The sequence below is a fragment of the Chionomys nivalis genome, chromosome 11 (assembly GCF_950005125.1).
Source record: "Chionomys nivalis chromosome 11, mChiNiv1.1, whole genome shotgun sequence".
NCBI classification, from domain to species: Eukaryota; Metazoa; Chordata; class Mammalia; order Rodentia; family Cricetidae; genus Chionomys; species Chionomys nivalis.
The window spans coordinates 34,688,609-34,760,697 of record NC_080096.1 but is presented as its reverse complement, the minus strand read 5'-3'; the positions used below and the strand labels follow the sequence as shown (position 1 = coordinate 34,760,697).

Below are 72,089 nucleotides of genomic sequence, written 5' to 3'. Positions count from 1 at the left end.
CCCTGTTCTAACATTCCTGAGGGTTTGTGTACACCATAGTTCTGATTGCACAGCTTAGTAAATACATAGCAGAAAGGAAAATGGTATTCTAATCTGCAATCTTATCCAACTGACTTAGGAAGACAATGGACTTGTTCTTAAGATGAGAACATTCTTTCAGTTAGAGAACAAAATAAGAGAAAGAATTTAGAGATGAAGTTACATTGGCCACAGACTAGCTGAGAACCAAGCAAACAATGAGCTGTGGTGTTTACTTCCCTCTCCTCCGTCACAGCCCCTCCCTGGGGGCTCGTCCTGCAGGGCTTTGCATCAAAGTGAATAAAGTTCTTGATTTGAGGATTCAAAAGTCTAAGCCTGAAGATTTGGAGCATAAGCCCAAATATCAGATTTGGAGAAATACATGGAACAGTGAAAGTACTTTCCCACAGTAAAGACCAGAACAGAACTTAATACACCGCAGAGGAGAGGAAAAGGAAGGAAGAGACAAAAACCATTAAGTTCAAAAGAAACATTCTTTACATCACCTTTACATTCTATAGCAGAGAAGTCGCAGTGTGCTCCGTGCTTCCACGTGGATTCTGAGGTATCTGAGAGAGAGTCAGATTGGGAGAGTCCTCGTGCTTGAAACTGAGCAATGAAGAAACAGCCACCTCCATGAACTGAAAACTAAGGATGAACTAGAGCCATGTACAGTTTGATGATCCCTGACAGACACTTGAATCCCAGTTTCAGTGCTGAGACTCTTAGAAGTTGACTCGAGTCATTATAACGTACTGTTTGTGTTTTCCAAATTCATAGGTTGAAACCTTGTCAGCAATGTGGTAGTATTCAGATTTGGGGCTTTGGGGGTGGGATAACGACACAGCAGCCTTTATGAAAGGAAACTCAGAGACCTCCCTCACCCTCCCACCACGTAAGAGCTCACCAGATGCTGAACTTGATAATGTCTCGATCTTGAACTTCTAACCATCTGGAACTATGAAAAATAAATTTTTGTTCCTTAAAAGTACCCTAGTCTGGGGGCTGAGAGTATAGCCCAGTTGGCAGGGTGCTTGCTTAACATTCCTGAAGCCCTGGGTTCCACCTCCAGAACTACACAAACCAGGGGTGATTGTGCACCTCCCTAGTCTCAGCAAGCGTATCCTTGGCTATATAATAAATCAGTGGCCAGCATGGGGTACATGAGACCCTGTCTCAAAAAGAAAAGAAAAGAAAAGAAAAGAAAAGAAAAGAAAGTCACTGAGTCTGTAATGTTGTACTCAAGTTTCTCTCATAGGTTACAACACCTGGCAAGAAGTATGGAGACCTTGGGTAGTTTGCAGTTTGTTTCTGCTGCCTGGAGGAAGAGAGTTGGGAAAAGAAAGTCTGTTTGAATGTAGAGAAATCTCACTTTCTGACTTGTAGCCAGAGTTGATGGGTAAGAATCTAACCTTTTATGGCTCTATACATTAAAATTAAGAATAAATACAACTAAATGGAAGGCAGGGTAGGAAGAGAAGCCCAAGATACTACCCAAAGCACCCGAGACAAGACCTATAAGGAATTCCCCATGGTATGGCTTGTCTGTAAATTCTCATGCACATGAGTTAAAGTTCCTATCTGTTCTGGTCTTTGCTGTAACCCTATTCCATGGTTCCAGATCCCCTACTGCTGACCACACACTTACCTAGTATTGGAAATGCTTTGTCAGACTAAAGGGGAACAATAACTCCTCTCTCTCTCTCTCTCTCTCTCTCTCTCTCTCTCTCTCTCTCTCTCTCTCTTATCTCTCCCTCCTTCCCTCTCTCTCTCTCTCTCCATGTATGTGTTGTTGCTGTTATTGCTGCTGCTGCTGTTGTTGTTGTTGTTGAGCAGTAGAGGAAGACAGCAGTCCCAGGCCATAGAGAAATGGCAGTTAGATGGTGGCTGGGAATAGAGTCCTCTGAAAGGCTTGTTCACTCATACATCACTGCATACACGTCCCGCTGAGACCTCTGCTCCAGGAGGACCTACACCTGTCTTCTCTGTTTAAGCTAACCTTCCTCATCACATGGCAACTAGACTAAAAAACCAAGTGTCCAGTGAAAGAGATCCTAACATGGCATGCCCTTCATCATATGCCCTTCATCATATGCCCTTCATGGCAGCATAGTCTCCTAATCTAACAGCAGCATCTGTGCTTTCCTTGTGTTTACTGCCAATTCCAAAGAGTATCTCAAACCCAAAGAATTAATTATTTTATATATGAGAGTTTTGCCTTTATGTATTTATGTGCACTATGTGAATGTCTGGTGACCTTGGAGGCCAGAATACAATGTCAGATCCCCTGGACCTGGAGTTCCAGATGGATTGTGATCCACCATGTGGATGCTGGAACTGAAACCAGGTTCTCTGGAAGTATAGCCAGTACTCTAAAGCTCTGGGCCATGCTCTAGCCCTGGACCTCAACTCTTGGTAGAAAGAATGCTGAAAAAGATAGAGGTGGAGAGAGGCATGCTGGTTTTCCCCGACCATGCACTGAAACAGATCTCAGGAGACTGTCTTTGAGAACCAAAGGGTACAGTGACCTCAGAACAAGAAGCCTTGAGGAAACCCTGTCATGAATGTCGCTTTGCTTGCCTAACACCACCTAGACAGTGACTTTCTGCCCTGGTGCCATGAATGATTATCTCAGGGTATCAAACTCTGTAGGGTTTGGGTTTCCACTGGTGCACAGATGTTTGCTGTAAATCTACAAATGTGTAAGATGCCCCAGAGTTCATCCCTGCAGAAGCAGGCAGGCAACTTATAGACTTAGAAAGTTCTCTAGAACTGACTTGAAAACTGGTTGGAGTTCTGCCAAACAGACCCAGGATGAGTAATGGTTTCTCCAATGATCAAAACTCCTGAACCACTTTTTTTTTAGTGCCTCCTAGGCGATCTGCTATGTCAAGATAAGCGGAATATCTCCTTCCCAGTCACCAGCCATCAGAAACACATTCGAGTGGATGACGAAAAGCAAGCTTTGTACTTTCTATAAGAAGTGCATGGCCACAGAAGTAGCTGCTGATTCTCTGGATGAAGGGTGATATGGCTGTGTGGTCTGAATCCGTGGGAAGGACATATAAGGTTTTCCCATAAAGCAAGGTGAGCCTACTGTTGAGTAAGGAAGTTTTTTGTTGCAGACCAAGGAGACTGGAGAGAGGACACCAAGTCTGTTCATGGATGCATGGCTGATGCTGATTTTAGTCTTCTCAACCGTGTGTGTGTGTGTGTGTGTGTAATAATCTCTCTAAAGAAGATGATGTCCACCAATATATTTCAGAAAACCTTAAACAAAAAAGGTGAGAAGCCCAGGACCAAAGTCCCCAGGATCCAGCATGCTGTGACTCTACGTATTCTGTAACACAACTGCTAATGTGTTGCTCTGAAGAAACATACACTAAGAAAAACTAGAAGAAAACCACTGGATATGTTAAACTTTTGGCTAAGAGAATGAAGAAAGTCAGAGAGAATGCCAGGAACAGATTGTGGGGAGACATAGGCTGTCCTCCCTGAGAGCTTCTACTTCGAAGTCTGAGCCCAGTCAAGAAAAGTCTCTAAGAGTGAGAGACTTTGGAGCACTCTGATAAATGGTTTTTATTAAATCTCTCATCTAAGGGCTCAGGAGTCTACGCAGAGGAGGCAGAAAGATTGTAAGAGCCAGAGATGATGGATAACTCCTGAAAACGTTGTCTTCCAGACACAACACAATTGATACACATGAATTCATAGATCCTGTGGCAGCACACACAGGACCTGCACAAGTTCAGGTCAGATAAGGTCCCAGCACTGAGAGAGAGAAGCGGAAAGTAGATATCTGCAACTGATACTCAAGGGCAAAGGGAAGGTATCAGTTTTCCCCAGGGGAGTCTCCCTGGCTGTACTAACCGTACTTCGGAGTTGTGACTGCCTACACAACAACTACGTAAGATTGGGCCTGTCAACACAGGGCTTAGAAGGGAAAGGGATTCATGGTGTCCTGTCCCTCCCCGAGGAGTTGTATGTAATTAACAATTGATGAGGGGGAGAGATTTTCTTCAGCCGTTGGTAAGGTACCCATGCTCCCGTAAGCAATCTTTCAGCCGTGGTCCTTTAATCAACACTGATGAAACTCACTGGGTCATGAAATTTTTTAAAATTGAAGATATGAAAGAATTCCAAATTTTGTTCTAAGGAAGTGAAGGCTGCAGATCTCAGGCTTCAGGCATACTCTGTGCCATGAAGTCACTTAACATTTTTTCTGGGCCTACTAAGGCAGAAATAATCCTTGAGAATCAGAAAACCTGGTTCAAATCCCAGGCTAATCACATACTAATTCCAAAGGCACAGGCAACTGACACTCTCTAAAACACCCTGCCAGGCAAAGTTCTTGAAGGTTTGCACTGATACATGTAATTATGACTTGAATATACCGTGTTCAGTAAATGGGTTGTTTATGACCTGCCTAAAACTCTGTTGAAGTTCTGATCACATCCAGTAAGGAGGAACCTAAGCCAGGCTATGTGTGATACGTGTGATTATGACTCGGACACACTGCGCTCAGTAAATGTGTCATTTGTTACCTGCCTAAAACTCCACCGGAGTTCTGCTCACATCCAGTAAGGAGGAACCTAAACACGGCTATGCCAGAAGTTTCCATGTTTCAGTGCTTCCATCTACTGGCCAAAAGGAGTAGGCACCACTGGGGAAAGAGTTGCAAGATGCTAAAGCCAGGCATCATCTCTCTGCTGGCTACCGAAACCCCCCAATGAGGTACATGTGCTGTAGCACACGTAGCTCCAGCTACCCAGCAGCGGTATAAAGTTTCATGCAGCCCTTCGCCTCTCTGAGCCTGTCTGCTTAGCAGACAGATGGAATAACAATTCCAGAGATGTTGTGACTCCCAAATGATGATGCCTATGGGACACTTTAGAAATCCTAAGCTAACCTCAAATACTCGAGGTCAAGTACTTTTGGTGCTCCTTCTCCCATCATTCTGGGTAGTGTGTGTGAAACTTCAGGAAGGATCTGACAACTTGGCCCTGCATTTGAGTAGCTCCAATCCAGTGAAGAGGAGAGTCACACTTCACCAAGGTACTCGGGCAGAATGGAGACTATGTGTGCCCAGAGAAGTCAAGGAAAGCTCTTCTGTTTTGTTGGGGAATGTTATTTTAAGGTGTGTTGATTTTTTTTTGTTTGTTTGTTTGTTTGTTTTGTTTTTCGAGACAGGGTTTCTCTGTGGTTTTTGTTCCTGTCCTGGAACTAGCTCTTGTAGACCAGGCTGGCCTCAAACTCACAGAGATCCACCTGCCTCTGCCTCCTGAGTGCTGGGACTAAAGGCGTGCACCACCACCGCCCGGCTCCGGTGTGTTGCTTTTTAATGCTGCATTTGTTTAACTATGTGAAACTGTGATTCTTTGCCTGTCTAAAACACCTCTTGGTCTAATAAGGAGCTGAACAGTCAATAGCAAGGCAAGAGCAAGGATAGGCGGAACTGGCAGACAGAGAGGATAAATAGAAGGAGAAATGAGGAAGAAGAGGAGCAATAGAAGGAGAGGAGGCCATCAGGGGCCAGTCACCCAGCTACACAGCAAGTCATGGAGAAAGAAGTAAAGAAAAATAAGCAGAGATAGAGAAAAATAAAAGCCCAGAGGCAAAAGGTGGTTGGGATAATTTAGGTTAAGAAAAACTGTCAAAAAAAAAAAAAAGCCAAGCTAAAGCCAGACATTCATAACTAAAAATAAGCCTCTGTGTGTGGTTTATTTGGGAGCTGGGTGGTGGGCCCCTCTAAAGTCAAAAGAATAAAACATCAAACAATACTGTTTACCAGCCTGTTTCAGGTTTCCCAGGTTTTCAGCCCCTCAAAGGCAAAGGTCACGTCCAGGAAGACCTACAGGTGCACGATCATTTACCTCTTATCATAATCCTTCTTTCTGCTCCACAAGCCCATCACCTCCAGCAAGGACACAGAGTTAAACCCAAGTTCAAATCCAAGTCTGTAGCTGGGATCTGTGGGAGAATAGATCCCTGGAGAATCAGAGCTGCCTGTCACTCCTGAAACCAGGAAAAATCTTAACTCACACCTCCTAAGCTGCCTGAAATGGGAAGGCTTTCCTAGAACTGACCTCCCTGTGGTCATCAGCTGGACTCCAAATACCTAGCAGAGTACTGTTCTCAAAAACAGAATGCAAAATGGTACCCTAGTTTGCATGGCAACTAGGAAGACTTTCTGAGATATCCAGAACTGGTAACCTTGCATCAAATCTCTCTGGAAATGAGAGACCCCAGGAGATCTTCCTGAAGCTCTGAGAGGTGGCCCGCACTTCCTCCCATCTATCCACTCATTAGTTCACTGCAAAGCAGTGAAGAATTCTGCCTGCACCAGTTTAAATGAGAACGTCCCATGCAGGCCCTTGTGTTTGAATGCTTGGTCCCCACTAGGTGGTGCTGTTTGAGAGGCTATGGAACCCTTAGGCGGCACAGCCTGGAGAAAGGCATTAGAAAAGCAAGAGAAAAGATATTAATACAGAGAAAAATATCTACTGAGTGATCCCTCCAGCCCCCAATAATATCTTTTTAAAAGTACAGGCTAGCTGTTTTTAAAAACAAATCCTTCAATTTGAATTTCAGATGTTTGGGAGAGTGATGTCCATCTAGTATAGATCACATCCCGGATTTGTGTGTTGTGTGGTTTGATGTTCTCTATTGATAGCAGAGAATGACAGTAAGCTCCAGCTCCCTCAGCTATGGGATCACAAGTGTTAAGAACCAAATCTGTGGTGTACTTTATTGCTAGACCAGGACACTCAGTAGGCTAGGTGTGTTGTGCATTTTAGACTGCTCACACTTTCAGCCTGTGGTGGTTTTAGTTGTTGAGATGTAAGAACATTTTGAGTTGGGGGTGACAGTAATTGACTTCCTGCTACAGATGGCCTCTTTTAGATATTATTCCCTGCTTCTTTCCCTATTTTTCTTTTAATTTTAATATTTTATGAGTGTATTTTCATTTTACACCCTGTTGGATTTTATACAGACAATTTCTTCCAAGTATATAACATACTTTGGCTGTATTCATCCCTTTCCCATTCTTCCCTTTAAATCTCCCTGCCCTATCTCTGATAGTCTCCTCCCTTCCCCTAATCTCCCTCTGCTTTCATTCCTCATATATATGACAAATAGGATGCATGAAATTAAATAGATTTTGTATGGCAAAGGAAACAGTGGAGTGGAGAGACAGTACACAGAATGGGAGGAAATATGTCTTCTTCTCTCCTTCCCATCCTCCCTCTCTTCCTAACACCTCTGCCCCTTCCTTCCTTCCTTCCTTCCTTCCTTCCTTCCTTCCTTCCTTCCTTCCTTTATTTTGACAGGATCTTACTATGTAGCCTAGTCTGGTCTGGAGCTCATAATTTTTTGACTTACTCTCCCTAGCATGGGGATTATGGGCTTTGTCACAGTCCCTGACTTAAATACTGCTTTCAGTAGTGAGATTTTGTTGCTGATATATGGAAATACAATGATGTCTATTAACCTTATATCTACATTACATTGCTATACTCTGCTAATAATTTTAATAATCTTTATATAGGTTTTGTTTTATTTCACTTTATGTTGGCAAAAATTGTGTGCACAAACTTACAGCTTCTTTTTTCTCACTATAATAATTTATTTCTGAACATTTCGTCACCTATTAGGGCTAAAATTTCTCTTTTCTGCTCTCCAACCCTTACACTTCCCTCAGCACTGTTGATACTGTACGGCTTTTGTCTGGCTACTGTCGGTCTTTTTTAGTAGCCCACGAGTTTTTTGAAAACACAGACTAACTGCCTCTACGTCTATGGTATGCAGTAAATCTTGGCCCAGAGTGAACATTTGAGAATAATAAGAAGTACCTATTGAACATTGTAGTGTGCACTTTGCATAGGTTGTTTCATTTAGTTCTCTTCCCAACACAAGATAGATATAACCATTGTTTCCTTTGTAAATGAGCAAACCAAGGCTCAAAGAGGTTAAGCAACTTACCAAATGTTACATAGCCAGGAAGAAACAGAGCTTGGATTTGAACTCAGACTTAATCTTCTATATTTTTCTCTGTATTAAAATCTTTTCTCTTGCTGTGATGAAATACCAGGACCAACAGCAATGTATAAAAGATACGGTTTGTTTTGTCTTAACGTTACAGAGGAAGAGTCCACAACACTGGGGGAGTCATGGCAGCAGACAGTCAGAGCAGGAGCTGAGAGATCACATCTTCCACTGCAGAAAGGTAGCAGTGACAGCAAGCAGGAAATGGGATGATGCTATAGCCCCCTAAAACCACCTCAGCGATGCCCTTTCTCCAGCAACGCTGTACCTCCTAAAGATTCCATAACCTCTCAGAGTGGCACCGATCAGGAAGTTTCCTCATGGCTAGCTAGCTTTCATAGTACCAGAAGTGCTATGTAGGCTACCATGAGAGAAAAGTCACCAGCATTTTCAGCCAGCTGTAAACCCTGTGTGCTACAGTAAGAGCTGGCCTGACAAGACATGCCCATAGGTGCAATCGTAGCATGAATGTAATAGGAATAACTCTCTGTTTGGATTTAAGATCCATTCTACAAGAGGGAATGAACGCCTGGTACTGTAAACATGCCCAAGAATATATGAATTGGAAGCTCGTAGATGCCAGGGGTGAACCTGCTACTGTTAATTTGCTAAATGGACATTGTTTCATGCTCTGGTTTGTCTCTCCATATCCATAGATTAGTGCAATTCTCAGACATCAGAGAAGCTTCTGTAGTGGAGGCTGGTTATTGTAAGAAAGCAGCAAAAAGGACAGGAGTACATACCTAGGGCATTCTCAGTCACAAGTAGGACAATTGTACCACACTCTCTACCACCAAGGCTCAGGAAACATCATATAAAAGGGGGCAGAAAGATTGCAAAATCCAGAATTCAAGAATAACTAGAATTAAAGAGAATTTAGAGACATAACAAGACCAATGCCCTCATTAACTCACAAAAGTTGTGGTTGCCTGTGTAAGGTCTGTACAAGATCAAGTCAGTCAGTATTCCAGCATGGAGGCAGGAGGGTTCATGAACCTTGGCTCCTACTAAGGAACTATTGGTAGCTGATGGCTTTTAGGGGATGGAGGGTTTGTCTTTTTTAATAGATGTGGTCCTGGTGGGTAGACCATGCCCCTGTAGGTGGCTCCCCATTCATCTATATAGAGCACAACAATTTTTTTTAAAAGTTTAAGGGAGAGGCAGGCCCGGGCAGCGGAGGCACCAGCACGCAGGCAAGTCCGGGCGGCAGAGGCACCGGCGTGCAGGCAGGCCCGGGTGGCGGAGGCACCGGCAGTCAGGCCCGGCAGGCAGGCCTAGGCGGCGGAAGCACCGGCGCGCAGGCAGGCCCAGGTGGCGGAGGCACCGGCAGGCAGGCCTAGGCGGCGGAAGCACCGGTGCACAGACAGTTCCGGCCGGCGGAGGCACCGGCAGGCAGGCCTAGGCGGCGGAAGCAACGGCGCGCAGGCAGGCCCGGGCGGCGGAGGCACCGGCACGCAGGCAAGTCCTGGCGGCAGAGGCACCGGCGTGCAGGCAGGCCCGGGTGGCGGAGGCATCGGCAGTCAGGCCCGGCAGGCAGGCCTAGGCAGCGGAAGCACCGGCGCACAGACAGGCCCGGGCGGCGGAGGCACCAGCACGCAGGCAAGTCCGGGCGGCAGAGGCACTGGCGTGCAGGCAGGCCCGGGTGGCGGAGGCACCGATAGTCAGACCCGGCAGGCAGGCCTAGGCAGCGGAAGCACCGGCGTGCAGGCAGGCCCAGGTGGCGTAGGCACCGGCAGGCAGGCCTAGGCTGCGGAAACACCGGCGCACAGACAATTCCGGGCGGTGGAGGCACTGGCAGGCAGGCCCGGGCGGCGGAGGCACTGGATACAGGATAGTGCGGGCAAGAAACAGTGAAGCCTGCACTGAGAACAGATTGCCCTGCTACAATTAAATCAAACCCAATAGATAGCATCGGTAAGAGGAGATGGGCAGACGCCAAGGCAAGAATTCACCCAACAATCTGAAAAACAACATGAAAACACCAGAACCCAATGATCTTACAACACAAGGACTTGAACACCCTATCACAGGAGAAGAGGAAAAAACTGACTTTTTGAAAGCAATAGAGTCCCTTAAACAACATGTAAAAAACGCCCTCATAGAAATGGATGAGAAGTATAACAAAAAGTTTGAAGAAATGAGTAAATACGTAAATGATACCCTGGGAAGCCAAGAAAAAACGATCAAACAGGTAATGGAAACAGTCCAAGAATTGAAAACTGAAATGGAAGCAAGGAAGAAAACACAAACTGAGGACCAGCTGGATATGGCAAATATAGGTCAACGAGCAGAGACTACAGAAACAAGCATAATCAATAGAATACAAGAGATAGAAGAAAGAATCTCAGATTCTGAAGACAACATAGAGAAAATAAACGGACTGATCAAAGAAAACACCAAAACCAACAAATTCTCATCACAAAACATTCAGGAAATATGGGACACAATAAAAAGACCAAACCTAAGAATAATAGGGATAGAAGAAGGAGAAGAGGCACAGCTCAAAGGTCCAGAAAACATTTTTAACAAAATTATGGAAGAAAACTTCCCCAACATAAAGAAAGATATTCCTTTGAATATTCAAGAAGCATACAGAACACCAAACAGACTGGATCAAAAAAAAACGTCCCCTCGCCATATAATAATCAAAACACAAAATATACAGATTAAAGAAAGAATATTAAGAGCTGCAAAGGAAAAAGGCCAAGTAACTTATAAAGGTAAACCGATCAGACTTACACCTGACTTCTCTATGGAAACCATGAAAGCCAGAAGGTCCTGGATAGAGGTACTACAGAAACTAAGAGACCATGGATGCAAACCCAAACTACTATACCCAGCCAAGCTATCGTTCACTATCAATGGAGAAAACAAGACATTCCAGGATAAGAACAAATTTAAACAATACGTTGCCACAAATCCAGCCCTACAGAAAGTAATAGAAGGAAAATCACAACCCAAGGAATCCAACATTGCCAACACTGCCTACAATAACCCAGGCATCTAGCGACCCTTCAACAGCACAACTCAAAGAAGGGAGACACACAAACTCTTCTACCAAAAGCAGTAAGAATAACCGGAGTTAACAACCACTGGTCATTAATATCACTTAATATTAATGGTCTCAATTCACCAATAAAAAGGCACAGGCTAAGAGATTGGATACGAAAACAGGATCCAACAGTCTGCTGTTTGCAAGAAACTCATCTCAACCACAAAGACAGGCATCTACTCAGAGTAAAGGGTTGGGAAAAGGTTTTTCAAGCAAATGGTCCTAAGAAAAAAGCAGGTGTGGCCATACTAATTTCTAACAAAACTGACTTCAAACTAAAATCAATCAGAAGAGATCGAGAGGGACACTTTATACTCATAACAGGAACGATTCAGCAGGATGAAGTCTCAATCCTGAATATCTATGCCCCTAATATAAAAGCACCCACTTATGTAAAAGAAATATTGCTAAAACTCAAGGCAGACATCAAATCACACACACTAGTAGTAGGAGACTTCAACACACCTCTCTCACCAATGGACAGGTCAATCAGACAGAAAACTAATAGAGAATTAAGAGAATTGTTGGAGGTAATGAATCAAATGGACTTAACAGACATCTATAGAACACTCCACCCAAATAGGAAAGAATACACCTTCTTCTCTGCAGCTCATGGAACCTTCTCGAAAATTGACCACATACTTGGAAACAAAGGAAACCTCCACAGATACAAAAAAATATCAGTGTCCACCTGTGTCTTATCAGATCACCACGGATTAAAGTTAGAAGCCACCAACAAAGCTACCCCCAGAAAGCTGGCAAACTCATGGAAACTGAACAGTCAACTACTGAACCACACCTGGGTCAAGGAAGAAATTAAGAAAGAAATTAAAGTCTTCCTTGAATTTAATGAAAACAAAGAGACAACATACTCAAACCTATGGGACACGATGAAAGCAGTGCTAAGAGGAAAGTTCATAGCACTAAGTGCCCACTTAAAGAAAACGGAGAAAGCATACATTGGGGACTTAACAGCACACCTGAAAGCTCTAGAAAAAAAAGAAGCAGACGCACCCAGGAGGAGTAGAAGACTGGAAATAATCAAACTGAGGGCAGAAATCAACAAAATAGAAACACAGAAAACAGTCCAAAGAATCAATGAAACAAAAAGTTGGTTCTTGGAGAAAATCAACAAGATTGACAAACCCCTATCCAAACTAATTAAACGACAGAGAGAGAACACGCAAATAAATAAGATCAGAAATGAAAAGGGGGACATAACCACAGACACAGAGGAAATTCAGAGAATCATTAGATCTTACTACAAAAGCCTGTATGCCACAAAACTGGAAAATGCAAAAGAAATGGACACTTTTTTAGATAAGTACCATATACCAAACCTAAACCAAGACCAGGTGAACGATCTAAATAGACCTGTTAGTCGCGAAGAATTAGAAACAGTTATCAAAAATCTCCCTTCCAAAAAAAGCCCAGGGCCAGATGGTTTCAATGCAGAATTCTACCAGAACTTCCAAGAAGAGCTAATACCTATACTTCTTAATGTATTTCACAATATAGAAACAGAAGAGTCATTGCCAAATTCCTTTTATGAAGCTACAGTTACCCTGATACCAAAACCACACAAAGACCCAACCAAGAAAGAGAATTACAGGCCTATCTCACTCATGAACATCGACGCAAAAATTCTCAATAAAATACTGGCAAACCGAATCCAAGAACACATTAGAAAAGTTATCCATTATGATCAAGTAGGCTTCATTCCAGAGATGCAGGGCTGGTTCAACATACGCAAATCTATCAATGTAATCAACCATATAAATAAACTGAAAGAAAAAAACCATATGATCATTTCATTAGATGCTGAAAAAGCATTCGACAAAATTCAACACTCCTTTATGATAAAGGTCTTGGAGAGATTAGGGATACAAGGGGCATACCTAAATATAATAAAAGCTATTTACAGCAAGCCGACAGCTAACATTAAATTAAATGGAGAAAAACTCAAAGCCATCCCACTAAAATCAGGAACACGACAAGGATGTCCACTCTCTCCATACCTCTTCAATATAGTGCTTGAAGTTCTAGCAATAGCAATAAGACAACATAAGGGGATCAAGGGGATCCGTATTGGAAAGGAAGAAGTTAAGCTTTCATTATTTGCAGATGATATGATAGTATACATAAGCGACCCCAAAAACTCTACCAAAGAACTCCTACAGCTGATAAACACCTTTGGTAATGTGGCAGGATACAAAATCAACTCCAAAAAATCAGTTGCCTTCCTATACACTAAGGATAAGGAAGCAGAGAGGGAAATCAGAGAAGCATCACCTTTCACGATAGCCACAAATAGCATAAAATACCTTGGGGTAACTCTGACCAAGGAAGTGAAAGATCTATTTGGCAAGAACTTTAAGTCTTTGAAGAAAGAAATTGAAGAGGACACCAGAAAATGGAAGGACCTCCCTTGCTCTTGGATTGGGAGGATCAACATAGTAAAAATGGCAATTCTACCAAAAGCAATCTATAGATTCAACGCAATCCCCATCAAAATCCCATCAAAATTCTTCACAGATCTGGAGAAGACAATAATCAACTTTATATGGAAAAACAAAAAACCCAGAATAGCCAAAACAATCTTATACAATAAAGGATTGTCTGGAGGCATTACCATCCCTGACTTCAAACTCTATTACAGAGCTACAGTACTGAAAACGGCTTGGTACTGGCATAAAAACAGAGAAGTCGACCAATGGAATAGAATAGAAAACCCTGACTTTAGCCCACAAACCTATGAACACCTGATTTTCGATAAAGGAGCTAAAAGTATACAATGGAAAAAAGAGAGCATCTTCAACAAATTGTGCTGGCAAAACTGGAAGTCAATCTGTAGAAGAATGAAAATAGATCCATATATATCACCATGCACAAAACTCAAGTCCAAATGGATTAAAGACCTCAATATCAGTCCAAACACACTGAATCTGATAGAAGAGAAAGTGGGAAGTACTCTACAACACATGGGCACAGGAGAACACTTCCTACGTACAACCCCAGCAGCACAAACACTAAGGACATCATTGAATAAATGGGACCTCCTGAGACTGAGAAGCTTCTGTAAAGCAAAGGACACTGTCACTAAGACAGAAAGGCAACCCACTGACTGGGAGAAGATCTTCACCAACCCTGCAACTGACAAAGGTCTGATATCCAAAATATACAAAGAACTCAAGAAATTAGACTGTAAAAGGTTAATCAATCCAATTATAAAATGGGGCACTGAGCTGAACAGAGACTTTTCAACAGAAGAAGTTCAAATGGCCAAAAGTCACTTAAGATCATGCTCAACTTCCTTAGCAATCAGGGAAATGCAAATCAAGACAACATTAAGATACCATCTTACACCGGTCAGAATGGCTAAAATCAAAAACACCAATGATAGCCTCTGCTGGAGAGGTTGTGGAGAAAGGGGCACTCTCATCCATTGCTGGTGGGAATGCAAACTTGTGCAACCACTTTGGAAAGCAGTGTGGCGGTTTCTCAGGAAAGTCGGGTTCAACCTACCTCTTGACCCAGCAATACCACTATTGGGAATATACCCAAGAGATGCCCAAACATACAACAAAAGTATATGCTCAACTATGTTCATAGCAGCATTGTTTGTAATTGCCAGAACCTGGAAACAACCTAGATGTCCTTCAGTGGAAGAATGGATGAAGAAAGTATGGAATATATACATATTAGAGTACTACTCAGCAGTAAAAAACAATGACTTCTTGAATTTTGCATACAAATGGACGGAAATTGAAAACACTATCCTGAGTGAGGTAAGCCAGACCCAAAAAGAGGAACATGGGATGTACTCACTCATATTTGGTTTCTAGCCATAAATAAAGGACATTGAGACTATAATTCGTGACTCTAGAGAAGCTAAATAAGAAGGTGAACCCAAAGAAAAACATATAAGCATCCCCCTGAATATTAACCTTCATCAGGCGATGAAAGAAGACAGAGACAGAGACCAACATTGGAGCACTGGACTGAAGTCTCACGATCCAAAGGAGGAGCAGAAGGAGAGTGAGCATGAGCAAGGAACTCAGGACGGCGAGGGGTGCACCCACACACTGAGGCAATGGGGATGATCTATCGGGAACTCACCAAGGCCAGCTGGCCGGGGACTGAAAAAGCATGGGACAAAACCGGTCTCGCTGAACATAATGGACAATGAGGACTACTGCGAACTGAAGAACAATGGCAATGGGTTCTTGATCCTATTGCATGTAATGGCTTTGTGGGAGCCCAGGTAGTTTGGATGCTCACCTTAATAGACCTGGATGGAGGTGGGTGGTCCTTGGACCTCCCACAGGGCAGAGAAACCTGCTTGCTCTTTGGGCTGAGGAGGAAGGAAGACTTGATTGGGGGAGGGGGAGGGAACGGGAGGTGGTGGCGGGGAAGAGGCAGAAATCTTTAATAATTAAATTAATTAATTAATAAAAAAAATCAGCAAGGAAAAAAAAAAAAGAAAAAAAAAAAAAAAAAAAAAGTTTAAGGGATTCATGAAGCTGAAAGGCAGGTGGATGGTAAGGGATAGATCCAGGAGGAGTTAGAAAAAGGAATACATTGTGTGTATGTATAAAATTCTCAAAGAATTAATGAAATCATACATTCTTAAAGGATATGTATACTGAGGAGCATGTACAATCATACTTTAGCTGGTCTACTTACAGTAACAACGTAGTAACAACAACATCACCAGTGTCCATCGACAAGAAAATAGTGATACGTTTACATAAGAGAATACTATCACATTTCAGAAAAAGTGAACGAACATAGCAACTTAATATTGCTAGCATTCTGAAATAAAAATGTGAGTCACAGAATACTGCATACAACAAGATGATCTTTTAATAAACATCAATAGCATCTGAAACTCAAAAATATTAGGTATTTATCTTTAAATGAAAGAAATTGCAGATGCAAACTTTAGGATGGTGTTTGCCATAGGGAAAAGTACTGAATGCTCAAATATAAATTATAGTTGATAGTAATTGTTGGGTTGGGTTGAAGTGATGTGAGTGTGTGTGTGTGTGTGTTTGAGGGTGAAGAGAAGGAAAAGGAAAGGAAAGGAAGAGACAGGAGAAAGGAAGGGGAGGAGAGGGGAGGGAGGTCAAAGGAAGAGATCTATGTAAGGACCAGTGGAGATAACTTTAAGAGCCAAGACTAAAGATTAGCTAGTTGTGTTCATAGTGTCAATTAGAGGAAATAAGAAAAGACACCTAATCAACCTTGGAGGATCTAAGGAAGGCATCCCAAAAACAAATGCCCACATACAATGACAAAATGTCAGTTTGAACCTATGGGTTGCTGAGAATCACTGCTGATCTGAATGGTAACTAAGCATCATGAGAAATAAGACTAAGTAACTATCTGTAGTAATAGCTAGAGCCTAGGAAAGGTGTCTGAGCCCTCCCCTCCCCACCCCACCCCCTGTTCCCTTTCTCAGTCCCTCTGAGTGGCTGAACTCCATCCAAATAACTATGACTGGGGAATATGCAAAGAAGTGAGATCACTACAAACCCCCCAAGTCTCTAAACCATGTTACCAGGTCCTAAAGTCTCTAGGCAACTGGTCAACATCAATAGGTGATGCTGAATTGTTGATTCTTTGCCAGTCCTGAGATGAAAAACACAATTGCAGGTTTGGGATTTATACATCAGCACCAAGGACAGATCCCTCCACTTTGACTCTGGAGAAGCCCTAGGAATAGGGAACATTCCAGATCAAAAACCCTTTTACCTTACCAACCTACAATATGCTTTCTCTTGCTTCTTCCTTGACCTCCTGGCCTGTCTGCAGGCCCTCTATACTCTAATCTGTTGCTGTCTTGGGGGCCAGCCTCCAGCAGCACAGGGCTCAAAAGGAATCCATGGTGTTGGAGTATACTAAGATTTTTCTATCTGAGGGGGTTAGGGAAAAAGACACTCACACACTCTCTTGATGGTTTCCTTCAGACCTTTTCTTTAGTATTCTTTTATATCCTCCATTCTATATTCTTATCTCTATCCAGAAATACCCCTTCTGCCTCTCTTGATGGTTTCCTTCTAATCCATTTTAACTCCATCTTTATTCTTTTCTTTACAGCTTATATACCCCAGGGAAATCTTTCAGGCAATATAAAAAATGTGGTTACATTCTGTTTTTCAAGTGAATAATTACTATTAATACAAAACAAACATTAAAAAATCAGTATGTTTTCCATATCCCTTACATGATTAACATATTATGTATTACAGATGAAAAACAAATTATCACAAGAACTCAGTGTACATTCATATGCAAGCAAGTTGTTAAAGATAAACTGTACAGGTAAACAAAGTTTTTTTTTTTTTCGAGACAAGGTTTCTCTGTAGCTTTTTGGTTCCTGTCCTGGAACTAGCTGGTACTAGACCAGGCTGGCCTCAAACTCACAGAGATCCGCCTGCCTCTGCCTCCCGAGTGCTGGGATTAAAGGCGTGCGCCACCACCGCCAACTTAAACAAAGTATTCTTGGCCAGGTCTTTTACTAGACAGCTGTACTTTGCAATTACAAAGAAAAGGTCAATTACTTTATTACTTATCTTGAAAGATAATCTTATAAGGAATCTTAAAGGAATCACAAACCTAAACTTTTATATATGAAAAAGAATCAGTCAGCTCTACTTTAAATCTTTAGGGTACATACCAGTCACTCATCAATGGCTTTTTTATATCAGGAGATTAAGGGCAAAAATGGGTACAAGGAATTAATCATCACCTCTTGTCATCAACCAATCCTATCAAGAAAAGCATGTCAGCTAGTAATAATTGACAATCTCACCCCAATTCTATCATTAGAAACTTGTTCATGATGCCCCTAGCTTGATAGCTGTGGTGGTTTGAAAGAAAATGGGACCCAACTGGAATGGCACTATTAGGAGGTGTGGCTTTGTTGGAGTAGGTGTGGCCTTGTTGGGGGAAGTGTGTCACTGTAGGGGTGGGCTTTGAGGTCTCCTTTGCTCAAGCTTCACTTGGTGTAACACTCAGACCACTTTCTGATGCCTGCAAGATGTAGAACACTTGGCTACTTCTTCAGCATCCCATCTGCCTGCACTGCCATGCTCCCCACAGTGATGATAACGGACTGAATCTATGAAACTGTGAGCCGCCACCTCAATTAAATGTTTTCTTTCATAAGAGTTGCCATGGTCATGGTGTTTTTTCTGTCTTCTAACTAAGACAGAAGTGAAGGCCCATTAGGAGACCCCCTCCCTTATTTCCAACATTATGGATAGCTTCTGTTCATACATAGTTTTGTCCCGGGCAAAACTTTCCCCAAGAGAGAAAAATCATGCTACCATGCCTAGCTATTTGCATGAATGCCGGGGATCTGAACTCAGTTCCTCCTCATGTTTGCACGGTAAGCACTTTACCCTTGATCTCTATTTCTGTGGCATGATTTTTCTCTCTTGGGGAATATTGCCTTAAGGTGTATGACTTTTGTTTATGCTGCATTTGTTTAACTCTGTGAAGCTGTGATTGTCTGTCTAAAACATTGGATGGTCTTAATAAAGAGCTGAATGGCCAATAGCAAGACAGGAGAAAAGATAGGCAGGTCTTGGCAGGCAGAGAGAATATTTAAGAAGGAGGAGTGAGGCAGGAGGAGGCACAAGAGAGCAAGAAGAGGAGGGCATCAGGGACCAGGCTCCCAGCTGCACAGCAAATCATGGAGAAAGAAGTAAAGAAAGGTGTACAGAAATGGAGAAAGATAAAAGCCCAGAGGCAAAAGGTAGTCTGGATAACTTAAGAAACACTGGCAAGAAATAAGCCAGTCTAAGGCCGGGCACTCATGACTAAGAATAAGCTTTTGTGTGTGATTTATTTGGGAGCTGGGTGGTGATCCCCTCAAAAGGTCAAAAGAGTAAAACACCACACAACATTTCTCAGAACTGTGGGTTATGTCTTCCATATTCCTTAGAGTTCACGTTACCGTTTTATTGGACACTGAGCATTGTGAATGAGCACACAGCTTTTACCATGGTTACTTCATTCTCCTCTCTTGGACACCATACTCCTATGCTAACTCTTGCCCAGTGGCTAGGTGGCTGTTTGGTGTGCTTTCCAGTTATTCCTACTTATTTTTGCAAGACTGAAAGCCCTGCACCTGTTGTTCAACAGTGTCAGAAGCTAAGCTTCCTCTCCCTTGGATCTTGATTCAAATGTTGCCTCGGGCTTTGCGGTCTTCCTGGCAATACTCACTGTCCTCCTTTTCTGCTTCGCTTCTCTCTAATTCTTATCATCTACCACTTATATATTTATCCATCTCATTTAATAATTATTTTTCTTTGTTGAAATATATGCACCACATAGGCAAGGACCTTGTGTGATTTTTCTCTTTGTAGATCAGAAGAAAGATTAGAGAATATATAAAGTGATTAATGACTAAAGAATAAAAGTTACCATTTGAAAAATTTTCTGATGCCATCCCTATCTTTCTGTATTTCGTATCACAGTGTTGTTCATACCTCTGTTGTTGGTGAATGTGTCTCTCTTTCACACACGTGCGCGCACACGCACACACGCACACACACACACACACACACACACTGCTGCCGCTGTCACCACCCCACACTGTACCGCGCCGCACCAGGAGCCTTTTCCCATGTGGTAGACCCACTAAGAGTTTTCACTGCATGTGGATGGGAATTATTTCAATCGGAGATGTGCAGTTGCCTAGAAGAGCAGCAGAGGGCAGCAGAGGACTGCATTCCTGCCTCCCTGACGCCAGTCTCCTCAGGTCAAGAGAGGATGTTATTTATGACAGAGAACTGGGGCTTAGACTCCCAGAATCAGTGTGGTTCCCTCAGAAAAGAACTCAGGAGCCCAGGTGGTCCCCCACCACTCACTGTCACACACACACAAACACACACAGTGTCAGGACCTTCCTCAGTTAAAAGAGCCCTCCCTTTCTACCTACTCCCCTTTTCTCTAGCTTGTGCCAAGTTCCCTGGTTCAAATGAGATTCTGCAGAAGTCTGCCTCCCTCCTTCCCAGATCACTAACTGTAGCTAGCAACCCCCCCCCCCATGGAGGGAGGGACTTTCATGCCTACCACTTCAATTAAATTCTTGCCACAGACACTACCAGGAAAGGAACTTTGCTTGTTCCAACTCACAGATGAGATAACAGGCTCTAAGCAGAAGAGGAATGTGCCTAAGGTCATTGAGATGAGCACCCAGTGCTGCTTGCCATCTGTAGTCCCAAGTCCCAGGGGACAAGCCAGGTGTGAAGGCCAGGCAGGCTAGATGGATGCCTTGATACAAGCTCTTTTTTCCCAGAATTATTATACTCATCCTAAAGTAAGCCTAGCCACGACAGGTTTGCTATCCACACACACTCTCTAAAACTTCCTGCGGCATGCACCCTGAGGCTGTGAGGCTGGACCTTACGTGCTTCCTTAGAGCACATGCAGGGCACCAGTGTCCTCAGGGCAGCTCCTAAGACCATGCAAACAAGGAGCACTCAAAGCAAGATGTGCGGGTCCATAGGACGATGGGGACTTTAAGATCAACAACAACACCTGGACATTGTTTAGTCTCACCTACTCCAGTTTCTCACTTCAGCAAGCAGCCCCTGAGTTTCCCCCACTGGACTCCGCTCTAGATGCCAAAGACACAGTTCATAGATGGGGAGACCATAGCTAATGCTGAAGAGAGGCCCGGAAGCTTGCATCAATTCAAAGAAGGCTGTACCTAGAATAGGGCAGTCCTCCTGCTGGCCCACAATAATGCTGGGAACCAGCTGCTGCTTCCAGCTGCCTGGGGTCCATGGGAGAAGCCTTTGTTTAGCTTAGTGCTTGGTCACTTTCCTACCATTCAGTCCTTCCCCTTCCCATTGTCCTTAGGCCCATCATCTGGGCAGAGGATGCAGCTGTTGGCACAGGAGGGGAAAAAGATGAGAGGGGGTTGAGGCCACCCTGGGAGAGGTAAGAGGCTTCAGCTGCTGGTATATTTTTAGATGAGCTGCAGACAAAGGTGCCAGGCAGCAATCTCTGCTGTACCGGGTGCAAAAAGTCAGGCTTCAGAGGCAACCACTGATTTGTTGTGTGTCCCCCGACAAGTCTTATTTGTATCATAGACCAAAGATAAGATGCTTATGTAAGGAAGATTCACTTACTGTGAGGATGAATACCTAAGTACTCAAACATGTTCCTCTCTAGTGCTTTCTCCCACTACGTTCATAGCAAAGCATCAGGAAAGATAACGCCAACAGGGATTTTGCAGCCATAGGCAGTTTTTCTTTATGTTAGGTAAACAGAGATATACCCCACAATGGAAGTGTCATCAAAATCACATTTGATGAATGGACAATATATTTAATAATTTATATTCACATTAACGGAGCAGCTGATGTTTGTGGACATTTATAATGTACCAGACGCATGACTTTGGCACAGCTACCCTGTGGACTAGGCACCATCAAGACCTGCTTGATGAGTGTGTGACCAGCACAGGCACACAGAGGACCTTACCTTTGGGGTTTAGTGTTCTGTGTGACCATCTAGGAATTATTGTATCCCTGACTGTGCTTTGTGTGTGCACAGGGTAATTTAAAGCCTTGGCTCGCACAAAGAGCTGACTTTTATCACTTCCAAACTTCTCCCTCTGAGATAGACCTTCCCTGCTCCCCAGGCACTCCTTCCTTCTACTCCTGTGGGGCCTTGGTGTAGGGAGAGGGAGAGAAAGGAAAGGCGTGTCTGCCGAGGCACAGGACAGAGTCCTGTAACTGCCCACACTCTGTGCCCGAGTCACATCACCAGGGCGACAGCACTAAACAGAGAGCAATAAACAGCTTGACAGCGCGAGAAAAACTACAGGAAGAGGAAAGTTTGTCTCCATTTTTTTAAACTAAAACCTGAAATAAAAACGCTTTATTCCTCATAACTTATGTAGCTAATTGTGAGTGCTATTAATTAAAACCACTTGACAGAAATAGATACTGAAGCTCAGAGAGGCTTAGAGATTTGTCTAGGATCACACAGCTGCCAATGGCAGCATTCAGACGAAGACTTAGGTCCTGGGAAGAGGATTCTAAAATCTTGAAGAGCTTCAGCCCAGAAATCAGGAGACGTGCATCCAACTTGTGACCAGAATCCTGGGCACGCTGCCCACCCTCATCTTTCCCAAATGAAAAAGATTCCCTCTGAGGAGTCTTCCAAGGTGGCATGGCTCTCAGGTGTGGATGGATTCACCACTTGCACAGGCTGTGATTTTGACCACAATGATCTTGCCCCTCATCCCCCAGCCCAGAACTGCCAGAAACATGTGGCAGATAACAGTCACCCACCCTACATGACACATCATGGCATATAAAGCATTTTTATGCTGCTGCTTCATCAAGAGAGCACTAAAGCTGAAGACTGGGCAAGAAATATTAGTGATTCCATTTTACAGACAAGAATGTTGAGGCCTCAGAACAGCAGTGGCACCATCGCCACCGCCACACACATGGCTTTTCAGACAAGTTTTAAATCAGCCAACAGGGATCCAGAGGATTGAGGTGACAGAATGAGCATCCCTAAAGGAGAAACAGTCACTGCCTTGTAAAGTCCTAGTGTAGTGAAGCAGGGCAGCATGGACCACTCAGGACAGGAGCCCTGGTTCTGAGGTTGTTGGCTTGATCCCTGGACATGAGGGCCCCATCTCTGAGGAAAGTGACCAGAGAAGTAGCCCAGTGCTCCGGAAAAAAGAACTAGCAGGCATGCCGTGTTTAGATGGTGACTCAGGATCCTGGGGGATGTTTGCCCAACACAGAGGTGTGGACACCAGAACAGAGATAGACAGAAGAACAAACAGGCAGAGAAACCAAAAGCAGACTCAGCAGAAGGACCAGCTCCACCAGAACATCCTTGGCTCTGTCCCATTGTCCTGAGATCCTCAGTCACAGTTCCCTCAGGAAGGAGATGACATCTTACATCTAAGGATGTAAGCCCTCCACCCTGAAGCGGTACCTCGCTTACCTCTGGTGACCATAGGTAGGATGTGTCTATGAAACGGTTCATGAAGTTGGTAAGCCCATCTGTCCATTTCCAGTCCATCAGGGAATCACCAGGGAAGAACTGGCCGATAAAACTGTTTATGATGGTAGAATGAGATGAGCCTGTGCTTCCCTACAGCCACTGGCCACATACGGCTACTAGACAATGAGCCGGTGGATGGCAAGGGAACAAATGGAACGTTTTCACTTCATTTTAACAGAGCTAAGAAGTCCATTTGCCTGTACCTTTGGCATATATGGATACTAGCTGCTATACTTGGTCAGAGAAGCTCTAGACAAAAAGGAACAATAAAAATGGAGCATCTGTACCACAAAAGCATCACCACAGTCACCACTCACTGTCTCTTGCCAACTACCCTATGAAGTCGATGCTTATTTTAGGTACAGAGTCGGGGTACAGCCCAGGAAAGTCAAGCAGCCGCCATCTGGACAGAGCCGGTATTACAGGCGGGATTTTACCCCAGATCTCATGATGGCAAAGCTCTGGCCCCAGATCGGTGCAACCCTGTTCACTTATGTAAACTTGCCATCACATATCTATCGGGTGGTTGTAATTAGGTGCATATTGCTGGGTTAAACAATTAAAGACAAATCAAGACACACATCTAAGCTGTAGGCGAGAATCTTCAGGCAAGGGTAGTATGATTGCCATTTTCCTCCAGGTAGCTCAAAGCACTATGTCATAAATATCATTGACATCTGATGAGTTTCTAGCTCATATCTCATGCCACAGCTCCTGCCCAGAATTCCCTATGGGAGGATCAAGCAGTCTGCTGGGTTCCAAATGTGGATATCAGCTTGACTTCTTGAGTTGTCCCAAACCTTCTCCCTCTCCATAAACGACAAGGCTCTTCCCATTGCACCATAGCAAGCTTCCAGAGTCACCCATGGCTCCTCCCACCCATTTTTTTCAATCCTGTTCATCTAATCCACCAAAAAATATCCTAGCTCTATCTTCAAGAAACATACAGAATACTAGCCATCCCCACTGTTGCCAACCTCCAAACCTCCCACCCTCCCCACTCTCCACCCTCCCCACTCCCCGACCCTCTCCACACCCCCAGCCTCCCTACCCCCCCACTCCCACAGCCTCCCCACTCCCCCACCCTCTCACCCCCATCTAACCTCTTCATCTCTAGACAGGCTGAAGAAACTCCTGGGTCCTTCTCTTTCTCCTCCTGCCCATCTGCTACTCCTCTTCCTCCTCCTCTTCCTCCTCCTCCTCCTCCTCCGCCTCCTCCTCCTCCTCCATTTTTTCACACAGTAGCCAGGGCCATCTTTTATAAACTGAAAAATCAGAGTATGTTCCTCAATGATTTCTCAAACTCCTGTAAGACCCTGCAAGGTCTAACCCTGATGTCTCTCTAACTTCATTTCCTATCACTCTTTTTGCCAAACCATATCTTTCTGTTTGTTTGGCTTTTTGTTTTGTTTTGTTGTTTTGTTTTTGTTTTTGTTTTTGTTTTCGAGACAGGGTTTCTCTGTAGCTTTGGAGTCTGTCCTGGAACTAGCTCTTGTAGACCAGGCTGGCCTCGAACCATATCTGATCATGCCTTCCTGAAACCACTGTTTTGCTTACTCTCTCACTTCCTGAGGACCTCTGCTCAAAGAGCCCTTTATTTAAAAAAGAAAGAAAGAAAGAAAGAAAGAAAATAAAAGCACTCCTTTTCCATTTCCCTCATCACACTCATCGACTTCTAACATGTAATGTGCGTGCCCACTGTTGTTTCATGTTGGAATACAAGCTGGAGTGAAAAGGCAGATAAAATACTGAACTTGAATTTCAGATAAATAAATAAATAAATGCTTATTGATTTTTTTTTCGAGACAGAGTTTCTCTATGTTAGTCCTGGCTGTCCCGGAACTCACTCTGTAGACCAGGCTGGCCTTGAACCCAGAGATCGGCCTTACTATGACTCCCGAGTGCTGGGATTAAAGGGTGTGTGTGCCAGATCAATTATTTTTTAATGAGGTTGTCGTAGATATTGGAGGGCTCTTATAATTTAAAAATAGCTAATCCAGGCATAGCAATGCTCACCTTTAATCCCAGCCAGCACTCAAGAGGTGAAAGCAGACAGATTTCTGCAAATTTAAGGCCGGCCTGGACTACACAGCTAGTTCTAAAACAGCCCGAACTATGTGGAAAGCCTCTGTCAAAAAAAAGAGAAAAAAAAGAAAATAGAAAAGAAAAACCAAATCGCTGTTTATCTGGTATTCTAACTTTACTAGTGTTCTATGTTTTATTTGCTAAAACTGGCAATTCTATACAGGGAACGCAAAGACATTAGTTATTCTGTTTTTTGCAGCATCCCCAGAACTAGAACAGGCTTGAAATGTCGCTCTCGATAAACATTTATTGACGGATGGATGGACGGACGGATGAATTATTCAACCGGGCCATTAAAACTGCAAGCCTAGACAGCCTAAGAGGGATGGAGCCTCTGAAGAACTTTTCAGCTGACGGAGCCTCGGGAGTCAGTCCCCGTCCCTGCCCCTCCGCAGGCAAAATTCGGCCTCGCCTCCACTGAGAGAGCTGCAGACCCCCGCGGTCCCGGGTCCAGGGGGCGGGATCTATCTAACCTGACACCAGACCCAACCCGGGCCAGAGCCGCGGCCCCTTTAACTTTCCACTTCCCCAGCACAGCTCTCGCCCTCCTGGTTGACGTCACCAGGAGCGCCCAATGGGGGTGCGGTTTACTGGGAGGCTGTGCCCGGGGCCGCTGCCAAAGGGGAAGTGAGCTGGGGCTGGAGCGATGGCCCGGGTCTGCAGCTTGCGGCCGCCGCCGCCGCCGCCACCGCCTGCGCGTCCTGAGCAGCCGCGGCCAGAACAGGGGCCGGAGGTGCGGCTGGGCTGGCCGCGGCGTGTGTGAGTTGCGGAAGTCTCCGGCGAGGGAACACCTCACCCTCGGAGCACTCCAGGCTGGCCGAGCGGTGGTCTCCCCTCAACACCGCGCCCCTCAAGGCCCCGGCAGCAGGGCTGGAGTTTACCCAGGTTCCGGCTCCTCTCTCGCCGGTCTTTCAAACTCGGGACAGAACTCACAGAAAGGTGATCATCCCTAATCCCAGCCGGCTTCCTGGCCTGGGCGTTTTGTAGGCGCCCAGGCAGTCAGTGCCCTCTCTTGTCGCCACCTCTCCAGCCACGGATTAGCGAGTACCCGCTGCCTGCTCTGCAAAGTCTCCTGTCCTCCCATTCGAGAACAAGTTTATTTTCTCTCTGCCTTGGAAATCTTGTCCCAGAGAGCCAGAGTACCTTAGTTTTGTGTATCTTTTCTCAGCTTCTGGAGTACTCCTAGAAATACTGGCTGCCTACAGGGCTAAGAGTCTTGTTCTTGACCCAGCGGGTTGTTTTGTTTTATTTTCCTTTTGTCAGGTAATAGTTCCAGGAATTTATGCGTTTGACCACCAGTTCCTTGGCCATCTCTATGTAACTCCACCCCCCAACACACACATTCATCTGCGTCCAGTTTCTCCTGGGCTCCATTCTCCAGCCCCCAGTAGATCTGGTCAGTCCCACCTCTGGGTGGGAGTGATCAGGGGGCTCTGGCCCAAGATTTCCAACCCTGGAAGGCAGTTCCAAGGCAGTGAGAGAGTTGGGCGTCGGGTACGAACCTGGCAGCTCAGGAGTGGGCGCTCCACTCACCCCGCACAAAAAGATGAAAAAACGCAAAGAGCTCAATGCGCTGATTGGCCTGGCTGGTGACAGTCGGAGAAAGAAGCCCAAGAAAGGCCCAAGCAGCCACCGCCTGCTTCGCACTGAACCCCCTGACTCAGAGTCGGAGACCAGCTCAGAGGAAGAAGAGGAGTTCGGAGCGATTGGAAATCGCTCGCGTTTTGTCAAGTGAGTGGAAGGGTGGTTGGTGAAGGCTGAGATGGGCAAAAGGCCTCCTACACTAAGCTGGGCAAATGGATGAGGAGAGGAGAGTCCTTGGGAAGCAAAGGGAGGTGGGCCTTCGAAAACAGAGGGAGAAAAGGTGTTGGAGAAGGCAAGTGCAAATGTAATGTCTCACAAGATCTCCAAATCCAGGGCGGAAATGTAAACTTGGGGAGTGGGCCTGTAGCCCAAGAAGGAGTAAAAAGTTACTAATGGACAGGGAAGAGAGGCCCTGGAGGTGAGGCACTTTTAAAAAGTAGGTCAAGGGATCTTAAGACTGCTAATTATTTCGTGTTTTCTTAATGAGTTTGATATTTATTGGTGATGGGAGAATATGGTGAGGGACAATACTGTAGACAGTATGAACCTTACAAGTATGGAGGGTGAGGGTACCAGAAAAACAAAAGGCAGTGTTTCCCCCAACCAACCACTAAACAAATGAGCTTTGAGGATTTGGGGCTTGTGAGCCAGCTGAAGGAAACCCCAGTGTTTGGGCTCCTGTCAGAGACCAGACTGAAAGAAAAGGGGGTTCTGTTGGGATAAGGAAACAAATGTTAGGCAGAGGGCCTGGATGCCAAAAGGTTCTGGTCTTTTAGTGTGTTCAAATCTCTGTCTTTTTTCATAATCGCTGTGTCTTTTTGTTAAGACTTTGATTTCCTTACCTTTGTCAGAGAGTAGTTAAGGACCATTGGGTTTGTGTTGTGTTGTGAAGGTCATCTGATACCCTGCAGGGTTAGTTTAGGCCTGAAGGCTAGGAGAAGTTTGGTGTGAAATCTAGCGTGTTTCTATTTCTGTCTTCCTAAGGCAGCAGGCTAAAGAATATCAGGTATCCACTTAACCCAACAGGTCTTGTTTCTTTCCTTCCATTTGCTGTAAAATTTGGTCAAAAGTTTATGAAGTTTTAATAAATGAAACAAGGTGTCTTGGGGTAAGTGCGCACATATTTGAGAAAGAGATAGGTAAATTACAGTGCAGGATAGGATTACATAGACACTCATTTTTACCCTTCTTTCCATCCTCTCTTTTTGTTTTGTTTTGTTTTCTCAGAGCAGGGTTTCTCTGTGTAATACGTGTAACAACCCTACAGCTCTGTCCTAGAACTAGCTCTGTGGACCAGGCTGGCCTTGAACTCAGAGATCCACCTGCCTCTGCCTCCCAAGTGCTGGGATCAAAAGCGTGCACCACCACTACCCAGCATCTTTCTTTTCCTTAGTACTAAGGACTGAGCTAGGTTCTCATGTGCAGTAGAAAAGTACATTCTTTACCACCAACCAAACTCCCCCCACGGTTTTATAAAGCAGGATTTTACTAACTTGCTCAAGCTCTCATAGAACTTGCAATCCTTCTACCTTAACCTCCCCGGCCTTTTCAGACTTTCCAAACTGTGTTCAGTGCCAAAGACCTCCCTCCAGAATTGACAGCCGTGATCCAGAGCCCACAGATACTTCCCATGAGCCATGGGAACTCCTTGTTTCCTGTGTGGTTTGAAACCTTTGTACCCAATAAGACTTTCCATAGGTCATATTATTCATTCATTTTCAACCTCCTGCTATTAGATATGAATGTATTATCCTGTGTCCCCAGAGAAGATAGTCGCATGGCAACACATACTGTCGCCAGTAAAGCTGGTCTCACAGCCGTGTCCTCGCTCACGCTGAGTGTATTCTGTGACAGGGGAGACTTCTTACGGTGTTGCAAGACCTGCTATCCCCTCTGTGCTTTTGTCATCCTCGCGGCCTGTGTTGTGGCCTGTGTCGGCTTGGTGTGGATGCAGGTGGCTCTCAAGGAGGATCTGGATGCCCTCAAGGAAAAATTTAGAACAAGTAAGTGGTCAAGTGGTTTTCAAGTTTTAGCAAAAATTGGTCCATGCTGAATGAGGAATTTGCCCATTCTGGGAGGCAATTACACATTTTGTTCTATAGACTTTCTGAACTGTCAGCTCAACTGTAGTAACACTTACTTGTTTTTCAATCTGTGAACAAATTTCATGCTATGTGCCATCCAGAGTCTGAAATTACGACATTGTAGTCAACTCAGTGCAAAGAGGAAGAGCTGTAGACCAGGAGCCCAGAGCTTTGTTTAGACCCCACCTATAGCCTGAGCTCCCAATATGGTGCGGCTGATGAAACACTGAGCTGTTTCCTTCTACCGCACAGGACCTGTTGACTGAAATGTGGAAGCATCTGTCAGATGACTTCCTCTTTCGAAACACTATGTAAGAACATCGGACTGGACAGCAGTCACCGTAAGAGCCACCATTTGTGGACTGTCTGCTTGTGCCAAGTCACAAGTAAACCATCCCCTAAACAGTCCTCTGATGTGGGCATTGTTTCTGCGCTCTTGCTCTATATCTATCTATCTATCTATCTATCTATCTATCTATCTATCTATCTATCTATCTATCTATCTATCTCCATACACATGCTGGTAAAGATGAGTATTACTATTTGTGTTCTAAAAGGAAAAAAGAAATAGAAGCTGGCTCCACAGGTGTAGGCACTTGCTACTGAACCTAATCACCTGAGTTCAGTCTCAGGGATCATGTGTGCTGGAAGGAGAGCACTGACTCTTGCAAGTTGTCCTCTGACTTCCGCAGACACACTGTGGCGTGTACTCATCCTCCCACCACATACACACACTAAGTGAATGAATGAATGGCATGTACTCATTCTCCCACCACATACACACACTAAATGAATGAATGAATGGCATGTACTCATTCTCCCACCACATATACACAATAAGTGAATGAATGAATGAATGAATGGCATGTACGCATCAACCCACCCACATATGCACACTAAGTGAATGAATGAATGAATAAATAAATATACAATAAAAAGTTAAAAACAAAAAAAGAACTGGGCATGGTGGTGCACACCTTTAATCCCAGAGCACTTGGGAGGCAGAGGCAGGCAGATCACTGTGAATTCAAGGCCAGCCTAGTCTACTAAACAAGTTCCAGGATAGCCAAGGCTACACAGAAAAACCCTGTCTTGGAAAACAAAACAAAAACAACAACAACAAAAAAAAAAAACACAAGCTTAGAACAATTAACTAGCTTGTTTAGCAATGTAGTGTTTACCAGGTCCTCTTGCCCTTTATGCCCAAATCCATATGTGTAGCCTGCTGTACGACATTACTCTTCCGGGGCCTATGAAAGCTTCACGAATGTCTACAAGGGCCCACAAATTCCTTCTGTACAGCTTGGATCAGTAGTCTATGAGAAGTTCAGTAGATGTTGGAAGAGCTGATTGTGTGTGTGTGTGTGTGTGTGTGTGTGGTATTTAAGCACAAAGCAAAAACGAATAGTTAGCCAGTAGACTTCTTCCCATAGGATGCTTGTTTATGACATCTGTTGCAAAGGGAAAAAACTTCAGATACCATGCATGTCACCATTTTAAAGTTTTAGGAAACTCTTTTGATTTTTTGAAGTACATTACACTCACAAAAAAGTACAGTACATAACGGTCCTTACCTTGAGTACAACACAACTGATAGAGGTGTTGTCTCATGAATGAGGTTTTTGGTTAAAAGACTTTTCAAGTTAGAAAACGTCCTATGTTCTAATGATGAAGTCCAGTTTTATATATCCAAACTGCTTTTTCTGTGCTTGCGGAGTGGTTTCAACCAGGTTTAACTTAACAAATTTTCTTCTTTTAACAACAACAGTCTAATTTTTGGTTCTAGATTTCAAGAGTTGATTTTCTAAGCTAAGGAACGAGTTTTAGCTTAATCACAGACCTCAATAGCAATAGGCACACCAGGAAACTGACCACAAGCTCCTCAAAGAACTCTGGCTCCAGAACCAGAATATGAGCCCTCCTGCTTTCCTTCACTCGGCTTCTCTTGACTGATAGCCATTTGAGCTTTGAACTTGACCTAGGGACAGTTACTCCTCGGAGTGTTGTTGGTGTCTCTCATGATGATGCTTTTTTAAATGTTTTAATATCCACTTTGATTTCCTTCTGAATTTCTGATTTAGGGATGCGATTGGCTAAGCCCACAATCCTTTGCCAGAATCATTCTGACCTATATGTACTTTGAATCAAAGTACAGCACAAAAAAAGAATGTACATTCTGTAGAGTTTCTCAGTGTGTTTTATTGTTTTTGCAATATTGCAGATATTTTTAAGCCTGTATTTTTTTTGTATGTAAATAATAATCATAACTTGGAAACCATGTTGAACTGTTCGTGACACTGACACACCTTTCTGCCCCATCAGCTCTCAATGATTAGTTGACCTAGGCTTGTGCCACACCTTGCTTTGATCACACAGTGATTATGGTTTATACATTGCGCTGCTCTGCCCTCTGGAGATTCCTTTCTGCAGCTATTCTGTATTTACAGGAAACCAAGGTAACTTATACCTTAGCTGGGCTTTCCATGGATCTCTTTGTTTGTAAAATGTGAGACATACAGTAGACCTGATAGTCACTTGATAAATATTTGCCAAGCATTTGTTAGTGCTAGCCCCTAAAAATAGTGCTTTCAGGTGATGTGACTCCATATGCCTGGACTGTTGGGGGTCAGCTTCCTATCATTGAGGAAGATTTTCCTGGAGCCCAAACTGCGTATAGTAGCCAGCCTAGTAAAGCAGTAAAACTGGAATTATCAATCCAGTTGTTTTGTTTGCTTTGATTTGCCACAGTGGAAATGCCAGTAGTCAGTGAGATTGTTTAGTGGGTAAGGGTGCTTACCACCGAGCCTGATGACCTGAGTTCATTCTCTGGTGGTGGAAGGAGAGAACTACTCTCTTGAGGTACACACTTACCTCCACATGCATGCTACGGCACAAGAACACCACCACCACAAGCACACACAAGACCAAGAAGGAAAGATAAACAAGGACTTCCAGAGGGAGGGAAGACTAGGGTCTGGCATACTCGTGCCGTAAGCTGGACTGATATGGGCTGATTCCTCGCTAGGTGTGTATGTGTGCGTGTGTTTTATTTCTTTTGTTTTTGTATTTTGGTTTTGGTTTTTCAAGACAGGTTTTCTCTGTATAACAGCCCACACTGTCCTGGAGCTCACTCTGTAGACCAGACTGGCCTTTAACTCCAGAGATCCACCTGCCTCTGCCTCCTGAGTGCCTGGATTAAAGGTCTGCGCCACCACCACCCAACTGCTCACTAGTTTGTTTGTTTGTTTCTTTTAAAGAAAGAACAGTTATTTTAGCTAGATAGAATAATTCTACTACATTGAATAATTATATTTTTAAAAGTATGCTTCTATTTTAAACACATCTCAGTAAGTTCTTTTTCTTCTTAATTTAACAAAACAGTGGAGCTCACTGACTCAAATAAGATCAGTTGTTTGCTTAACTTTACTGCCTTTTGAGAAATCAGAGCCCCTTGTTTTTTATCCAAGGAAGCTGCAAAGAGCAGGAGTGTTGAGAAAGTACCTGAACAGAAAGCAAAGCAGATGGCTTGCTTACCTTTTCTTTGCTGTCAAGGAATAGCTTGATCCTGGAGTCCTTGAAACACTTTTTTTCTTTAAGCCATGCATTTTTAATGTGTGAATATTTTACCTGCATGTGTCTGCATACCACACATGCAGTGCCATAGAGGCCAGAAGACAGTCCCCTGGAGCCAGAGTTACAGACTGTTGTGAGCTTGCTTGTAACTGAACTGAATATAGGTCTTCTGGAAGAGCAGCCAGTGCTTTTAACCACTAAACTATCTCCCCAGCCCCTGGCCTTGAAACTTAATTCAGTATTCCTTTTTCCAGAAACAGTTATTTCAAAAGACTTCCACAGTTATTCAAAGCAAAATTCTATCTCCAGTGCTTTCTCTTTGTCAGTGATGAAAAATTAGAGAGAAGGAAAAGAACTTGGAAGAGAAGGAAAGTACCTGTATGTCAGGCATCTCCTTTTTTGGTCGTGCAGGGAAAGTAGTGACTCGATCTTTTGTACAACATGTTAGATGCTTTTGTGTGACTACAGGCACAAAGATGTGCCCCCGACATCTTGAGCATACCAAAAGAGGATTGGTCCTGTGAGTGCGTGGTTTGACTGCTTCTCGTTACTCACTGTAAAATTACAACACTGTAAATTAAATTAAATCACTGTCTATCTGAGCCTATATTTTCTTACCCATGACACACAGATGTATTTCTGCCACCAAAGCACTTTGGTCATTACTTTGTGATCATATCTATCAACATTTATAGTAATCCTCCCTTCACCTCTAGACTGAGAACTTTAAAGTGTTTTGTATTAGATAGTGTCAAGTACAGAGCTGGCATGTAGAGGCTCAGTAACATGTCATTTGATGATAATTACATAAAAATTTATTGCAAATTATAAGGGTATTGTATGAATACAAAACATTACTATTGATATTGTCTATGTTGTGTTTGAAGAGTATATGTAGAAATTTCCATTTCCTAATCATAAAAAAATGAAAAGATAAGAACTAGGTTAATTCTTTTGAGATTTCACATATTAAATTTTAAATGAGTTGCTTTCCATGGTGAAAGAACATGAATAAGTAATCATGAGTTGTTTGTTTGCCATGCTTCCATTTATGTAACAGAAGTGCCTAACTTGACTTGTCTCTCCTAAAAAGCCCACGTCAGATAATGATTATGAGCCCCTCTTGGCTCATAGACTCCTCAGGATCCAAGACTCGGGCTTGGCAGCTTTATGCGTTCATTAGCTGATAGTTGTAACTCGGATTATTTATGTCTTTGCCTTACTTCTTCCACCTCTAAATTCTATTTATTGCATAGAGACTTTAGGAAAGTGAGAGACCCTCCCTCCTGAGCATGGAAGGCATTTGTGGGATGGGCTCTTCTTTACAACCCAGCGGAAACCAAATAAGCAGTTCAGTGGCACAGAGCTGCATTAGTTAGAATGAGCAATGAAACATTCTTACCACCCGAGATGGATGTGTTCTGCAAACGTGTAAATCAAATGCTACACTAAAAGCACTTAGGGAAGTCTGTTATTTAGAATGCAGTCCTTTGGCAGCTACTTCTAAAAAATAAATGAAAATACCTAATTTCATTATTCTGAGTTGTTCCACAGGGGGCTTGCTTAAAGGGATATCACCACTGTCCTCAGTTTCCGTGGGGTTGTGTTGCTGTTAAGTGTGCTTGCTGTCTTGGTGTTTTACTTTTTGAGTTTTCTTTGTTGGACTGAACAGGAGGGTAAAAACTGAGAAATGTGGTTGGGAGGCCAGCAAAGACCAGGCTAATTTAGGTAACAGGTGTTTACTGAGTGCCTAAGATGATATTCTGAATGCACATACAGAAACGGACTTCACAAGGCATGGAGCTCTCGTTTTAATAAATGATTTTATATTGGCCCTGTATCCAGTGTTTGGTTTTAAAAAATATATATTGTAACTAATCAGGAAGTCTGTGACCTGAAGAAAAATGATGTAGGTTTTATTCCGAAGGAACAGCCATTATCAATATTTTATTTTCCATTAAGAGAAAAAATGCTTTTTAAAGAAAGACGAGAACGCACTTTTGCCTCTGCCTCAGGCTTCGAATCCCTTAACCACACAGGAGTTGTCGTTTCACGAGCCCAAATGTCCCCCTCCGCGTCATCTAACGTGTTTATCTTCCTTTCTTCTTGAGCTTTTGGGTTCGTTTATGAAAACACTGCTATTTATGAAAAAAATAAAAACCTTAGCTCTCATTGGTATCTGAATACCACCTCACAGTCGGCCAACTTAAAGTAGAAGAAAATAAACATTTAGAGATGTAGTTTCTAATGACCTTGAGCATCCACGGGTAGGAGTTGTAAGTCGTAATTGACTAATCTGGAAACTGATCAGACTTAACATTCATTTATCACCTACTGTATGCCTGTCCAGTTGTGTTAATGCTTTCCAGCCATTCTCACGACATTCTAACACTCTTGGAAAGGGGATCTTGTACACTACTCCAGATAATTGAGCTCAAGAGAAATTGAATAATTTATTCAAAATAATAAGTTGTAGAGTTGAAATCATCTAACCCTTTCTGCTCATGGTTTTTGTTACAGCTTTTAGACACCTGTCTTCGTTGTCCTTGTTGTTTTGTGGTCCTGAAGATAGATCCCAGTGCCTCGCACATGCCAAACAAGAGTTCTGTCATTGAGCCAAGTAACATAACTTAAGGTTTAATATTACGAGTGTTAAAAATACACATTTATGCCAGGCGGTGGTGGCACACACCTTTAATCCCAGCACTCAGGAGGCAGAGAGAGGTGGATCTCTATGAGCTCAAGGCCAGCCTGGTCTATAGAGCAAGTTCCAGGATAGGCTCCAAAGCTACAGAGAAACCTTGTCTCAAAAAACCAAATAAATAAATAAAATTAAACACACACACACACACACTTATGTAAATAACAGCATAGCTCTGGCCTCCCTTTTCTTTTTCCATTGTAGTTAGGTAACTGAGTTAAGTCATTATCATCTCAGAATTTGCATTTTATGATCTCACTAATCCCTCTTCTTCCTGCCCTTTGATCCTTTTCTCTCTCTCATTTTGGGACCAGAGGGAATGTGATATTTATTTACAATTGTTCTTATTTTGCTTTCAGTGGAATCTAATCAGAAAAGCTCATTCCAGGAAATCCCCAAACTTAATGAGGAACTTCTCAGCAAACAAAAACAACTTGAGAAGATTGAATCTGGGGAGCTGGGCTTGAGCAGAGTCTGGATCAACATCACAGAAATGAACAAACAGGTAGCAAAAGTGTGATTTTATTCCTGTGTAAGCTGTTATTGGCATTTAGGATAAATTTATAAATTCAGGTTTTGTCTTCTTAAATTGGAGTTTGCCTGCTGTGAGCAGAACATGTTAAAATAGTAATTATTTACCAAAATTTAAAATGCATTTACCACGTATTTAAATGTTAATTCTTCTCACATGCACGGAGTTCTACAGAGGTAGAGCATTATCGAGGGAGTTATAAGTACTTGAGCCAGTTTCTTCTACAGAGTAGTATAGTATCAAATAAGAAGTACCATCTAATTACCAGAGAAAGGGGATCACCCACTGTTAGTAGATGCATTTTGTTTCAGAGAGCTTACACACTTAGAGGTTTAGCACTGGATTGTAATGTTTTAGGCGGGAAGTCAGATCTACAACAGCTCACAGTCAGCTAGACTAGCTTAGAAACAGCCATAGAGTCGGGTAAATGCTTTGGCCAGACAAGCAAGTCTAGACAAACTTGCCTCAAAGTTGTGCATAGCTCGGTAGGAAGAAGGAATCTACCAGAGAAGCAGTGTTTAGTCTAAGGATGCTGACCAAGATTCTCACGGGTAGTTAGAGTTACTCCACTGGGATCTTAGCCCCGCTCTCAGGTCTGGGTTTTGGGTTGACTTGTCTGTTGCTGTTTTAGTTTGGCTTATTGTTATTGTTTTTAGTTTAGTTGGGAAAAAATATGGTCATTGAGAAGAAAACTCAAGTACCAAATGAGTGATATACATGCAACATACTTAAAATTAGGTTTGTCATCTTTGTTGGGATTGAGAGAACATTCTTTTGAGGTTGGAGTCCACAGACTACTAGAATGAGCCAGTAGGAAGCCCTGTTAGAATAAAAGAGCCTGTAAATATTTATCAAGTTACATCTTTCAGCCACATTTTGGGAGAAGGATAGTTAGTGTTGAAACTCAGTGGTCTAGGAAAGTGGCTTCTGCATGGAACCCATAGTAAGAATGTCTACCTTGCCCAGTAAACATGCATGACAAGATACTGTGGTTTGAATGTGCCTCCCAGTTCACATGTCAAGTGTATATGGAAGTGGAGCCTTTCATGAGTAATTAGCAGTTACCACAAAATGGTCCTAGAAGAAAAAGAGAGGTCCGTGCTATCACACGTGTTTGTTCTTATCACATGCACGTGAAGCTCTCCACTGTGCTGTGATGAAGCAAAAACACCCTCATCAGATGCAGTCATGTGTTCTTCATTGAGCTACACAAGCCCATTTGTAAGTCACCCACTCCGTGGTATTTAACAGTGGCCACAGGAAGTAGACTAAGGCACCATTAGTAGCTAAAATGAAATTTTCTGAAAGCAGTGGCTCACCTGGAAAATGTTCAGTGCCTTATGGCATTGTATTTCCTGCTCATTCCAATTTGGAGGTTTTATTTTGGTTTTGAGACAGAGTTTCATTGTGTACACCGTGCTGACCTGAGTGCTAAGATTATATGAGCCACTACCTCTGGCTCTATTTTATTTTATTTTTAATCACACAGGAAATAATCGATGGGTGGTAGCAACTACTATTTACTAGTTATCATTTATTCTCATCAATTAAGAAAAGCAGATATTCGTTCCTTTCATACACAAAGACTAGAGTCAGCTGTGGCCCTACACTCACACAGCACCTGAGCAGTACAGACAGAGATGACGTCAGATGAGAGAAGCACTGAGGCTCTGAGAGAATGAACATTTCTCCTGGGCAACCTGTGGGTTCCACGTGGCAGAACAGAGTCAACCATCACAGACAAGGATGAGATTGCTTTGCATGGCAAGACCAACATCAGCTGTCTATTTCCCATCCCCTCCTCACACACTGGCGTTCTAGGACTGCTCAGGGAGAAAACCGGTGCTTGGCTGGTATAAGAAGCCCTTGGGTTTTGTGTGTAGAACTGGGGAAGGTCAGACTGAAATGCTTTCCAGGTGGGTAACCCCATGCTTTGCAAGATGCTAGGTTGATTTATAAAACCAACCTAGTGCAGAGGAGTCCTCTGCTAGCCTAGACCCAGAGGATGGATGCGGGTGGAGCAGAGCTGACGGTTGTTTAGCCTAGCAGTCTGAGCGCTCTTCTAAAGTTACCGCTGTCCATCCGGTGCTCTATTCAAGTCAGCAGCATTTGTCCTGCGGCAAAGTAGGAATAAGAGTAAAAATAATATTCAATCATGTTTCTATTGCTAATGGTAATTGTCAGTTCAGGTGCTTCTAGTGGCATTTTTAAACAATTGAAAGTTACTTAAACAACAAGAAAATCTATTCTTTCGCTTAACAAGAACTATTCCTAACACCAAGTAAGCTGAGGTTAATTTGGGCTGGGGAAAGAAGGCCATCTGGTTGGGAAAGTTAAAATCCAACTTTACCTTGAAAGTTTTTAAGCTACGTACTTGAAACTTCATTTATACTTCTGTTTGATTCATGAAGCCTCTGATATCATGCCCACTCCTCCTGGCAGTATAAGGGCCTCCCATGCTGTGGAGAACAAATGTTCACAGAGCTGCTTTTATGGAGTCGGGTCTTTGGCTCCATCTTAGTCTGCTCAGACTGCTCTAGCAAAATGCTTTAGACTAGGTAACTTATAAACAATAGGAATTTATTACCTGGAGGTCCAACAGTCCAGGATCAGGATGTCATCAGATTTGGTCTCTGGTGAAGGCTCATTGTCTGCTTCATGCATGGGGTCTTCTTGTTACATCTTCATTAGCAGAAGGGCAAAGAAGCATCACTGGGCTCTTCGTGAGGGTAGAACCCTCCCCTATTGTACCTGGAGGGCCCCACCTCTTACTGCCACCACCTTGGAGATTTTGAACATGAAACTATTAAGAGAGCAACAACGTTCAGACTATAATAGATTTAGAATCAAAAAAGATGCAATTCCTTACCCCAGTGATCTTACGGACAATTAGAAGATAGGGAAGTAAACAGTTTGACATGAAGCATATGGTTCAAATGCTGAGGGCATACTTAAATGAATGTCCAACCCAGACTGGGATCAGCTTTCCCAGAAACACTAGGCTAAGCCCTGAAGGGAACAGTGGACCAGGTGGAGAAAGAGAGGCAGTTACACTCAGTAGGACAGAACAGCTGATCCTTATAATTTTATCTACATGTTAAAATCTATTTGTAACCTCAAAATCTGTAAGTATGAGGCTTTTTCGGTCATCGGCTGATGTATGCACAGCAGCAACAACTTTGAGCCACCCCAGACACTGACAGCTGGAGGGGAGCAAGGCAGCGCCCTGCTTTCTTGTTCTGTTCTCGTGCTATAAGCAGGTTGGGTTCTGTGGTATATTTCTTGTCACTTTTCACAATTTTGTGGCCTTTGTTGTTGATTTCACCGTTAGGTAGGCTTCTTTTAGGCATCACTTTCAGTGCTGTTAGCTGTGTGTTCAGTGTTAATAAGTCAGCAGTATCATTAATTAAGATGTTTAAACAGGAACACGTGTAAAACAAGGTTATGTATTATATTGATAAGTTACTAAAAACGTGACCGAGGAGCTCACAGGAACCAAGCCCCCACACCTAGAAACAGTGACTTAGCATTCACTAATTCAGCATTGGCTGTAGCTTTTCAGAAGATAAGTACCCACTAACAAGAATGGGCTGCATTTATAAAAGGATAGATAAGTGAAAAGGCTGCGTATGGAGGAAATTTTAGTCCTTCCTTATAGCCCTAGTTGGGCACAGAAAGAAGCCAGAGATAACGTAAATCAACAAACATTGTCGAGGACCTTAGGTGCCCTTCTTAGCTCCTGCTGCTCTCTTTTAAGCACTTGTGTGCTGGTCGACTGCATATGCATCTAATTGCATTAGGAATTGTGAGGTAACCCAGACCCAGAAAGACAATTATCACATGTACTCACTCATAAGTGGTTTTTAAACATAAAGCAAAGAAAACCAGCCCACAAATCACAATCCCAGAGAACCTAGACAACAATCAGGACCCTAAGAGAGACTTACATAGATCTAATCTACATGGGAAGTAGAAAAAGACAGATATCCTAAGTAAATTGGGAGCATGGGGACCTTGGGAGAGGGTTGAAAGGGAGGGGAAGGCAGGGAGGGGAGCAGAGAAAAATGTAGAGCTCAATAAAAATCAATGAAATTTTTAAAAAAAGAAATTGTACTCTGTAGTCAGCCTCAGGCATAGTGATGAAAATCTGGGTGGTGATGGTAATAACTGTTATACATTAAATGTTTCCTTTGTGCAGGCCACTCTGTTGCCTGTACTGCATGTATGAGCTCCTTTCTCTATGTCCTAAGTCACATGATGTAAAAATTGTTAAACCCAGTTTGCAAATAAGAAAATTGAAACTTGCTGGATGGTTGTGATTCATCCCTTTGATCCCAGAACTCGGGAAGCAGAGGTAGGCACATCTCTGAGTTTGAGGTCAGCCTGGTCTACAGAGTAAGTTCCAGGATAGCCAGGGCTGTTTCACAGAGAAACCCTGTCTCAGGGTGGGGGGTTAGTGGGAAGAAAACAAAAATTGAGACTCAAAAGAGGTAAAAGAGCTTACCCAAGGTCACAGCTGTGTAGCAGTCTAGCACTGAAATACTTAACTCTTGGAAATATGTTTTCCTCCCATCTTTATAGGAATTAGTAGGGCCAGGGGCACATCTTCAATCGCAGCAATTTGGAGACAGAGGCAAGAGGATCTCTTGAGTTTAAGGCCAACCTAGACTACGCGGTGAATTCTAGAACAGAACTCACTGTAGGGAGTTCTTACTCATAATCATATCATTTGTAATCTGTTTTCTCAACTTTTTTCTCTCTATTTAAAGAACATTAAGTTTAACCCTAAAGAAAAAATAGCATTTCTGCTTTTGAAGCATAAAATTTATGTTAAGCAAATAGTGTACAATGGCTATTTTTATTTTTGCTGATTTAAAAAATCATAATATGCATAGAAGTCATAGCTCATTTTTTGGTTAGAATGTGATTTTTTTTCACAGTTTTTAGGTCTTCAGATTGTAAAATGTGATGTTTGTTGTTCTGTAATGCTTGAATCCAATCTCACAGACTCGAATGTATCTGTTTGAGGTCAGAGACAATGGGAGAGTACCCCTTGTCTCTCCAGTCCCATTGTACATGTACGTTTACTGTAGTTTCCCACACAGTTTGGCTCTGCTGTAGAGGGGGGGTCTGGGGTGTATAACTGAGCCGGTGATCCAGTCCTTTAAATGAGAAAAACGCTGTTTATGTGACCAGCAACTGCAGAGTTGACAGTAAGCTCTCCAGAGCACACTCCCTCGGGGATGCAGCTGGCGCTCCAGAGCCTAGACCTACAGTGTTTGTGACGCGGAGACGACGACCTAACCTAGTCCTCCTGGGTTGGCTTTCATTCGTTCTCAAGTGTTAGGTGAAATGGCAGCTTCCAGCAGCCACACTGCCTTCTCTGAGACCATTATGTTCCTAAGATACTTGTGACTAGCTCTGCCGTAGCTTCAAGATGTTGGACAGAATAGTTTCTGCCCGGATCACCTAGAGCGCAGTGTGTTATTATCCCTTTGTTGTCAGTGAAAGGAGTTTCTTCACTAGTGTCTGAAAGATATTACATAATAGGGCATGTAGAATAATTGTGGAACATACCTAGGAGAGTAGCCCCTTTGCTTCACATTTGTACATAGTTGTCTCGTGTCGGTAGTAGTGTCTGCACCTCATATGTACTTGTAAAACGATCATAGCTTTGAATATGAATCAGCTTATGGATTATATACCAAGTATGTATGTGAATAAACGGAGACATGCGGCATGTGCTGTACTACAGCATTCCTTATTCATGAATATACACATCCGCTGGTTCAAATAGACTTGTGCACAAGTAATCATCAGAATGGGTTTCTATAAATGAAGGCGCTGAACAAAATATGTAAAAAACATTTCAGGTTTTGAGGGCTGTTCCTTCAGAACAATCCCTTTCCGGTTCACATTCCCATGAATGATGCACGAGAATGCCTGTTTCCTTGTGTTCTTTGATGACTCAGTATTGTCCATAGCTTCTTAAAGGAATGGCAAAAAACAAAAAAAAATCCTTCCCGATGCAATTGCCACTCTATGAGGTTTATAGCTTTCTAAAAGTCTTTCTCATGTGGGCCAAGGTGTCTCACCTTTTTGTTTTGGAATGGATAGAGTTAGCACATTAGTGAGTGATCCGTGTGTTTGAGAACTCTTAGGGAGGATGGCATGTGTAAGCACTCATTTCCCTCCTAAAGAAATGCCACTGGCTTGATCATTTGTGTCAGGTAGCTGTACTGAGCTCTAGTCACGTGTCATATAACTCTTGTGACCTTTATTGATCATCTGTTGCTGGGTTACATTTAATCTTCAAACTTAGTGGCCTAATACAGTAACCCTTCATTATCTTAGTCTCTGTGTGTCAGGAATTGTGAAGCAGCTTAGCAGAATGTTCTGGCTGAATCCCTAGGGTTGCAGCTAAGGTGTCAGCACAAAGCAAATGCCAAGAACTTGTTGAAGGAATGAAAAGGAATCTGGCCCTGCTGTGACATCCTCTGGTACCACCACTGCTTGGCCTGTCGCAAGTACCCAGAAAGTTGGGTGTTTATGAAGCCGCTCTTTGTTATAGTTATTGGTAGACCTTTATTCTCATCCTAAAATTTAGAATAAGAAAGCAGTCTGGCACCAAGACTCTTTGAAGAGTGTTTTGAGTCACACTGCAGGACTTACTAGAATGTGAACTCAGAGCCTGAAATTGCATGTTTCACAGGTTCCCCCAGACCCCATTCAGATAGGAGTCCAGATACTTAAATCCTACCAGTAGAAAGGAAGCCACATTTTATTTTGATTCAATTCCTGTTTTAATACATTCATTGCATCTTTCAGTGAGTCAGTGGGTATTTATTGAGCTCCTTCAGGGTACAAAGTAATGCTTTGGTTGAGCTATTGAGTTTGAAATATTAATCACATTATTAAACCAAAACCAAGTCCCTGAGTAGTTGAAAGTGCTATTCAAGTTGTCAGGATACAGTTCCTGTGGACTATATTTTGTGGTGATGGGCTTTTACTTTATAATATATGTTCCCACTCGGACAGGAACAAAAGTCAGTTAAATAGGTGTTCTCTTTTACCAAAGTGAAGTTTTGAAGTGGTCCTTGATCATCAGTTTTTTCCTGTTCAACTCTTGAAGGATTGTATGGTAATCACCGCCTCTTTTGAGTTATTTAAGAGTTTGGGCCCTGCAGCGCTAGGACCAAGGTAAAGAATGGCACATGGCTCTGCCTCTTGCTTCCTGATTCTCAGCTCTTCCCAAAGCACTATAGTTCCTCTGCTCCCGAGAGCTGACAGGTACCTTGACATTGTGAGCCGTAGAGCTTGTGAAGGAAGCGCATACTCTACAAATTCTGTTTTCTTTGTTTATTAATCCTTTTCAGATTTCTCTGTTGAGTTCTGCGGTAAACCACCTGAAAGCCAATGTCAAGTCAGCTGCAGACTTACTTAGCCTGCCTAGCACTGTAGAGGGACTTCAGAAGGTAAGTGCTATGTTTGGACACTACCTAATGCTGGAATTAAGAGTTCACTTTGAAAACCTGGCATTTGACATCAGCTGCTCCAAAAGAGCAGTGTGAAGTATACCATTGTGTCCCATGGAGTTCAAATCAGCTTTGCTAGTTGGGACTTTAATTTTCAACAGGTTACTTTATGGTTTCTACAGTTGATCACCCTTTGTCTGTGTGTGTTCTCGAGTTGCTCTGCTGGGACCACCATGTCAGCAGATAGCAGTTTGCTTTTCAGTTTGTCGTTACACTGTCTTCAGGAGCCCAGACCAGTTGTGCATGAGAGTTGCTCTAAGCATCAACTTTTCCATGATTGGGAAGGATTTGTTTGTTTTGTTTTGCTGTTTAAAGATGATCTAAGATGAAATGCAGAAATTAGAAATTAAGGAGCAGTCATGTGACAAAGGGTACTTTTAAACACTGTTGGGTATAATTTGAGAAAAAAAAATACTTTGGAAACAGTTTGGTATTATTTTCTAAAGGTGACTATATACATCCTAAACAATCACTTGTGTGTACACTGTAGACCTCAGTGCCTGTGCAAACAGCAGTTCATAATTTCTGTTTGTTTAAGAGCCCTGGTGTGTAGTTAACAGCAGACAAGTGGAATCCAGAAGGATGAGACTCAGGAATGCCTGGAGCTGAATGGGGACAGTGGAGAGAGGTTGGAAGGGAGAACATGGTTTCCAATTGGACACAAGAGCGTCCCCCCATAACAAAAAAACGAAAGAAGGGTTTTAGAAATAAGAGCCCTTGAGCTGTGGACTCTTTTAAATCTAGGGTCCTTGGCTTTTTAAAAGTTAGCCTGTGATGTTTGATTCAATCATACGCCAGGCTCGGTCCATAAATACCTAGATTGTTACACAAAGTGAAAAAATTGCTAAACCACAAACAGAAATAAGACTTGATGTTTTGCAGCCGCAGCATTGTGTGCTCAGTCCCTGTAATTTGCTGCTCATTAGTATGGCCATCTGCTCTCAACATTTAAATTAGAAAGATTGAGGCAACTTTAATGAAGCAGATTCTTGCCATCGTTCCCAAGGACCAAGAAGGAAAAAGCAGGCCTCTGTAGCCTTACAGAAGCAACTTGGCAGACTTACATCAGAAAAGGAAACTGGCTTGTTCTTGCTCTCGTTAATTCAATAAACACTTGTGGAGCTTTCTCCAGTGTGTACCAGGCACTTTGCAGTTGGTAGGAATACTAGTTTCAGAGTTTCATTCTAGGATTTACGTGATCTGTCAGCTGCTTTCCTAAAAAACAACCCCCGAACAAGAGCTCACTATCTTCCTGTGTCCTGACAGGCCCAGCCAGCCAGTGAGGATTCTCTAACAGTAGGTGTCTTTGAGTGTCTGGCAGCTTTTTGCAACAACAGTGTTTATGTAGCATAGTAACTTAGAGACTACCCCAAATGTTATCTTTTTGCTGGGTTCTGCTTTTATTTTAAACTATATTTCAGTTTCGAAATTGTAGTTCATCTCCAAAACCTAGCTAGCAAAAAAAAAAACCAACAAAACAATAACAACAAAAACCTAGCTAGCTTTCATTTATGCTATGTGATTTTTTTTAAATATTGAAAATGTTAGAAATCTTTAATAATTAAATAAATTAATTAATAAAAAAAAGAAAGAAAGAAAATGTTACCAACTCCTGTTTCCTTGAATTCTTGTTTCAGTGTAATTTTAAAATGTTACCTTGGAGGCTGGGGATGCAGCTCTGTTGGGTGAGTGCTTGCCTAGCATGCACAAAGCCCTAGATTTGATCCTCAGCACCTCATAAAACCAGTTGTGGTGATACAGGCCTATAATACCAGCATGTGGAAGGTAGAGGCAGGAAGATCGAAAGTTCAAAGTCATCCTTTGCTATATGGCAAGCCTGGGCTATATGAGACCACCTCAAAACAATACGATAACTTTGGTTAAAAGTACTGTTGTCACATTGTAAATCGTCAGTATGTCTTAATAAAAGGATAAAACCCACCAAATAATAACATTCTTTTGGATTTTTTTTTTTTAAAGTAACTCATGGCAACTGAAGAGATAGATCATCGGTTAAGAGCACATACCGCTCTTGCCAAGGCCCAGGGTTTGGTTCCTGTACCTCTAGCTCCAGAGGATGCAATAACATCTTTTGACCTCCATGGGCACTTGCATTCACGTGCATATACCTACACATACACTCATACAAATGTGCATAATTTCTTAATTTATTTTAAAGATGACTTCTGAACCATGCCCTCTGCATACTTGGGTTCTTTAGGACTAATATGAGCAAAATAAGTGTTTGGTCAAAAGCATCACCCCAGCTTCCTAACACCCCTTTATACAGAGTCTGGAATATTATAGTTGGAGACCTCATCCCAGCCCCTGGCACCCATCTTTGGAATACTGGGCAGGAACTCCATTTCAAGCCCCTCCCCTGAGAGTTGCCTTAGTCCAAACTCCACCTCCAAGAAAGCCTGCCAAACAGTGACTCCTCCCCAGGGAAGGTCAAGACCACTCCCACAGGCTACTTAAACTGCCCCCCAGAGAATGTACACATGGTCTCCGGGTTTTGTGTGAGCTGCCCTTCTCTCTCTTCCCCTCACCATGCTTTCCTGGTGCCACCCGGGAGCACTGCATTAAACATGGGCGTCTTTTATTCGGTCTGATTTGGTCTGATTGGAATTATTTACGTCGGCAGAGAGACTCGTCTTAAGAAATATTCTTAACAATAAGTAGTTGCCTAACTACATTCATTGCTGATAGAATTCTACTGCCTGGTGGGTTTCCTAGAGCCAAAAATCATACCACCCAATTTTGCTCAAAAGTTATCGCTTAATACTTCTGACTTTTGACAGTCAACAGCCTTGACTGGTTATCTGCTTGCCTGCAGGGTGTTTATCATACATAGTTTAGGGGTAGCCATATTGTCTGTGAGTTCCAGATTATTCTTTTAGTGTTCCTTTTCCAGTATTTGACTGTTATAAATAATTTTTTAGGAAAATGTATTTTATTTGGGGAAGATTGTGGATTTTCTTAATTGAGAAAATGGCTTGATTTTTATATATGGGAAAGTATTCATAGAAAGAACAAATGTGTCTGTCTTTGCTAATTGTTTCAGTATAAATTACATGGAATTCATAGTTTGACTATAGTTGAAAGAATTAAAATACTGATTTATATTTAATTAGTGCTTTAGTGTAAACTAAAATCACAGCATGTCACTACACTGCCATTAGAATGGGAAATTTTTTTAATTAACATCACCTGTATTTGTGGATGTATGGCACAGTGGGAACCCTTTTAAACCATTAATGAGACTGTAAAATGACACAACCATTTTAAAAGATGGTTTGTAAGTTAAGACAGATCTGCACAGCTGTGGATCTGTGTATTGTGACAACGAGAAAGTATGAAGGGAGATGAGGGCACAAGTCTGCATGCAGACTTCCATATGAATGTTTATCACAGCTTTATTTGTAATAGTCGAATCCTGAAAATAGCTAAACATCCATTAATTGGTTAATAAACAAGTTGATAAAAATCATACAATGGCATGTAACATGCTGAGCAGCTTAGACATAAATGAATCTCAGTTGCACTTAGTAAAAGAAGACAAACTGAAAAAGTTTTTTAAAGTATATATTCATTTATGTAAAGTACTAGAAAATACAAACTGATATATAGTAACAGAAAGTGAATAAATGATTGTCTTGGGAAGTTACATAGAGGCATGAAGAAATTGAGGTTGGGTAATCTCTATTGCTTCTATTATGGAAATAGTTTCACAGATTTATTATGCATTTTGAATATGTGAATGTATTGCATGTCTGTTATACTTACTTGTAAAGCTCTTAAAAGGGAAAACTGATATTCCTACATTTTTTTTCTATTCAGAGCGTAGCTTCCATTGGCAATACTTTAAACAGTGTCCATCTTGCTGTGGAGGCGATACAGAAAACTGTGGATGAGCACAAGAAAACCTTGGAATCTCTACAGAGCAGTGTGGTAAGATCTGTTAACATGAGAGAAAGGCAGCATGCACCAGCTCACCGTTTCCTGTGTCAGAGTCATGATCCCAATGAACTAAGCAGATCCTATTCTGCCTGCTTTAAAAAAACAAAACAAAACAAAAACTCTCCAACAAGCAATGTGTACTCATTAGTCTGCCATCTGTATGTCAAACCATGAAGGTAAATAGGATTGAAAACTAGGTCTTTGGTAAATATGGTAACTGAGGACCTCTATGACCCATGGTAATAAAGACATAACACTCATCATTTCCTTTATCTTGCACGTGCTCTCAAGTAATGACCCATTTCGTAAAATACTTTTTCCTAATTGTATATCTTCTGCTTCCTAGAACCATGGGTGTTACATCTTTTTCTTTTTAATTTTACCTTCAATTTGTATGAAAGCAAGGTTAATAAATACCTAGGAGTTCAGATTTTAAGGAACACTGTTTTGCCAATTACATCGTTGTGATTGGGTCAGCATCTTTTAACTTCCCATGACTGCCAATAGTGATCTTCCTACTAGCACACTGTACTAAACCATAGCTGTGGGCTGCAAAAGAATCAGCTTTACAGTTTTCCCCCAGTAAAGGGTGAAAATGTATCTAAGCGTGTTATACTTAAGTGTCTGCAAAGAGAGACGAAAGCAGCGGGGAGGAGAGGAGAGTCAACCTCTGATACAGACATGAGCGTGTGTTAAAGGAAAGCAGTCGTGTGCACATTCACTGGCTGTGCTTTGATTATGAGTCCCCTGCAGTACCGGTAATGGGGAGAGGAGAGAGGAGTTTCAAATAATTCATCCCAGTAGGAAACTGAGAGGCGCACTAGGAGGAGCTCAGGTTCCTGGAATAATCTGGGTACTGCTATCCAGCCTCTGCTTCAGGCTGAACACTCCCAGAAGTCCATGATAGCCATGACACCTTTCATATGGCTCATAATGTAAGCTTTGGGGAACTACTGTGGATTAATCCATGGCTACATCCTAGGGAGGCAAGACTGTTCCGGGACCATCTGAGATGGTTAAGTAACCTAGTAGTTAATTGTTGCCTATGTACTAACTTCCATTTGTGTTAATATTTCTTAAAGGAGACCAATGGAAGCAACCAAATCATGCCATCATCTTCAGCTACATCAGAACTTGACAATAAAACCCACAGTGAAAGTTCAAAACAGGTACTTTGGCTTGGATGGGCTATAGAGGCAGTCTGAGGAATGTGGGCTTAACATACAGTGCCTCAGCAGGTGCCTCATACATCACCCTCCTGTCTGAGAACTGAGCAGAAAAGATATATGCAAATAGCAATTGAGGCAAAATCCAAAGTGATGGCTGGTTTGAGCCATAGAAAACTCTGGTAAGAAGGTGAGAAACATATCCTTGAAACTGGTGTTTTCTAAAGTCTAAAGAGAAAAGGCTGGAGAGGAAGAGGCAGGGATACTGGGTTCAGAATCAAATTAAAGAGAATAAAGGAAAGCTTCTCTACGAAGAATTTCTGTCCTGAGTTTAATGCCCTTCAAAACCTATAGTCATCATTCCTTTTTAAGTAGCAATCAGTACTAGACGATGTCAATAAAAATAATTGAATCTTGTACTAAATAATGCACTACTTGCTGTGCTTTTGTTACATGAGCCAATTTAGTAATTGGTATTGTTCCTAAGGTAGTTTTGTTCTGACCAATTAAGTTAATGGGACCTCAGTTAATAACCCAATATGCTCTCCTGCCAGCAAGTGAGGTAAACATCAGGAAATTAATTCCCAAACTCGCCGCTTTGAGGGATTGGACTGGGAGTTTGCAGTCACTTCTCATCTTCCCCTTCCTGCCTAGCTGAGGCCAAGCAATGCAAGAGAGGGCAAACTGTTGATAGAAGAAAGAGCAAAGCAGTTTCAGGCAGTTCCACAGCCAGGAAAAGTACCTTACTCCTTGATGCAAATAATGGTTGCTGCATTGCTCCTGTCCTGCTTGTCTAGCTGCAGTATTTGGGATCCCAAATTCGTTTATTTCCACCCTAGGATATCCTGTACCTTCAAAACTCCTTAGAAGAGATCAACAGTACTGTAGTGGGATACCAGAGACAGAGTGACCTTAAATTCGAGGGGATGAACGAGACACTCAGTAGCCTGACACAGAGACTCAGCCTGGTAGAAAGTGATGTGGTTGCACTGAGCAAGGCAGAAAAAAGAGCAAACCTGACCTCCAGCGTGGTAAGTCTTTTCAGATCTGCTGTGGCATGCTCTGTGTTGGTGTGTGTTGTCTGTACATAGATGATATCCCCCCTCCTTGTGTGAGCAGTGTCTGGCATATTTAAGAGGCTATACATTTGTTTTGTGCTTATGTCTGCTTAAATCCATATAATAGCTCTCTGAAGTGCACAGGGTATGTGTGTCTGAAAGGGGTGAGATCAAGGGTCAGTGTAATCATTCAACTTACTACAACTTGTTGGCAGGAATGAAGTCTTTTACAATGTTGCCAATGGCCTATCAGGTAGGGAAACTTGATGTTTTTCCAAAGGAAGTCTTTTTCCTTCCTTCCCTTTCCTTTCTTTTCTCTTCTCTTCAGGTGTTAGAAGTAGTAAAAGTGGTAGATACAACAATCTTGTGCCATTTTTTTAACCTTGAACTTGGCTTTCAGATTTATCCTGCTCCTGTCTGCATATTAGAGGAAACCTTTTGCATATAATATTAAGAAAATCATTTAAAACAGATGAATTTGCTTCTATAAACAAACCCTAATGAAACCAATTGGGTCACACAGGAAAAACATGGAAGGAGAAGGGGAATTAGATGGGAGGAACACAGAAGGCTAATGGGGGAGTGATGGAGGTGATGCAGATAAATATATTATGTACATGGGTAAAAATAGAATGAAACCCATCATGATGTAGAACTAATATTTGCTAATTAAAACATTTTTTAAGAGGTGAAGTCAGACCAGGTGGTGGTGGTGCACATTTGCTGACTCTGAGGAGGTCACTGCTTTTCATGACTCATGAACAGAGTGTGTTTGTTTTTCATCTGTATGGGATTCATGTGGATCATTTCGTTAGCAGTGATAGGTCTCACTTTTAAAAGTACAATGGAGCAAAGACATGATACTTTTTTTTGATGGAAACCAAATACAGGAAACTATAATGTAAATTCAAGTAACCGCCAAAGCTGGAAGCTAACCCACACGTAAAGTCGAGCCCTGGCACATGGTAAGGAATGCTTGAGCTGGCTCTGCCACAGTGAGCTTTGGCAAGCTGCCCGAGTATGGCTTTGGAAGGTGGGGTAGGAGACCTGTCCCCCTCCACCTGGCCAGCCTGCTTTACAAGAGTGTGTAATTTACTACAAAGCTGTGAAGATTAAAGGAGTCCTAGTTCTTAAAGCCCTTTTGAACTCAGCTAAGCTAAGTAGGAGCTGAGAACTTTGAATGATTTGATGAATAATGTGCCTTGCAGGGTTTTCAAGGCTTACTGTGAAAACTTATTACCCCAACCCCCTTCTTATTTTTAATCCAGCAAAGATAGTTGGTAATAGTAGCCATCTGTCCTGCTATTTCTTCCAATAGCATCAGACCAAGCCTGGATCTGGGTAGAAGTTCTGTTGCCTTTTATACTTCAGTTTTAAAGTTTGTGACTAAAACATTTGGAAGCCTCTATTTCCGCTCTGTCTTCTTGTGCCCATCTTCATTCTGTTCTGTTCTCCTACTCCTTTGCCATCTGCGTTTAAAGTGGTTCCGATCCTTTCAATAAACTTGACCGATTTGTTTAAGAAGTGTTGTGTCAGGGTTGGAGAGATGGCTCAGTTGATAAAGTGCCTGCCACACAAGCATGAAGACCTGAGTTCAGACCCCCAGCACCCACATAAAAGCTGGCACAGTGGCATGAATCTGAAATTAGTTCTGGGGGGAACAGAGACAGACAGATTCCTGGAGCTCATTGGCCAGCTACCCTACTCAAAATGGCAAGTTCCAGGTTCAGTGACTGATGATTGTCAGCCTCTGACTGCATACACACGCATGCACGCACAAACTCATATGAGCACATATGTACACCATACAAACACACAAAAGTATTTCATGTCATTCAAGTTGTAATGTTTCTCCTTAACCTTTTCGTCTCTTTTCGTTGCCCTCTAAGATGAGAAATAGGGCTGCCACTCTGAAAAGGGAGTCTTTGGTGAGCAACAGAACTGATTCTGTAAAGGCCCAGAGCATAACAGTAAACAGGAAGCTCCCATAAAGTAAAACAAATGCATCAGAATCTGTATGCTATTCCCTCTAAGAGGAGCATTTGATCTCTTGTGATAAATTCCAGGGCTGAGCGGTTAGTACATTGGGATATTAGTGAGTGAATGAATAGGACATCAGGCACCTACCTTGTGCTCAGCACTTTACTGGGAGCTGGGATGGCCACAGTGAGTAAGGCAGATATGTGGCCCCTTTTGTGGGACAGCCCACAAAACTGAACAGATTCTTAATCACAAGTCGGGTAAGTACTACAGCATGGGAAAGCGTAGGGATCAGGTGGGCTTTCCTAAGGAAACGGCTTTTAAGCTAAGACAGTTATTATCCTAGTCTGCTTTATTACTGTGACCATGATCGAAAACAACACAGGAGGAAGGTGTATTACATCATATGGGTTACAGTCCATTATCAAGGGACACCAAAGCAAAAGCTTGAAGCAGAAACTGCGGAAGAACACCACTTCCTGGCTTGTTTCCTCTGGCTTGTTCAGCTTTTCTATACAGGTCAGGCCCACCTGCCTAGGGATTTCACCACCTGCAGTGGGTTGGACTCTCCTTCCTCAATTAGCAATTAAAAAAATGCCCCATATACTGTTCACAGGCCAGTCTAATGGAGGCAGTTCCTCAGCTGAGGTTCCCTCTTCCCAGGAAACTCTAGTTTCTATCTACTTGACAAAAATTAATTAGCACAGTTATCTAAACTAATGATAAGGGACAGAGGCATAGATAATCTAAAAATGGTGTCCACCTTAAAACTCATTTCACATTTAGATTGCATTCTCAACACTTTCGTAGGCCTTTTAAGACCTGCTGAGATGAAGGGAAAGCCAGGAAGAGTGACAGTGACTACAGCGTCATCTGAGATGCACACAGTGTTTGAGTTCAAAGGATAGGAAGTTCATAGGAGATGAACTTGGCTGAAGTCATATTATGGAAGCTTTTGATGGAAAGCTTTCTATCTACTTTTTCATCCTTAGTGATTTTAGCTAGCGGTTTTATCCTTAGCAATTATCTAGATAAAGTTGTGTATATTTAAGATTTTGATGCATTATAAGCTGAGCTTTTGTTAAGTTTTTAAACTGTTTCTGTGCATTTTTCAAACCTCACTTAGAGAATGACAAGAAGATTGTAAGAGCCAGATTTAAAGGTTGAACACACACACACAAAATAACAGATGGTTACTATTAGAAATTAGTAGTGATTTCCATAGTAAGTCACATTTTAACAGTCAGATCAGAACACAATACTGCATTTCTGCATAAATCTCTTGGCTTTACTTTTAGATCCTTTGCGTCTTATAACTTCGTGCTATTTTAATCAGTCTCTTCATATTAGTTCATCAAAGCATTTAGCATCTAGTTTCATTCATATGTCCCTATTGTATCTCCCTAAATAAGCTAAGTATCCACTGCACAGTAACTAGTAGGGTAGGAGTAAAGATAGGGATGTGTAAACTCAAGGTGTAGATGGAGACTGCTCGCTCATTTCCCGACTGCTCAGATCCAAATAATCACACAGAAACTATGTTAATTACAACACTACTTGGCCTATTAGCCCGGGCTTCTTATTAATTAACTCTTACATCTTAAATTAACCCATTTATTAATCTATGTATCACCCCGAGGCTGTAGCCTACCAGTAAGGTTCTAGCATCTGTCTCCTTCAGCAGCTATGTGGTGTCTCCATGACTCCTCCTACTCTTTGTATATATATTTCTGTTCAGATTTCCTGCCTAGCTTGCTCTGCTAAGCCATTGGCCAAAATAGCTTTATTCATCAACTAATAAAAGCAACACATACAGAAGAACATCCCACATCATCTCCCCTTTTCTATCTAAATAAAAAGGAAGGTTTTAACTTTAACATAGTAAAATTACATATAACAAAACAGGTATCAAGCAAGAATTACAGTTATAATATTTAGTCCATATACATTTGTCAAATTAAAGAAAATAATATTCTATCTTTGTGAGTCTAAAGTTTCATATCTAATTTATATTTTATCATAACTAAGGAAAACTATAATTATAACTATCTATTTTTCAACTCCATCAAAGACCCTAGAAGGATATAATATTACCTAAGTAAACAGGAAGTGCATTGTAAGCAACTTCCAAAGTTCTAGAATTGGCAGAGACATCTTGCTGCCTGGGTGGCCATTCAAATTTTTCAACCTACAGGCACATAGTACTTGACAAACTTTTTTCATGAAGCAGGAAATTTGAAAGGCTGTTTTGCCTATCTTGGCAGTTTGTCAGTCACTTTCTTCTGTATCTTCAGAAGAGTGTCTATCAGTTTCTTCTGTGAGTCTTGAACCCTGGAGGACCATCCCATCTTTTGTATGTTCAGCAGTCACTTTTCTTTGGGTCCTGCATGTCCAGTTCATACAGCATACCATAAATAAGTTCAGGCAAGAGCAGTTTCTTGCCCAAATGGCTATCCTTTTCACATTGAAGACAAATTCCATAACGAGTTTTTTCAATGCCCATCAACCTCTCTGAAGTAATTGGTACTGCCAGAAGCAGACATGTCTCACTGTTGAAAAAAGTCTAAATTCTTAAAACATTTTAAATGCCATATTATATAGGTATTTGAAAGATTGAAGAATGCCTATCCATTTGAAATATGTCTCTGTACATCTAGAAAACCTGACTAACATGACTACCATGTTATTTCAGATAACTATCTATTAATCTGTATTTAAATATACATTACATTTTAAATGAGCTACACAGAATACCTTAAACAAGAGCAAAAATACATAAACACAGTGTAACAAAATCAACCTTAAATTTGTATCAATAGACCAAGATCCATACCAATGCAAACTATTCATCTCTATATCATATCTCCCCACTTTTTTTTTAGAAATTGACTCTAAATATTAATCACTTATAATCAGCCCCCTTTAAATGAAAACAAACATTTATAAACAGTCATTTTGGGAATTGGGAAGTTGTTCTCTCCAAACTGCTTCCTGTTCTTTGTTGGGCAAAGTATTTTTAGGGTTCATGGAGACCTGTCAGGAGGGTCTTGTTCCATCAAACCACATTAGTTTGGATGGAATTCACAGGTTCCCATCCTTTGATGGGAAACAAAAGCACAACCTCTTTTCCAAAGCAACATGTTCTTAGACCCAAATTTCTAATTCAAGATACCTTTAAAATATATATGTTGGTTTAATTTAGCAGCCCCCACAATCATATAACTTTCTGCAGCCAAAAAATTCAAAGAAAACACAGTAATACACATAATCCAGACTGTATATATTCCGTCTTTATGTGGCTTATTTTTTTTTCTCCTTTAATCTATGACTGTCTGTACTCTTTATATTACTTTTGCTGTCACTGTAAAGACTTTGTTTTATTTTTTAAAACTATTTACTTCTTTTTATAACTGTCTATATACCTTTTCCTCTCTCTCTCAAACCTATGTACATTTTTTAAACACACTGTGTCTCGTTTAGAGGTTTTTTATGTCTGAATTTGTCCTGTTATGTATCTGAAATCCTTTTCTGACAAGTAACATTTTAAAATGGTAAGCAGTGTGATCGAGGCAGCCCTGGATGCTGGTTCTGCCTCTCTTGGCCTTTTAATATGGTGGAGGTATGTTCATTGCCTCTGCCTGCGAGCTGTGCTCATTGCCCCAGCTCCAGGGACGCAGCACGTCTATGTTATCATTAAGCAGGTTGTAGCATGCTGCTTATAAACCCCATTTAAGTGCAGGACTTCATTAAGGAGCCAGAGTTCATGCTACGAGCAGGAAACTGCCATTTCTTAAAGAAGCCGTGCAGTTTTTACTTCTAATATTGAGTCAGAAAGCCTTCTCTTAGAGGAGCTGCACCTCTGCTTGCTGCCAGCAAACAGAGCCTATCTGAAAAAATTGCGGCTACCAAGAAGCTGTGCTTAACTCTGTTCTTTTGTGTCTAGAATTTCCATCCAAGCTCTCTCAGTTTTTATGTGGATATAGTTGCCTCACAGTTGACACACAGTTTGTAGGCAGAGACTACTCACTTGTTTCCCAATAATCACACAGAAAGTATATTAATTACAACACTGCTTGGCCTATTAGCTTAGGCTTCTTATTGAATAACTCTTACTTCTTAAATTAACACATTTTTATTAATCTATGTATCATCAACATTAGGTTGTGGCTTACTGGTAAGGATCCAGTGTCTGTCTCCTTCAGCAGCTACATGGCATCTCTTTGGTTCCACCTACTTTCGCTCTATATCTCTGTTCAGATTTCCCACCTGATTTTGCTCTGCTTAGCCATTAGCCAAAACAGCTTTATTCATCAACCAATAAAAGCAACACATATACAGAAGGACATCCCATGTCATGATTTCCATAGTAAGTCACATTTTAATAGTCAGGTCAGAACACAGTGCTGCATTTCTGCCTGAATCTCTTGGCTTTACTTTTAGATCTTTTGTGTTTTATGCCAGTTGATCAGTCTCTTCATGTTAGTTCATCAAAGCATCCTAGCCAGATTCATTTTCTCCTGGCAGTAAGCATTTAGCATCTAGTTTCATTCATATGTCCCTATTGTATCTCCCTAAATAAGCTAAGTATCCACTGCACAGTAGCTAGTAGGGTAGGAGTAAAGATAGGAACGGGATGTGTGAGAAATGGGATGCAGTGGTACTCCTAAACAGAGGATCCGGCCTTTTCATGCAGTAAGCAGACACTAGCCACAGGAAAAGCAGGCTTCTCTCTTTGCAATTAATCTATTTTTTTATATGCCATTCTAGATTTACCTGGAAAGAAGGCAAACTCGGGTAACAGTTTAAATTAGAAATCTTTACAGTAGGGGCATTGGCTGGATCCTGTAAAAGCTTGTGGTTTGACTGAGTTCCTCTGCCTTTTTTTTTTTAAGTTTTGCTTCAGATGACATGGTCATAAGGTGATATCTGAGGCCATTTTTTAGTTAGTGTAAAATAGCTCCAGGAAACAGTGACCCCCATCATCTAGGAAGCAGGTGCGGCATAGGCACCTGAGAAAGGGCACATTTTCTTTACTGAAAGAAGAAAATCTTTCTTTTCTGCTGACACGTGCATGCCTTCCCCTATCAATGGGATGTTCATGGTGAAACAGGTCGTGGAGAACATAATGTGTCCTTAATGGTCTAGCATAAATCCAGCTGCACACTCATCAGTGCTGCCCCAAAGACATCCCAGTAGTTGTCCATCCATTATTGACTTTAGAGGGACACTGGTAAAGGCCAGACTCTCCAGGTGAAATGTGTTCTGGGAATACAGCGGAGTCTCCAGGTAGGAGTCACTTCTACCTTAAACCTTTCTGATCTTTGTTTTGGGCAGAAAGAAGAAAATTCAAATTCTCAGGTGTCCAAGCTGCGAGAAAAACTGCAGCTGATCAGTGCTCTCACAAACAAACCTGGAAGCAACAGGCCTCCAGAGACCGCAGAGGAAGGTGAGCAGCCAGCTGGCTTCTGAATATTTCACGCAGGCTTGGGCAGCCTGCCTGCCTCCTGCGCAGGGAGTAGGGACGGTGTCCGCCAGCACTGATGAAAGCCAGTGAGTGATGCCTGAGCGCACAGAGATGAGGCTGATGCACTTCACTTTCATTTAGCAAAAGCCCATTTTGTACTTGATTTGTACTCCAGTCTATTAAGGGGAGAACGGGTAATGTTTAGCTGGAAATAGACTTCTCCATGCTGTCTGCATCCAATTATAGGCAAAAATGTTACTGTCATAGCTTATATTAAACCAGCCCTAAATGTTATGTTTCTGTTATTGTGAGTGCATAAAATTTACTTAAAAATAAATATTAGTCCTCCTGAAAGTCATTAACATGTAATGATGGAATTAATCCATTTGCAGGCCACTTGGCTGTAGGTAAGGACACAATCAATATTATCAGATGCATTAATTAACCATCTACTGATTCAGGCCCTGTGAGGATAGAACATGGTATTAGACAGTATTGGCTTTAAACTCCCTGCCTCAAGCATTCTTCAGCTTTGGAGACGTAGGATAGATTCCCTCGGATTCTCTCCTGTGAGAAACAGAAGTACATTGAAGGCCTTCCCCTAACATTATCTTATGGTAACATGGCTCAGGCCCCCAGATCAGACTTAACAGCCTGTTTCCCAAGAAGTCAAAGGACTTATCCAATAAGTCTTAGCATCTAGCATAAATGATGGCAGCTGTACTATAGCTTGAGTATTCCTTATTCAATAATATCCTTATTATTACTTATGAGGCCTAAAGTATTATCAATTTGGGGTTCTTTCCTTTTTGGGGGGTATTAGCAGGTTTTCTTTGAGTTAGTATTCAAGTCTAAATACAAAAATCATTCATGCTCGGCAGTGGTGGTGCACGCCTTTATTCCCAGCACTCGAGAGACAGAGGCAAGCAGATCTCTGTTAGTTCTGATCTACAGAGTGAGTTCCAGGACAGCCAAGGCTACCCAGAAAAACCATCTTGAAAAAAAATCATTCATATTTCATATATGCATTATCCATATACATATGGCCTAGTGTTAATTTTATTTGTATTTTTAGGTCACCTTTAATTGATATGACCATCACATGAAGTCGTGTGGAATTTCCCACCTGTGTCTGTACTCTGAAAGCTTTGAATTTGGGGGCATTTCAGATTAGGGCTATGCAACCTGTGCACAGGTTCTGTTTCAGATCTTAATGTAATACTGATTCCTCCTGACTTGTCCACAAACGTCCCTCAGTCCACGCCTTTAACTCTCAGCTACTCTGAAGTTGAATATATGTACTATTGTCCTAAAAGGTGACTTTCAATACTAGTTTAATTTGGTGTTAGAACTGATTGTAATAAAAGTGTATGTTTGTTACAGAGCAAGTACAGAACTTCACATCAGATCCATCAACGCTGTCAAAATTTTCACACTTTCTTGGAGATCAAATTGAGACCCAGCTAAAACCTATCTCCCTACCAGGGATTTCTAGCATCAAAGGTAATATTAATGATGGAAATGTTCAACACTGTAACTGTTATAGCTTTTTAATGTTTTCTTGTTTAAAAACAAAAGCCTATCTAATGGACTGGAGAGATGGCTCAGAGAGTGGCAAAGACTGAGTTCAGTCCCCAGAACACGTGTAAAAAAACAAAAACACACTCTTCCAGTTCCAGCACTGGGGATGTGGAGACAGCGGATCCTAGGGGCTCAGTGTCCGGCCAGTGTTGAGTTCCAAGCTAGTGAGAAATACTTTCTCAAAAACAAAAAAGGTGAACAGGGACCAGAGAGATGGCTCAGTGGGTAACAGCATTTATAGCCTGGTGACCTAAGTGCAAGCCCAGAACCAACTAAGGTGGAGCAGAGAGATGACTCCAGAGTTGTCCTCTGACCTTCGCACGTGACGTGTGTACACCCACACATAATACCACACAGGAACACATTACACACATTTTATAGCCAACATTATTGGGCCAGCTACAGAAGTCTGATCAGCAGATGACTGGTTGAGACAGAATTCAAACTGAGGCTGTCTCCAAAGCCTCCATAGTAGTGTCTTTCAGTGTGTTTTAAGGTGTTCAGTCAAAGAATGGGGATACACTGTAAGATACAGTCTGAACCAGACACAGTGGCACACGCCTCTAATCCCAGCACTCAGGGAGCTGAGGCACAAAGATAAAGAAATTGAGGCCAGCCTGTGCTATATATAGTAAGAGTGTGTCTCCAAAGAAAGTCTTTTCTTTCCTCGTGGATATGTTGTCTAATGCAGAGAACAGAAAAAAAGCCAAGACAATTCTGTGAGATTAGCAAAACAAGTCAGAGTTGACTGTTTTCACGACCCTCTAGGAGGTCAATGAGCAAAATAAATACCCATAAAAGGCTGAGTTTCACAGGATGACGTTTGCCTCCTTCCAGTAAGGCTTTCTACTCTCCATTGTAAGGTTGAGGCCTCCTGCGGTTCTTGGGCTGTCTGGAAATCACCCAGTTGTGGTCACATACCTTCCACTGGCTCTTCACTTTACCTTAGATACCCTTGTGCATTGTGTCCCAGGTCTGGTGTAGGCTCTTCCTATACATTACAATTTGTTTTGTTTGTTCCTACTTTGCATATGCTACTCTATTGAAATTCCCTAGGAAGAAACAAAATTTAGCTTCCATGAGTAAAGTATCCGTCCTCTTCACTCCCTAACCTGCAGCTCAGAGCCTGGTAGACATGATTGTGTAACTGAATGAATGGGTTGCTTACGTGCTGCAATTCATTAATGCTTAAATGCTCTTCTTTTCCCCTGCCTCTGGTGGTTTTCCTTTGTCTTCTGGCGAGGAAGGGTAGTCATTGTATTCACTCTCTATTAAAAAGAATTTCTGGGGCTGAGAGATGGCTCAGTGGTTAAGAGCACTGGCTGCTCTTCCGGAAGACGAGGGTTCAATTCCCAGCACCCACATGGTAGCTCACAACTGTCTGTAACTCCAGTTCCAGAGGATCTGACACCTTCACACCAGTGCACATACAATAAAGTTAAATAAGTCATTTTTTGTTTTGTGTTTTGTGAGATTCTCTGTGTAACAGCCCTTGCTATCCTGGAACTCACTCTGTAGATCAGGCTGGCTGCCTCTGCCTTCCAAGTGCTGGGATTAAAAGCGTGTGACACCACAGCACACTACACGAATAAGTTATTTTCTTTAAAAAGAAAAAAGAAAGAAAAAGACTTTCCATGTACTGTTGGGCACTGGGAGGAAGTATCCCGTCTGCTCTTCTGGCTCCAGGAGCCTCTGAGGCCTCACCAGCTGCACTGCCGGCCTGTGGCAGCAGTGAGAGGGCCTGTCGGAAGTTTGTAGGAAATCCTCGGTGGAGCAGATCTTGCGCAGAAACTGTTCCTCCTCCCTTTGGCACATTTTCATTCTTCCCCAGTACCAAATGGCAAGAGGCCTGTGGGGTCCAAGTGTGATCTTGAATAACTAAAGGAAAATATTCAGGAAGGCTTTTAAAGAAACACAGCCCAGAAACCTTCACTTCTTCAGTACTATGAAGTAAGCATAAGAACTCAATAGAGTCCTTTTTCTTTTTTATTTCTTCTAAATTTTACCATTATTTATTTTTACACAATTCTTAACGGTGTGTACTCTCTCCAAGTCCAGAGGCATAAGATCTTCCTGGCACTGGAGCTGCAGACATCTGTGAGCCATCCAACAAGGATGCTGCAAACTGAACTCTGGTCCTCTGGAGGAGTAGTACACTCCTGACCACTGAGCAATCCCTCTAAACCCTTTTTGGATTTTTTGTTGGTTTACTTTATTTATTTATTTTTGGTTTTGTCTGTCTGTTTTGGGACAGAGTCTCATGTAGCCCAGATTGACCTCAACTCTCTATATACCTAAGGTTGGTCTTGAACTCTGGGTTACAGGCATACACTATTACACCTGGCTCAAATCCTTTGTAAATGTTAAAGGCTTTTGTTGGAAACTGATACCTTAGTTATTTTTTTTTAACACAAATTGACTAGTGGCATCAACCAACAAAAAATAAATACAGAGGCAGACAGAGAGTCCTCTGGTTCTTTTGTAAACTGTATCATCTGTGGACCTTAGTAATTCTCAAGGCTATTTAGCCGTCACCACTGTCTAATACCATAGCGTTTCCATCACCCCAGAATGAAGCCTCACACTCAGCTGTTCCTCCCGAGCCCTGCCAGATGCTTCAATACTTGGCATCAATTCTGGCCATTTAAGTTGAATCCGCATGGTGGGAAAAAGAAAACCCACTTCCACGAGTTGTCCTCTGCTCTCCATGTGTGCTTTGCCATGTATACATATACATATACACACATACAAATAGTAAATCAATAAATAAGAGAAATATTTAAATTGCTCTCCAGTTACCACATTCTGGGCCCTAGCAAAAGCACTGTCTCTTTGGATTTATGTATTTGGGTTGTTTCATTTGTAGACATGGAATCATACAATATATGGCCTCGTGTATGCCCCTTTCGTCAGAGCGCTCTTTTCGTGTTGTGGCATGAAGCAGTACTTGCTAGGACTGAGTAATAGTCCATCGTGGTGTGCTCACGGTGCTCCATCCGTCCAGATAGTCGAGCTGTTTTCACTTTTGTGAATTACTAATGCTGCTGTGAGCACGAGTGCATAGATTTTATAGAAACATGTTTTTCTCTTGACTCAGTGCCTAGGGATAACATTGCTAGGTCATATAATTCTTTATTTTGTCTTAATTAAATTGATGTTTTATTCATAGATATAATTTTAAATTTTATCATACAGTTTGTCAATTAAAACACATATTTAACATTTTCATCATAAATAATACTTTTAAGTACAAATGTATATGATATAATGTCCTCCAGCATGCTACAAATGTCTAAACATCAGTGACTCTTAGAGCTTGGACTTACTCATAAGAGTGGCCAGTAGAGAAGATATGTCTTAAAGAATAATCTAAGAGAAAACCAGGGAATTCATTAAACGAAGTAAGTTCTATCTGAACAAGGTATAGACAGTCTGCCTCCTGATCATTCCCACAGTCACCTGCTCAGCTGCTCTGATGAGTTGTCTGTCCTCAGGTGTCTGTGAGGAACACAGTGGTTTATCATTGTCTTTACACAGGAATCACATTCAAAAGCAAACCTCTTCATTTTGAGTCAAGAAATGACTGTTTTCTATAGAAAATGTGTTCTATAGAATAATGTATCAGCCAGAATGATTGTTTAAATGTTGACTTGTCCTAATTAACCATTCTGGTTTTTTGTTTGTTTTAGTTTTTATTGTTTTTATTGAGCTATATATTTTTCTCTACTCTCCTCCCTACTTCTCCCCTCCCCTTCTGCCCTCTCCCATTCCCATGCTCCCCATGGTCCCAGTTTACTCAGGAGATCTTGTCTTTTTCTACGTCCCATGTAGTTTAGATCTGTGTATGTCTCTATTAGGGTTCTCTTTGTTGTCTAGGTTCTCTGGGATTGCATTGAATATATAGATTGCTTTTTGTAACATTGCCATTTTTACTATGTTAATTCTTCCTACCCAAGAGCATGGGAGATCTTTCCACTTTGTGGTATCTTCTTCAATTTCTTTCTTTAAAGATTTAAAGTTCTCATCATACAGGTCTTTCACTTGTTTGGTTAGAGTTACTCCAAGATATTTTATGCTATTAGTAGCTATTGTAAAGGGTGATGTTTCCTGATTTCTTTCTCAACCCATTTATCATCTGTGTACAGGAGGGCTACTGATTTTTTTTTATTTAATCTTGTATCCTGCTACATTACTGAAGGTGTTTATGAGTTGTAGAAGTTCCTTGATAGAATTTTTGGGGTCGCTTATGTAAACTATCACATTATCAGCAAATAGTGAGAGTTTAACTTCTTCTTTTCCAATTTGTATTCCCTTGGTCTCCTTTTGTTGTTTTATTACTCTAGCTAGAACCTCAAGTACTATATTGAATAGATTTGGAGAGAGTGAATAAATTTTGTCTTGTTCCTGATTTCAGTGGGATTGCTGGGAGTTTCTCTCCACTTAGTTTGATGTTGGCTGTTGGCTTGCTGTATATCGCCATTATTATGTTTAAGTGTGTCCCTTGTATCCCCGCTCTCTCCAAGTCTTTTATCATGAAGGAATATTGTATTTTGTCGAAGGCTTTTTCAGCATCTAGGTCACATAATTCTTGAACTGCCAAACCATTGTTCAAAATGTGTCTGCCAATAGCCATGTATAATGATGAATCAATCCACTTTCCCTACGTTTCTTGACGGTGGCTGTGCTAGTGGTCATAAAGCAGTTTGTCATCTTGAGTCCCTCCTTTTTTTAATTTCTTTTATTTTGGATTATAATTACATCAACTCCTCCCTTTCTTTCCTTCCTCCAAAACTTCCCATGTTCCCCTCCTTGCTCTCTTTCAACTTTATGGCCTCTTTTTTTCATTAATTATTGCATGCATGCGTGTGTGCGTGTGTGTGTGTGTTTCTAAATACAACCTGCTCAGTCTGTATAATGTTTCTCATATGTGTTTTCAGAAGTGACCATTTGGTCTAAGATAACCAATTGATGTGCTCTTCCCTGGAAAGTTCATTTCTCCTACTCTTTGCACTCCCTGGTTGCCTGGAGTTCTTTTGTATGGTTGAAGCTTCGTGGGCTTTCCCCATCCACTTTGGCATGTCTATTGTTGTTATCCTTATTCAGTTCATATTTAAGCATGTCTATTGGTAATACTTTATAAAGCCGGGTTGTGGTTCACACCTTTAATCCCAGCACTCAGGAGGCAGAGGCAGGTGGATCTCTGTGAGTTCGAGGCCAGCCTGGTTTACAACAGCTAGTTCCAGGACAGGTTCCAAGGTTCCAAAGCTACAGAGAAACCCTGTGTCGAAAAACCAGAAGAAAAAAAAAGGCTTTATGGGTGTGTCTTCTGCAGTGTTCCCTGAGCCTTAGATATGGGAGTTGTTTTGTACCCGTTGGGACTGGGCTCCACAACTCTGCATTTTTATTGGTTGTAGTTTTCACTAATGTTTTCTGCTTGTTGCCAAGAGAACCATCCTTGATAAAGGAAATTTCTACTACCCTTACCTGTAGATATAAGGACAAACATTTTTAGAGTATTATTAGGAATTATGCTGGTTAGAGTTTTCTCCTCCAAAGTCCGTGACTTCACTAGGCCTAGGTAGTTGACTAAGTTTCCAATACTAGGCATAAATTCCCTCCTAACTTAAGCAGGTATTATTAAGTCGAGTTAGAGAGCTGATGGTTACTGCCAAGGCATCCATGCCACTACTGCACTCTTGAGGTTCTTGTGCCATGCTGGTCATCATTGTGTTTCGTAGGCATCATAGCAGGGTAGCATTCTTGGTTGCTTCCTTCCTTTGGAAGCTTAATTGGCACCTCTGGTACCAAAAAAGCTAATCCTTAGGAAGGAGGCTTTTGGGTCAGTTCCACCTCACGGGCCTCTGGTGTCTACATCTGAAGTGCACAGTGTTTTCAGCAATATGGACTACCGTCCACCTCTGGTAGGGGAGGGCAACCAAGGGCAGTGGTAGTAGCCTGTATGTTTTGGGGAGTCCTTGAACAAAACCGACCAACCAAAAGAGAACTTCTTATGCCTAATGTTGAGATTTTTCTGGGTGGTCTTTGGCTTTTGGAGAGAGCATTATCAGCCCAGATGAGAAAATTTCATTCAAACTATATATGTATATTTACACAAGACATGTATATTATAGGGTTTGTTTAGGTAAGTAGTTAATAGTATGGTTCCTTTTGACTTTTTCAGATATCCTTACCAATTTTACCCTCCTCCCTCCTGTGTTTATTTCCCTCTCAAGTCTCTGATTCTTGAGCTACTCAATTTCTGGATCCAGAAAGACAATGCTACATAGTAGAAAAAGCTCTACTAGGTAATATGAAAATTTGTACCCAACCATATTTGATACACTTCAGTGTTTTTCAAAGTTGGTTGATCTTTGTATTTTATAATCAGCAGTACTGAGAATGCAGCTCACATAAATATATAGTACAATATAACAAAAGTATCTTTAGGACCATTTCAGAAATTGGAAACTCAAGTCAGCAACTCAAATAGCAATTTTAAAAATCAAACATTCTAACACAACACAATCAAAAGATGTACTGATCTGATACATGCTAAAGAATAACGGCAAGAAAACATTAAAAGCCTTTGTTTTCTACAAACCATTATGTTTCTATAAGAAGAGAAAACTTGGTATATACAATAAAAACACTGCAGTTCACAGCATACAATAGTCTCATATCCAAAGCAAAGTGCAGCATTTGGTGGTGTGTGGCACAAGGACACATGCACTGCAAAGTGTACATGTTATGTGTCAATTGTGACCTGCAGACTAACACAGCACATCCACACAAAGTGTACATGTTATGTGTCAGTACAATTGTGGGGCTGGAGAGATGGCTCAGTGGTTAAGAGCACCGTCTGCTCTTCCAGAGGTCCTGAGTTCAATTCCCAGCAACCACATGGTGGCTCCAAACCATCTGTAATGAGATCTGGCGCCCTCCTCTGGCATGTGGGTATACATGGGGGCAGAAAGTTGCATACATAATAAATAAATAAATCTTAAAAAAAAAAAAAGAAAGAAAAGTACAATTGTGTCCTGCAAACTAACACTCCCCAAAACACCTCAGATTTGTTAAGCATATGACTCTTATTTAACATTTGGTCACTAGGGGCTGGAGAGATGGCTCAGCAGTTAAGAGCATTGCCTGCTCTTCCAAAGGTCCTGAGTTCAATTCCCGGCAACCACATGGTGGCTCACAACCATCTGTAATGAGGTCTGGTGCCCTCTTCTGGCCTGCAGACATATACACAGACAGAATATTGTATACATAATAAATAAATAAACATTTAAAAAAAAACATTTGGTCACTAAATGTTTAAAAATCATTTATTAGCCGGGCGGTGGTGGCACACGCCTTTAATCCCAGCACTTGGGAGGCAGAGGCAGGCGGATCTCTGTGAGTTCGATACCAGCCTGGTCTACAAGAGCTAGTTCCAGGACAGGCTCCAAAACCACAGAGAAACCCTGTCTCGAAAAAGCAAAACAAATAAATAAATAAATAAATAAATAAATAAATAAATAAATAAATAAATATAAAAATCATTTATTGTTGCCAAACCCAGAGCTGGTCGGTAGTTCCAGTCTCCATAACCAGCCTGCTCTGGGGATCCTGTCACCATTTTTTGAGGCTGGATTACAGAAAGGCCATTATACCCTCATAGCACTTGCCTCTATTCTGGGTATCCAAACTCTGGTCTTCTTGCATGATGCCAAGCACTTTAACCACTGAGCCATCTTCCCACCTGGTCATTCTGATTTAAAATCTTATCTTTTGTAGTCAAAATCTGCAACTAGTTCTGGTGTGTACGTATGAGAGAGAGAAAGAGAGGGTGGGGAGAAGAGAAAGGAAACTGACTGTTAGTTATTGGAGGGGGTTGCACTTGGAGGCTAAAAGAGGGCATTTGGTCCCCTGGACCTAATGGGAAACTTGACTCTAATCCATCTCTCCAGCCCCAAAGAACATTTTTTGAAGCAAAGTTGGAGAACTGTTTTGTTTTGTAGGGGAAAGGTTTGTTTGTACGGTGATAAGATCTCACCATGTAGCTTTGGCTGGCCTGGAACTTACTATGTAGGCTATTCTCAAGTCCAAAGAGATCTGCCTGCCTCTACCCACCCAATCCCAAATGCTACCACTAAATGTATTTGACAACCACACCTGGCAAAGTAGCTTTTCTTTTAATGCTTTGGAGATAGCTGAAGCTACTTTTAATTGTGTGCACAAACATCTAATGTCTGCTTTTTAATTCCTGTTTAACAGACCTTCATGATTTATTCCACAAGGCTGGTCAAGATGCGGTAGATGGGATGCTGACCTATCAAGAAATCTGGAATTCCCTAGGTTCTGGCATGCCAAGACCAGAGAGCTTGAGAGCCTTTGATTTCAATGGAGATGGAAGATACTCCTTCCAAGAGCTAAAAGTAGCTTTAGGTATCTAGTATTGACAGGCATATTTTGAAATGGATGTGTACCCTGGACTACCTAAAATCTACTTACCTAAAGGAAAAAAACCTCTTGACTTATCCATCAGCCTTCCAGCCCTTCACACTATTGTAGCAGACACATTGCCACCTTTTAACTTGTTTGAAAATGCTATTTAAAAAAATTATTTTTTTAAAAAAATTTACTTATAATATGATGTTTGGAAATCTATGATTTCCTGAAGCCAGAAATATCTTGTAACTTAAAAGTTGCCAGGAGAAAAATAATAAAGCCCTCTATCTCTTTCCTGTTTTTGAGGGGAAGAGACTTTATCTTTTAAAGTTGGAAAGTGTATATATAGAGATAATAAGTCACTGTTTATATTTCATATGAATCTGCCTTAAATTAGCTGCACTTTATGGAGCCTCAGAATATGTCTTTTCTTTGAAAGATGAGTCTTTTCTGTTTATAAATACACAAAATGAAAGGTTGTGCATATTGTATAGAGAGTCGGAAGAAGGGCTTCGAACCGGATGAACAAATGATTTGTGTGTGATTGACAGTCTGCTCTGGGTGGTAGCTGAAACTGTTCACATCTCTTTCAGGTAACACTCAAAGGCCTTGGTGTCACCAATGGGTTTGTTTGGTCAGGGAGCTGGGGCATCAGTTCACTGAGTGGAAGCTGTGCAGAGGATGCCAGCTCCAGGTGCAGAAAAATCAGATTCTGGGTCATTGCTCCTATTTCTAACATAAAAACCAGAGAAGTCTTGTTGAGATTTCCCTCATTTTTAATTATCTCTCAAGGTTTAGAGCATAAAGGTTATTCGGTGGGGAATTATGTTTTCCCTCAGGCAAGCTAGATTTTGTCTTCTCTGCCAACACACTCAAGACTACCTTAAAGTTGTAACTGCCTACCTGTGGCACCATCTCCAGTCTGGAAGGCAAAGGCTCATGTCCTTGGTCACTATATCAAATTAGTTGTCCAGAGCATTAGAGAACAGCTCTGAGTTTTGACTCAGGAAACAACACCCTCTGGAATTTTACCTCTGAGCTACCCAAGAACTTGCTTTATTTCTTGGCAGGACACTGAAAGGCAAGTGCAGTCAAATGAAATGTGAAATCCTATGCTCTGCTCACAGTTGTCCACTCAGAAGCAGCTGTAGGTTTTCTGTCCAGAGGATGCCTCAGTGCCAAGCAGGCTTGGAGCAGGGGCCTTCCGGTGATGTTGGCAGTTTTTCCAGATCTAAAAGACAAGTACAGTGCTTTCCCCTTTGCATACTTTGTGGGCAAGTCACGAAAGGTCTGACTAGAAGGAGATCGGAGATCACCAGTGTCACTATATGTTGAGAGCACTTCCGGTGTTGTTCTTGGGTGTCTCTGGGCACCATGAGAGGAAGACCACACAGAACCTCACATCACCGTAGCCAGTCAGGGAAACACTGGAGAAGCTGCAGTGCTGCAGGCGTCTTTAGTACTGATCATTCCTGTGTAACTGTGTTCCAGTTGCCCCCTCAGCTGTGGACAGTCTAGTACCCTTAAACCTTTAAAGATGTTGGAGTTTGGTTTGGTTTTGTATTTTATTTCCTTTACATGCTATCCATCTCCCTAGATATATTAAAACTCAGTGAAGGCAAGATAAAGTTTTCCTGTGCGTTTGTCTTCTTATCTCACGTTTCTTCCTCTTTAAAGTTTTTGCCTTAACGTTTGCCTTGCCCATCTATGCTGTCACTTTCTTGGAAAGGTTGAAAATACACTTCAACATTAACCTGGCACTTTAGTAACTCGAAGGTAACTCTTGCTCTTGTGGCTGCCTTCTGTACTCCCCTCTTTTTAATATATACATATATACCCTTACAGATTTTGTAATAACCAAATAAAGTTCTAGCAATAAATTGAATTATTCTGCTATATTTGTATATATTGTAACATAAATAGTATCTGTACCTGGAAGGTATTTTTTTTTTGAGAATTGATTTATATGATATATACTGAGGGTAATGTAGCTTGTCCTTTTTAGTTTTAAGTTTTTATTTGTAGGCAGATACTTTCAAGACACCTTAACTCTTTGTGGTATATGCTTTCAGGGGGAAGCATGGTTTGTTTCTTGGTCTTTCTTCTGTTCTTCTTCCTTCAAGCTTGTCTGCCAGCATTACCCCTGAGCCATGCATTGTCTCCTCCCCTACCCTACCAAGTTGGCCAGAGGTATCCATAACTGTCCTCTGGCCTATGATAACTCATCTTGCCTGAGGCATTACCAGATCTCCTCGGTAGAGGTAGGTATCTTATCCTCCTTTGCTAAAAATTGGAGAGGCTCACTGGCTTAGGAGCCCCAGACGCCTATCGCTCAGTGAAGACTGGGGTTTTCATTTGTATACTGTTAACTTGTGCATCAGTGCCTTGTGTTAGTCAGGCTTACCAGCCACAGATCACCTCTAGGAGAAGAACCGGATGGTGGTGGTGAGTTTGGCTTTGGGTTTAAATCCTGTGGCCTTGCCAATCAGCAGCTCTTGAGTGCTTACCACCTTAGTTTCTTAAAGCATTGCTCCTTGGCCCTTCGCTCCATTGCTGTGTACCATCTAGCATTATATTTGCTGAATAATCTTCCTCAAACTATTCATGGTAGTACATGCCTGTAACTCCAGCCCTTGGGAGGCTGAGGCAGGAAAATAATGAGTTCTAGTCCCGTCTGGGTTACACAGTGAGATCTTGTCTCAAAAAAAGGACCTAGCTTAGAGATGACTGCATTTACGGAGCAGAACAATGCTTGGCACTTGAGAATGAGTCTGATGCGAACGAGCTGAGGAGTGGACAGTCGCAGTTCGCTGCCAGCTCTTTCCCCTTCCATCGTAGCCTTCTCTGTCGTTTCTGGACACAGCCCTATCAGCCTCCCTCTCTGGTGCCCGCGGTCACAGTTGAAGATTTTGACTGTTATAGGCTCACACTCATAATGGCCTATTGAGTTAGTTGTTTCTAGTGACAGCTTTTGTTTGCTGCACACCTCATTGGCTTGCTTACCAGCCATCGAGATGTGGTCCCTTCTCTCATAGTCAAGTCAGAATACATTTGGGTATTCCTGAGACTGGAGAGAGCATGTATTGTTTGTTATATGAACCTAACCTACCTTGTTGTTTTCTCATATTAAGAAATGTAAATCTACTTTATATTAATGGAGCTATTTTGGCAATGTATAAGCAATTTTGGTTCTGTTTAGGGAGTGGGTTCAAGGTTTCCATGACTTCATTTGAGCTTTACTGACTTCCTATCAGTATAGCCATTTTAATTTAAATAAAACATTTCCTTTCTCTCACTGTGTCTGACTAAAATCTTCCCTGCTTTCCTAATCCCTATTTTTGTGAACTGCTTTCTGCCTCCTCTTGAAATCAAAAGCTATTGGTATCACAAGACAGTATTTAAGACTGTGCCTTAGGAATTACCATGTTTTGTCAAGAAGGCTCCTGAGGCAAAAAAAAAAAAAAAAAAAAAAAAAAAAAAAAAAACCTGCAAGAATTGTCTCAGCTGTTGGCTACCTGCCAGACCCCCTTGTGGGATCCGCCTGCAATACTCCTTTGCTGAAGACACCACATACTCTGTTCATGGGACAGAAATCAAGTTGGAATTGGGGAGGAAGCTTCCTTCCTGATAGATGGGTAGCCCTCAAAATGCATGGAGGTCTCTCCAGGCTGCGGGGAGAGAAAAACCATCAACAGTCAGCTGTGGATCCTGTGTACCGTGCTACCCACCACCAGGCAAGATGAGCCCACTTGACAACAGGAACTCATGACTAGAATCGTAAGCCAAACTAAAAGCCTCTGGCTGGGAAGGTCATAGGCCGTACTATAGAGACTCACAACCACCCAAAGTGAGGGTTGAATGTCCATCCGTAATTGAGACATATGTCCTCTCCAGGCTCAGGGCCCATTGCAGAAGGGGTAGACTGAATACACGAGCTGGAATAAGTAGGGCAGGGGAGAGAATACTAACATTGAACTTGATGTGGCTTTGTGCTCTCAGACCCACTGTAGTTGTGATCACCTACACAAGACCGGACCTGCCAACATCTGGTCATGGGTCAGGAAAGGAGCTCTTGAGGCCCCACCCCTCCCTGAGGACTTAAATGCAGTCAGTTCATGGTTGTCCTGGATGGGACATTTATTTTTGTGAGTAAGTAGTGTAGCCACTGGTAAGCAACCCTAATGAAATTCGTTGTTGGTTTCTTGTTTTCTTGTTTTGTTTTTCAGAGAAGACATGAAAGGGTTACAGTGTTTGACCTGAGGAGTGAAGGCTGCAGAGCTCAGGCTTTGGGCAGATTCAGGATGAGAGGGAGCAAGGTGGGGCAAGGACTGAGGCTGCACTGGTGTCCATCAGAAGCTCCACGTGGACCTGTTTATGTTTTCATATTCTATTTAAAGAATGTGGTTTTTTAAAAAGTTCCATTGGATTGGAAGAAGTAAAAAAGAAAGATAAGGGCCTAAAACCCATTGCTAGAGTTTGTGTAGACGGGACTGGGACTTTTATATACACACAAAAAAATTAACTACATATTTACCAAGTTCTGGGAATCCTCTTCTCACCCTTACCATACATACACAAAATCTGAGGACCTTCCACTCACCATTTACAAACACGGGTTTGGCTCATTTCCCTAGTGAAAGGATGTCTGGAAATACATAGTTCAGAGATAGAGCTCTTGCCATGCACAAATCCATGTTCAATCCCCAGTGCTGGGGTCGGAGGAGCAGGGGATGAAAAGGAGAAATTCCTATTCTGTGGCTGAGCCACTCCTAATCTTAGAACTGGTAGTGTTCTAGGTAGTGTTAATCATCAGTCCTTTAAGGGTTGTTTGCAAAAGATAGTAACATTCCCATGTAATGGATCTTCTGAGGAGCCATGTTTATCTTTAGGAAAGATATAAATGGTGCTATAGAAGTGGCTCAGTGGTTAAGAGCACTGGTTGGTTTTCCAGAGGACCCAGATTCAATTCCCAGCACCCACATAGAGGTCCACAATTGTCTGTAACTCCAGTTCTAGGAGATCTAATGTCCTCTTCTGGCTTCCATGCGCACAGACATACATGAAGACAAAACATCCATACACATAAAATTAAAGAAAAAATTTAAAGAAAGATATAAGCGATTAAGCCAAGTATGAGGATGCAAACCTGAAATCCAGCACTCAGAAGACTGAGGCAGGAGGAG

General features: G+C 42.1%; 1 protein-coding gene across 1 annotated transcript; it reads left to right on the top strand.

Moving 5' to 3' along the window:
- The first annotated feature begins 25,874 nt into the window (after positions 1 to 25,874).
- Positions 25,875 to 70,191, top strand: Efcab14 (EF-hand calcium binding domain 14). The gene is made up of 10 exons (XM_057784653.1): positions 25,875 to 26,986; positions 28,694 to 28,842; positions 35,557 to 35,702; positions 43,106 to 43,204; positions 47,105 to 47,215; positions 48,307 to 48,393; positions 49,230 to 49,421; positions 56,763 to 56,874; positions 58,276 to 58,395; positions 66,733 to 70,191. Exons 1-10 carry the CDS (start codon positions 26,802 to 26,804, stop codon positions 66,909 to 66,911), a joined length of 1,380 nt encoding a protein of 459 aa, XP_057640636.1. The 5' UTR covers positions 25,875 to 26,801; the 3' UTR covers positions 66,912 to 70,191.
- The last annotated feature ends 1,898 nt before the right edge of the window (positions 70,192 to 72,089 follow it).

Coding starts and splice junctions, on each gene's coding strand:
- Efcab14 (XM_057784653.1), top strand. CDS start 26,802: ATGAAAAAACGCAAAGAGCTCAATGCGCTGATTGGCCTGGCTGGTGAC. Junction 35,703..43,105: donor TCACAGAAATGAACAAACAG/GTAGCAAAAGTG, acceptor AATCCTTTTCAG/ATTTCTCTGTTGAGTTCTGC. Junction 49,422..56,762: donor CAAACCTGACCTCCAGCGTG/GTAAGTCTTTTC, acceptor TGTTTTGGGCAG/AAAGAAGAAAATTCAAATTC.